At 39.4% G+C, this 72,089-nt stretch overlaps 3 protein-coding genes across 4 annotated transcripts in view; 2 read left to right on the forward strand and 1 right to left on the reverse strand.

The window, feature by feature from the left end:
* Positions 1–787: 787 nt before the first annotated feature.
* EXO1 (exonuclease 1) lies at positions 788–18,287 on the forward strand (the record flags this gene model as incomplete). The annotated part of the gene is made up of 13 exons (XM_082276953.1): positions 788–948; positions 3,249–3,368; positions 4,262–4,385; positions 5,074–5,211; positions 5,431–5,643; positions 6,974–7,161; positions 8,013–8,109; positions 8,628–8,844; positions 9,786–10,038; positions 11,640–12,078; positions 12,605–12,706; positions 16,037–16,230; positions 18,146–18,287. The coding sequence occupies 13 exons, from the start codon at positions 788–790 to the stop codon at positions 18,285–18,287; spliced, it is 2,388 nt and encodes a 795-aa protein (XP_082133079.1).
* Positions 18,288–40,248: 21,961 nt separating this feature from the next.
* On the reverse strand, positions 40,249–41,881 carry MAP1LC3C (microtubule associated protein 1 light chain 3 gamma; the record flags this gene model as incomplete). Its single annotated transcript, XM_082302584.1, has 4 exons — positions 40,249–40,459; positions 41,460–41,566; positions 41,677–41,732; positions 41,824–41,881. The coding sequence occupies 4 exons, from the start codon at positions 41,879–41,881 to the stop codon at positions 40,249–40,251; spliced, it is 432 nt and encodes a 143-aa protein (XP_082158710.1).
* Positions 41,882–63,962: 22,081 nt separating this feature from the next.
* The window catches only part of PPIL4 (peptidylprolyl isomerase like 4), an 18,470-nt gene continuing 10,343 nt past the window's right edge, over positions 63,963–72,089 (forward strand). The window contains exons 1-8 of one of the 2 annotated variants that reach the window (XM_082302290.1): positions 63,963–64,052; positions 64,549–64,616; positions 64,702–64,766; positions 66,555–66,672; positions 68,572–68,714; positions 69,069–69,165; positions 70,594–70,710; positions 71,516–71,640. In XM_082302290.1, the coding sequence (XP_082158416.1) occupies positions 63,983–64,052; positions 64,549–64,616; positions 64,702–64,766; positions 66,555–66,672; positions 68,572–68,714; positions 69,069–69,165; positions 70,594–70,710; positions 71,516–71,640 (803 nt within the window). In that variant the 5' untranslated portion in view covers positions 63,963–63,982. Of the gene's footprint in view, positions 64,053–64,280; positions 64,428–64,548; positions 64,617–64,701; positions 64,767–66,554; positions 66,673–68,571; positions 68,715–69,068; positions 69,166–70,593; positions 70,711–71,515; positions 71,641–72,089 lie in introns of those variants that run through there. The other variant, XM_082302289.1, reaches the window with a different exon arrangement.

The following is a 72,089-nucleotide window of genomic DNA, read 5'->3' on the forward strand; positions in this document are numbered from 1 at the left end:
TGTTAACTGACAAGAAAAAGAACCTTTATCACATAATTGTAAGTTTGACCATCCGTTCTTGCATTAACCCCAGTGTTTCAGTGCTGCAACAATAACACCTGTCCCTCTCTTGATCCTTCGCCGTCAGTGACTCGCGTCAGCCCTTCCCCTCCCCTCCCACTGGGTTAGCTGCGGTCCTTTGTCCTGATACAATTCCGTGGGGCCTCTTGATTTCAGCGTATTTAATGTTTATTAATGTCACGTTCGTCGTTGTTAGCCACGAGCTGTGTCAGCCGCACGGTCACGAATGCTGTCAGGAATGGGCTGTCCCACGGCGGCTCAGGCGGGCCGCGCTCCAGCCCCGGCCCCGCCCGCGCGGGGCACCATGGGGATCGTAGTCCCCCCCGGGCGGGGCGGGGCCACGGCGCTCAGCGCGCGCTGCTTGAAAGCGCCGGGCGGCCGCCGCGCGCCGCGGCCGAGCTGAGCCGGACTGGGCCGGGCCGGAGGAGCCGCGTCTGCCCCGGCGAGGGGAGAGGAGGCGCGGGCCGCGTCCCCGCGTCTTTCGGTCCCTCTCTCGCCCCACTCCCCGGGCAGCGCCGCACCGCAACGAGGTACAGCCGCTGGCGCCGCGTGGGGAGGTGGCCCCGAGCTCGGGTGCGTGGGGGCACCCTCAGGAGCATCTCGTGGCCCTGGCACGGCCCAGTGCCCGTCTGTGAGCTGACCCGGCGGCCCTCGAGCGAAGATCCACAGCACAAAGCACTCGGCTTCGTTCTTTCGCCTTTCCTTTTTTTCCCCGCTCTGCGGCATCATGGGGATCCAGGGCCTGCTCCAGTTTATCAAGGAGGCTGCCGAGCCTTCCCACGTGAAGAAATACAAAGGGCTGACGGTAGCTGTGGACACCTACTGCTGGCTGCACAAAGGCGCCTATGCTTGTGCTGAAAAGCTGGCCCGAGGAGAGCCCACAGATATGTAAGTCTTTCTTACGCTTAAGTCTCGGCCTTTCTACAAATTAAAGTTTTGTTAACTTGGTGTTTCTTGAACTAGTAGTTTATCTTCTTACTATTGGTTCTGAATTCTCAGTTGAACTCTTTCGAAATGGAAATTTTTGGCGATAAGTGAACAGCTTTCCAGCTGTGCAAAATAAAATAATATTAAAGTATACATTGGGAGAAAAACTGTCAAAAATATTTTTTGGTTAAAATACCATTGACTGTGTCAGGTTTTTTCCCTAGCATGTGTCGCTCTCAACTATAATCTAATTTCTCTGATGAAATTCTGTACATGCAGTTCTTTAATTTCAAGTTTAATATTATTTTTAAGCATCTTTTTTGTATGCAGAGAGTTTGTAAATACTGCTGTGACAAAGGTCGTAATGATACCAAGAAATTATGAGAGATGTGTTGTGCTCTGAATAAAGTGTAAGATATCTTGCTTAACATACTACGTTTTTAGTTAAAGTAGCTTTTCTAAAACACATTTACACAGTTATATTTCTAGGGAAGGAAAAGCGCAAAAATTGTGGTCACATGTCAGATTCAACTCCACACCTTAGATCAGGTTTGCATAATTTCTTGCCCATCTCTGAAAAAGTGGGTTGAACTCTTGTTTTAGATTGAATATATAGGTAAGTTTGGAAGGGACCACTGGATGTCGTCTCATGCACATTACTCAAGATCGTGTCCAGATGGCTTTCAGATATCTGCAGAGAAGAAAGAAACTCTAAAACCTCTCTGGGCAACCTGTTTCAGTGCTCGGTTACCTGCACAGTAAGGAAGTTCTGTTTATATTCTAGTGGAATTCCTGTGTTTTGGTTGCTGCCTCTTGTCCTATTGCTTGGCACCTCTCAGGGGACCTTGGATCCATCAGATGTTTGATTGGAGGCAAGAGAGAGTTGGTGCAAATGGCTTCAAATATTTACTCCTGCTTTTGTTAATTTGGAGAACTGTGGAGTTTCAATCCAACCCTGCCTTGAAGATAGTGGAGGTTCCTCAGAGTCCTGAGAATAGGATACACTTCAGTTGAGGAAAAAATTGACTGTCAGGAGAAATATTCATAGTCATAGGAAACTTTGAAATGGTTGAATTTAAATACATGAATACTTTATGGGCAAATCTTGTTTCCATGCATATATGATCCTAGACTGGCACCTTAACTATAGTGTAGAGTCCTTTCACACTTTAAAATTCATCTGGATGAAGGTATTATATAGCTACAGTGCTATTTGCTCCTGTCTTTCAAAAATCATAGTTATTTTTGGTGGCTCTAAATCTGGTTTCTTCAGTGCTCCTATCCTTGCATTCTAAATGCTTCTAAACTCCACTCTCCTTCCCCTCTCATCCTCTATTGATGAGGTTGCTCTTGCTGTTTCAAACAGTGTCCTTAAAATAAAAAAATCTTGATTTTTTTTTTTTTTTTTTAATTGAGCATCATTGCAATGTGCTTGCTTAAGTGTTTACAGCAGTTATTAGATTTTAGTTCTGTGCTGCTGATAAAATTATCTCATACAGATCTGTAGAAATAACAGGTAAGAAGATGAGCGGTCTGAGGGAATAAATTACATCTGGAATTCCCTATGAATATTTTTTCAAGGGATGGGCTTCGAAGCCAGTGGAGGATTGTTTCCTGGTCCATATACCATCTTCACAGTTAGTGGGGAACTTTTCTGTCTTTTGGAATATTTTCAGTGCTGTGCCTGTATTTTTAGTATGGGAAGATATGTTTGCATGTCTTGTCCGTAGGATATATCCACTATCTGGAGAGAAGAGTGGATAGTTCTGCAAGAGATTTAATAACCGCATCACTTCTTCCAGCTCTACAAAAGTGCATTTAGTCTGCCTTTCTGGTGAGAGGTCATGTACTGACTGCTTTTCAGCTTCCTGTTTCCCTGGCCATTATGAATTGAGTTGCTGAAAGTAAAAAGATGATCCATGTTTTAACTGTTCAAGCTTTTGTCAATGTGGAATCCTAATGTAGCAAAGTCAAACTCAATTATACTCAAATTCTTCATTTTGTCTAGGAGAGAGGAGCAGTCAGTCCAGTTCTGAACTGGGAGGTGGACTGTTTCTCTTGGTAACAAACCCAACCAAACAGCATTCAAGTGTTCTTACTTTTTTGTGGTACTGGGGAAATATACAGCCTGTTATGATTTTTGAACAATAGTTAGTCCTAAACTTACAGTTCTCCTTTCCTGCAAGTGGAAAATATGTATTAGACTTGTGATTAACAATAAAAGTTTATCTCTCTTATGTTACTTTTCTTTTTGTTGATAGTTATGTAGCTTTCTGTATGAAACTTGTTCATATGCTCCTCTCATTTGGAATTAAACCAATTTTGGTATTTGATGGATGTACCCTACCCTCTAAGAAGGAAGTGGAAAAGGCACGACGAGAGTAAGTACTGAACTGTATTGATTTGCAAGCAAATCAGTTTTATCACTACAGTAAAAATCAAAAGCCCTCAAACTTCAGCTAGGTAGTAAGCTCTGGTAAACCCCCCTGCAATATAATGTCATTTCTTTTAATTTATGGCTACAATCATACAAACTTCTTAGAGGTTTTATTCCAAAAATAGAAATGCACTTCATCTATGAAAGCCATTTTATAGAGGAAGGAAGTAAACCTTTGAGCATTAGTTCCTGTAATGTGTTAGAGGCTTTTAGTTCACCCGCACTTGTGATCTCTGGACAAAAATACTTTTTCGCAATCTAATTTTGTTTTAAAATAGCACCCCTTTCCTCATCTTTCTCTACAACTAGCAAGATAAACCTGTTTCAGATTTGGATTCAGGTCCCTCTAAATGGGACTTTTTACTGAAGCTGTGAGAATTTTTCAGTCGCGGTTGTTATTTATGAATTCTCATGAGACACGTGCTTTCTTCAGCGTGAAGTGTACAGTTTCCGATATATGAAATTAAGTAAATTAGGTTCTCTGTCCTCTAAATCAATAAGTATCTGGTGTCAGATACTCCCAACTCCCATTAAATCTTTTACTGCAAGCTGAGAGTGGGTACATTTCTTCTTTTACACTGCTGATTTCAGTTCCTGATTTGTCACTGTTTTCCGAGAAAATATTATAAATTTCAGCATTCAAATCTAGTTATCCTTGTCAATACAATGACTTAGTTATCTAATTTTCTAGTTTTAAAAAATTATGCAGTAGCCCAGATTTGGAAGGTGTTGGAATTTTTTCCCCCTTTCTACCTGTCTTTCCTAGTCCTTTCTGCTGTTTGTCCTTTTAAGTGAAAAATAATCTGAGATTGGTGGTTATTTTTGTCTTTCTTTTAGGAAGCGTCAAGCCAGTCTCCTGAAGGGGAAACAATTGTTGCAGGAAGGGAGACTGTCAGAAGCTAGGGAATGTTTTGGGCGCAGTGTAAATATTACCCACGCTATGGCTCATGAAGTTATTAAAGTAAGTTGGCAACGTTGTTGATAATGTCAGTTAAAAAAAAAAAAAAATCTATGCAATAGGTAGCATATCCTACTCTGCATTTTTGCAGCTACATCACTACCTCTTCTATACAGACAAGAGAAGTATTCCATCCTGCTTAGTCTCTAACTGTCCTGCTTGTTACTGGGTTGTGTTAGGCACAACTAACAAACTTGAAGTTAATTATGTCCATTTGTATAAATAATAATGATGTGTTGAACAAAATACATGTCTTCTTACTGCTATGAGCTGAATTTGTTAACATCTCTGTTTTACTTTTGCTGCACAAAAAATAATCAATTTTTTTAATATACATTTTCCCTTGTCTAGTTTCTGAGCATAGACTACAGAAAAAAATTTGTCTGCTTAAAAACTGTTCTAGTAGTTTTTTGCTGTATGTTCAATGCAGTCATAGGATTTTATCAAAACAGTATTAAATTTGTTTCAGTGTGGTTCTCCTTTGTTCAGAATATAACTTGCATGAGTTTGAAGCTGCCACCTGTGGTCAGATGCAATGACCATAGTGTTACAGGCCAACCCAGGAAAGGTTGCTTTTGTAAAGCAATATATATGGATCTAAACTGCTTGAAAGTTGTTTTTGTTTTCAGATCTCTTAGGGGATTACTGAAAATTAATGCAAAGTATGTGTATGCTTCTTGTTTACATACAGGCTGCACGAGCCCAGGGAGTTGACTGTATTGTTGCTCCTTATGAAGCTGATGCTCAGCTGGCTTATCTTAATAAGACAGGCATGGTTCAAGCTATAATTACAGAAGACTCTGATCTCTTAGCTTTTGGATGTAAAAAGGTATGGAAGAAAATACTAATAGCCTTTACCTCTTGCTGATATCTGAAAAACGGAGTTTGAAGTTGCCAAATATGTTTGATGTATGGATTAACTCTTCTGCAGTAAATGTGGGAAACAGAAGAGATGAGAAGAGCACTTTGCCTCTGTTGTTTCCACCAAGTGCAATGAACCAGCTTATATGGATGAAAATTACTATTTTTGCTTCCTCTTAATTTTTAGGTGTTTCTGAAAATTGATAAGTTTGGAAATGGACTAGAGATAGATCAAGCTCGACTAGGAAACTGCAAGCAGCTTGGAAATGTATTTACAGAAGAGAAATTCCGCTATATGTGTATTCTTTCTGGTTGTGACTACCTCCCATCAATTCATGGAATTGGGTTAGCTAAAGCATGCAAGTTAATAAGATTAGCCAACAATCCAGATATTATAAAGGTAAACTCAGTTTTGCTTTGTGTTTTGGTTTTTTGGGAGCCTATTTCAGTATATATGAAATTTAACGCTCAGTTGAAAATATGAAGGGTTCTTGACTTCCTGCATTTTTGAGGAGAATACTAAAAAGTAATTTTTACCTGTGCTTATAAAAGATGCTGAACTAAACTTAAATGTTGAAGCTTTTATATATTTATAAGAAATACATCAAAGTAAACTTAGATAAAGAGTTGTTCTAATCCTTCAGTTGTATATTCTGTTTGAAGGGAAACTTAATTTTTTCTAAAACTTTGGATTTTTTCCCCCCCTCATTACCACTTTCTTTTGTTTCTGCAGATTAGTTATTGGAACTGCTAAATGAACTGTTACTTTTGTATAAGTACATATTTATCTGTGGGGGGGAGGGGTAGGGATTGGGAATCTTAGTTAATGATGTATGTATGGATATGGACATTTCTATAGTAAAAACAGTATGGAAGAAAAGTGTGATATGATGCAAAACAAATCACTATAGGGTGTTTTTTTCTTGTCCAATGTATGAAATTTTAAAAAATCTCATATTAGGAAATACAAAGGCTAAGAGGGGCAGGAGTAATTTCTCTGTGAGTAGCAAGGGATTAGAGAGGTTAAGAGCTAATAAGAATACCTCATGGGGCTGTCCTGGAGGCAGGTAAATCTAATCCAGAAAAGCATTTTAGTATGCAGTTTAATTAACTTAGTGTGTTGTCTTCTTTCTCAAATTGCTTGTGTGTTCTAGTGTATTTTTTTTCTCTCACAGACAAAGAACTATGATTTTTCATTTTAAAATGTTTTTTATCATATAGAGCAGACATCAAAGCAACTGGTTTAGCTTTTGTGGAGGTAAAAAGGGAACTTTGAACTTTTCCCATGCAAATCATTATTTGCTTTAATTTATCTCTGAGTAATATGCCAGAGTTTATTCTGGTTAAGTTCTGCTTTTGTTTCCGTTATAAAAACACCCACATATTGCTTCTATGTCCCAATAATATGAATGATAAAAATTTGATGTGCATTAGTTTAAACAAATATGCCTTTAGGAGATTATCTGTTTTTCTAATCACATTTTGTATTTATCTATTTACTGAAAAAGGAATTATAAAAAGTTGTGTTATTTATGTGATTGGAAACAATTTGAGTGGGAAAATAATGTACAAAGTTCCATTTTCTTTCCTTTCTAAGTTGAATCTGCTTGTTGCAGTAGGACACTCATTCTGCATTTAATTACAAGCAAAGATAATTAATAATTGAAATGTATTTAGCCTTTTGTGTGAACTGTTGAAACGAAACAGTTGAGTAATTTCTTTTTTGACAGGTTATTAAGAAAATGGGGCAGTACTTGAAGATGAATATAACAGTACCAGAAGAATACATACAGGGTTTTACACGAGCTAATAATACATTCCTGTATCAGTTAGTTTTTGATCCTGTCAACAGAAAATTAGTTCCTCTGAATGCATATGGAGATGATATTGATCCAGAAACACTAACTTATGCAGGACGGTATCCTTTGTGTTGAAACAGCAGAATGGGAAAATAAGGGTGAGCTGATGTGGTATCTTTTAATTTTTATTGTATCTGTGGTGTACTTAGATTTTTTTGTTGTCTCCCTGCTGTTGACTAAAGCCTGGCTTTTCTGCAGTCTTAAACTTTTGGGGGGGGTTTCTTCTTTTCTCCTTTGCTCTGATTTTAATCAATTTTTAAAAAGTGCAGGGGGTAGCTAAGTGACCTATCATTGATACATTGTTTTAGGCAAAAGTTATTGATTTTTTTTTTCCTCTTTAGAAAACAAATTGTTAAATACAGGTTAAACATAAACTGATTGCTGTATGGCTGTCTTGAATTTCTGCCTGTGTTGTATGTTACAATCTCTCCCAGTTTAATTCTTGCAATGTGTGTTCAATTCATTCTCTAATTTAACATTTCCTGTTTTACCAGATCCCTCTTCCTATACAAGAGAGGTAGCATTTTGCCACATCTGTGCAACTTAAATTTCAACATGGAAGATTAGGAAAATGAAGAAGGAGAGGGGGCTGTTGATGTAGTTACTAGCTTTGTATGTTCAAGCCACCTCATCTCTGGCATTTCCAGACGTTAGGAAGGAGAAAGTTGCTGCCTCTCCTGCTGGTAATTGAAGGATTTAAGTTTGACTTTGATGACTTGCCAAGGAGTGCAGATCTATTACAATGCTGTACATCATATTGAGCCAGGAGCAGTAGTAGTAATCCCTTTGGTCATATTCTAGCAATGCTCTTTAGCCCAAAACTGGGAAAGCAGCTGTTCTAACTTTCATGGTACGGTTGTTGAAATACAATGTAATGTTCAGATATTTTCCTTTACTGTGATGGGAACAGACATGTTGGTGATGATACTGCTTTTCAAATTGCCATTGGCAACATTGATATCGGTACAATGGAACAAATTGATAACTACAGCCCCGACATGGCACAGGTAACATCTTTGTTCTTTGTTATGAATTTTCAGTGAAAGCTATTCTGGCATTACAGAAACTGTGTGCTCCCACACACATAATTCTCCCTCTTTCTAAAGGTAAAGTTTTATTTTTCATGGCATTTTACTTCAATATTTGTTTTACTTCCAGACACTTTTGGTAAGTCCTTAAATCTATTTACAGAAGTGAATGATTTAAAGAGAGAATTCTCAGTGTTTTGGATTTCTTCCAAGAATAATCCAAAATTGTTTTCTTGAATAAAAAAAAAATTTAAACTTTAAATTTGGTCTGAGATGCACAAGTAGTCACTTGTGCCATATTGAAATGGAGACATCATGGCAGCACAAAAAGAAGCACGAAAAGCATGAGAATTGTGAGAACAAAAAATGGTTTATGTTGAGTATATCACTAGATGTCCAAATGTCAAAGTGTCCTTCCTTGTATGCTAAGTCAAGAAATCATATATAGAAGGCAAGATTATAAACCTATGTCTTGGTTTTTAATTGTTTTTTTGTAGCCTGTGCAGCAGAGAAGTTGTGGGTGGAATGACCAACGTGATAATCGTGTAAATAGCATTTGGAGCAGAGAGTACAAGTTTGGCCCCACTGAAGATACTGCTCCTCCTAAAATGCATTTCCCAGAGAAACCAACAACCAAAGGGATGGAGAAGATAATTGGTGTTAAAGGACTAAAGCTTGCAGGCAAAGAGCTCTTGGCAAAAAGGCCAAGGAGTGGTATGTTTTTATTAAATAAGTATATGAATAACAGTAGAAGGCTGAGGATTTTGTCTTGTACTTTATGGTATGAGACTTCAGAGGCTTAACTCGTAACTGTTATTGTCTGTATTCTGTTTTCAACAAACTACAAGACTTACAAGCCTAGATAATGATTAAGGGTGACAGCAAACTTTCAACAGGACTTGATTTTAACTTTCTTTGGTTTGCTATAAAACTCTGCTATAAATGGTTTACTATAAATTTCAAGCTATGTTTAATACAATCTGTATTTTGATATAGTTTTGGTTTTAATTTCTATCTTAAAATGGCATGTGAAGAAGTTAAAACAGCCTGTTTTTCCTAGCATTGATATTAGGTCAGAGAGAACATAAAGAATGTTTTCTGTACTCAGACTGTGCAGCCTCTGTCCCCTGTATAGGTGTTCTTTATGCCAACTTTTTCATTTTCTCTAGTACATCTGTGATATCTTGTCTTCTATACCACCTGAGTTATGCATGCTCAAATAAACAACGAGCTTGTAATAGAAGAGGCACTTTTTTGTTCCTATTGTGCTTTATCTAATATGTTAAATGTTTTCCTCTGCTTCCTTTGCTTTCTGATTATGCTACTAGGGCTTTATTTTTTTCCTTTGTTACACATGATATCTTCCTAATCCCTCACTTATCAATGTCTATAGGTAGTTTAGCAATTTTAAATCAAATGCAGTTTCATTCTACTTGTTCTGCCTTCATTCCGTCTACCTTTTCACTGAGTTATTTTTAAGGCTATGCACTAGAAAACAGTGGTGTTAAAGACATCTAAACTGTATTGTCAATATTGTTCTTACCAGACCTTACTAATATTTTTAAGCCTGTGAGAGTAAATATGTAATGTTTAGTTATCTCATAACTGGTTAATTGTAGAATGTGCTTCTACAGTGATGCTTAAATTGTCTTCAGATTCAGAAGAAATCTCAGATGGAGATCTGTTGAAGCAATACTCGTTTTCAAAAACAAAAAGAATCAAGAAGGAGAGTGATGGTGGTCAAGCACAAAGGAGTGTGTCAGCAATACAAAGCCTTGATTCTCCAGGGAATTCCATCACTCAAGAAAGCTCTAATTCCTTGCCCAGAGTTAGAAATAAATTCGCTTCCTTTTTACAAAGGAAAAACAAAGAGAAGGATGTTGTAATTGTTCCAGGAACAAGAAGCAGGTATGCTTATATCACATTTTCATAAGTAGCAAAATACTATTTGCTATCCTGGTTGCTAAATAGCCCGAATACTGAAAATAGGAAAAATGCTACCTCAGACTTCTTATGCAACTGTATTGCACCTGAGCCAAGATGGAGGCTCCTTTGTGCTAGGCATGCTAGCTCTTTGTGAGATAGATAATGTTCACTTTTTACTGCAGAAGTGAAGGCTGAGACTTTTCAGAGAATCACAGAATGGTTTGGTTTGGAGGGAACCTTAAAATCATCTCATTCCAACCCCCCTGACATTGTCAGGACACTTTTCACTAGACCAGGCTGCTCAGAGGTCTATCCAGCTTGATCTTGAACACTTCCAGGGATGGGGCGTATGCAACTTCTCTGGGCAAGCTGGTCCAGTGCATCATCACACTCACAGTGAAGAATTACTTCCCAATATCTAATTTCGACCTTCTTCAGCTTAAGATCCTTCCCTCTTGTCCTGTCACTGCATGCCCTTGTGAAAAGTCCCTTTCCAGCTCTCTTGTAGGCTCCCCTGTAGGTACTGCAAGGTGCTGTAAGGTCTCCCTGGAGCTTTTTCTTTTCCAAGCTGACTTTCTCAGCATGTCTTTGTAGGAGAGGTGCTCCAGCCCTGTGATTAATTCAGTGATCAATACCTCTGGGTATCAAAATTAATTAGGAATTGGCTGGGTTTTTTTTCCAGGTAAAGAACATGTGATGTATCTCAAAAAATGAAAGGCAGCTACTTTGTGGCAAATATGTAAGCAGCGAGTGAATACATGGACTTAAGTTGACAGGGCTTTTTGTTTGTTTCAGTAAAGCTAAACCTGGTCGTACTCTGTGACAAATACCTATTCTTACCACATCCCATTCAGTTGACATTGCTGATCTCTGCAGCAGCACTTTGAGAAGAGAGACTGTGTTAGGTTTTTTTTCATTTAGTCACATTTGGCCACAGCTACTTGAATTTGTTTTACAAAACACTATCACAGTTAAGTCTATTATTGTATAATTTTTATCTTAAATAATCTGAATATTTTTGAGCACTGTAATTTTATGGAGCAGTCTTAATACCTTAGTTTCAAAGCACACCTTTCTGAGCTGAAAGTTTTTGAAAGTTTTTTTTTATGTTGCATCAAAAATTAATAGTCGTGACTGATGATAGATTCTTCCCTAAATCTGTGCTCAGTATTCTCAGGAGCTGCTGTGATAGCATAGGAAAAAAAGTAGTAAGGTTCTAGTTTCCCTGATAAGTGGTGCTGAAGTATTTCACTACTGCTTAGCTTTATCGTTAATTAATATAGTCTTAAATTCTGTAGGATTTCTAGATGTTTCTCTTTCAGGTGAAGAATCTTCTTAGTATTTCAGTCAATTAATGCCGTTTTTACAGATACTTTTTCCTACTTTCTTTTACTGTTATTTGCTAAATGTGTCCCTTAGGGACTTTTCCCATTGCCAAAATAATTTGTCTGGAAGTATACCTGGAAAATAAAATTGACGGATAGAGACAATGATTGGAGATGACATACTCATTTGCATAACTTTCTTCTCCCTTGCCTTATCTTTTTCTTTTCTTTTTTCTTTTTGTTTTTTTTCCTTTTTAGGTTTTTCTGCAATGATGCAGTTACATTTGACAGTACAGCAAAGAAGGATGATGGTGATCTAACTCGAGATGCTGAGCAGGATTGCCAGAAACAGGAAACAGAACATGTAGCAGAAGATGTTTCTAGGTTTTCAGAAAGTGAAAAATCATCAAGGACTGTCTTTAAACCTCCTGGAAAAATGCAGAAAAGTTGTTTCCAGTGGTTTAGCAGCCTCGAAAGTAACTCAGGAAGTCTTGGTCCATCTCATACTGTATTTTCACAGCAGTTTCACCAGCAGAGAAACAACTGCATTGTAACCCAGGAAGATCAGATTAATGGGGCAGTGTGTGATGAATCAGAGGAAGAGTCCTCCCCCTTAATAGAACTGGAACAGTCATCCCAGTCTCACCGGTCTTGTGAGCCACCAGAATGCAGTTTGGAGTCTTCAGAAATCCTGCAAGTGTCCAACAACAGCTCAGGTGCAAAGGTAAGAAAATTAGACATTGTTTCAGCATTTGTTTTCACTTTAAATTATAAAAGAAATTATGCAGTGAAGTCTCCTTTTCAGAATGGTGCCCTACAGATGATGTAACTTGTGCTAACAAAATTTGTCTCTAAACAGAATCACAGAATGATCATATTCTTATTAATGCTTAACGTAATTGTATAGAATGGATTGAATATAGCTTAAATAAAGTCTGTTCTCTGGTTTTAGTTTGCCTTCAGTCTTTCTGCTGCTATCAGTGCAGTGGCTCATAAAAACACCTGGTAGGCAACCTTTTGCTCTCTGCTTTTAGTCCCTGAAGTGCTTTCAAAAAGCATATGCAGGCCTTTGTAGTGTTGCTAAAAAGTACAGGTTTTTGTATGAGTTCTCAGAACTGCTGAAAACATTATACCTTCAAGTATATATATATGTAGATATGAAAACATATATTGTGTTTACAAAAGGCAACCTGTTTTGAAACCAAATCATTTTTCTCTTTAAGGAGTCTGATTCCAGTTCAAAACTGGATGATGATCGATGTGTTCTGTCTCCACTATTTTCTGCTGTTCAAACTGAAAAAAAAAATACAGTCATAAAGACCAAGGTAAGAATTCCTCGAACTTTATGAGCTTTACTAAACTCTGGAAATCAGAGTTTCTACTAGTACATTTTAGAACTTGTAATTAAAGACTTAAGCAATGCAAATATTGGCAAGACAAAGCTATATTCTTGTTCATCTACACTGGAGCTGAGGTGAAATATAACCACCTGTGATTGATAACCAAGTTGCAATGTGTTTGGGGATTTTAAACACTTTGGTGTAAAATAAGCTAAGGCAAGAAAATCCACTTCAGGCTTAATGATATAAAGTGTTCACAGTCCAGATACGGTCACAAGACACAACTGTAATTTGATTCCTCTGTGGTTTCTGACATGTCTAAGAATAAACTTGTGTTCCTTGTCTTTGGGACATTTCTAAGAGCTTGATACATTTGTCTAGTTGATAAAACTTCTAAGGCTTTAACAGCTGACTCCTTAGGTGTTGCCATTAGAATTGGCCAAAAGATGAATAAGTAACAGGAAGATGTTTTCATCCTACTATGTATATGCCTACTAAGTTTTCTTATAGACAGTCTAAAAGTCACAAGCTTCTCTCTGCCACGCAAGAATATTGTGTGGTTTGTAAAATAGTGACATCTTGTGGTTATTGTTAGGAATTTATTTGTTAAGGAGAGATTAACATTTGTATTTTGGAGCATTAACATTTTTCCTGCTTTTCCTCAACAAGACTGAGCAAGGAAATAGTCCTGGCATTCAGAATTTTTTTACTTTGGTTTTAAGGCTGTATTTAATATTTTTTACATTTTTTGCTCACCTTGGAAGGTATATTGGGAGAATGAATACATTAAATATTGGGGAATCACATTATGGAAGTACTGATATAATATAAGCATCATGTAAAAACAAAATTTCATCATGGTTGGAGCCCTTCAGTAAACAAAAACTGATGAAAATCTGTGAGGACAATATATTGAGTTTGTTTAGAGCAAGTGGCTAGTAGGAGGATTTCCCCCACTTATTTCTATGGCCACGAATTCTCTGTTTTTCCTTTACGTGCTGGTAGTAATAAGAAGGAATTACACCAGAAAACTGGCTTGGCTAAAAACTAACCTGCCAACAACAGCCAAAAGGTCTGTCATATTGTAACTTGGACACACCCAGACTCTTGTACTCCTGGGAGTTGTAGACCAGTAAGACCATAAAGATAAGGAGCACCACTTTTGTCTCAGTTTTCTTTTAGAATTTACTAAAATCTTGTTAGGGTTCTTACTAGGATCCTGCAAGTGTAAAACTGGAAGTGTTTGCTGGTGTTAAATACAGTAGAACATACCAAAGGGAAAAATGAGTTGCAGATTTAGGGAAGAAGCAGTTAATCACTTAAAGCATAATTTATTCTGATTTTCATAAAGTGAATATCAGCTATGTAGATTAACTGTAGAGAAACTTAGTAACTGGGGAGGCAGTCTGAAAAATTTGTCATCTCTTACTGTGGTTCCAAACCAAAATGTGAAGTGCTACCTATTCAATTCTAATATCAAAACTAATAAAAGCTTTTTACTAACAAATGCTTATGTGATACTGAGCTCCCTAAAACCTCATGTTTATTTCTGTGATACTATTTCAGCTGTGGTTTTTACTGCTAATTATTTTACACAATTGCTGTGAGCTTAGCAAAGGGGCTAACGTTGATAATAGAAAAGAGCATTCTGCTCTAGCTTTAAGTTTCTTAGCAGGTGTTCACCATGCAGCTTTGCCTACTTTTGGGTTAGCTAAATTAAGTTATAACTGATGTAATTCGGTACTACACAGATACATAGGATTTGAGTGCCTTCACGTGTTGCAAAAAGGTTGAAGTGATAAATAAAAAGCAAAATACTATAAAGCAGGTAGTTTTAAGATTTTATTTTCTTCCTAGTATTCTTGTTCCAATTTTTAGCTTACATTCTAAACACTTTTTCCATCCTTGGAATACTGAGATCTGCTTAGTATATTGTGCCAGTTTGGCCAAATTTAGAAATATATCCTCTGAGAGAAGGCAGGTCACCACCCTTCCCTCACCAGGTTCGGGAAAAAATAAATTTTCCTCGAAGGAAAGTGAAAGAGATAAAAACTATTTCTTTAACAAACACACGGGAAAAGGATAATAATGCTAAATAATAAAATCCCTCGCTGTGGAGAAAAAGCCTGGGAAAGTGTCAGAGTCCTCCCTTTGTTCTCCTCAGAGCTGGGGCTTGGCCCAGGGCCAGGCCCTCTGTGCTCGGTGGAAAGTCCTCCCGATGTGCTCTGATATTGAAGCAGTCCAGCAGAAAAGGGAAAAAATCCGAAATTCCAGGGAAGGAAAGAAAAGTTCAACTCTCAGTCTCTCTCTGGAGAAAAGGAAACTGAAAAACTGGCCAGAAACTGACCCGGGAGCAGCCAGCCAGGTGCTTCCTCACTCCCCTGCCCACAGCTGGGAAAAAAAAGTTGCTATCTCTGTGTGACCTTGAACAAGCTGCAAACTGCTTTGAAGAAGTTTTGCTCAGTTTTTTCCTTCCCCCTCTCAGGCTCAGTTTAGAGGCATAGAAAGGCACAAGAATTAATTTCTGGGCATAGGGCAGCGATATGGGATACACATCATAAAGTCACCCCAAGACAAGGTAGAAACAATGTAATTTCAGTAATAGAATCATGGAATCATTAAGATTGGAAAAGACCTTTACGGTCAGGTCTAGCTGTCAACCCAGCACCACTATGTTCACCATTGTACTGAATCCTGATGTACTGTATCTACATAATTTTTGAACACTTCCAGGAATTGTGATCCTGCCACTTCTCTGGGCAGACTGTTCCAGTGCTTTACAACCCTTTGCAGGAAGAAATTTTTCCTAATATCCATTCTAAACTTCCCCTGGTGCAACTTGAGGCCATTTCCTCTTGTCCTATTACTAGTTGCCTGGCACAAGAGGCCAACCCCCACCTGGCTACAGCCTCCTTTCAGGTAGTTGTTGAGAGTGGTAAAGGCTCCCCCTGAGCCTCCTTTTCATCAGGCTAAACACTACGAGCTACCTCAGCTGCTTGTCGTAAGACTTGTGCTCCACACCCTTCACAGCTCCATTGCCTCTCTCTGGGCCCATTCCAGTGCCTCAATGTCTTTCTTGTAGATAGGGAGGCTGGTTTGCCAGTTCTTACAGCTGCAGTATGTCTTATGTTTGAAATGCCATTTTTTAGATTATAGACACTGTCTCAATACACTTTGTTGTGGCATTTCAGATTGCGTTATCTCAACACAATGTAAAGCACTTTTAATTTTTTGATTATAAGCTTTGCAGCATAATATCTGTTGCTTGCAGGTTGTCATTTTAACCATGTGTACTGCAATATTAAAATCCCACAGGTTCCTGGATTACGTAAATCCAGTAATACAAGGTCACATATGGTAACAAAGCTCAAGACATTGATACCAGCTAAAGTAAGTGGACTAAGCAGGAAACTGTCACCTCTGCAGAAGAGAAAGGACTGTGATACTGAAAATAAGCTGGGACTGCAATCCACTATTGGTGAATTCTGGAAAAGCTTCCAATTTAAAAGGTGAGTTGCTTTAACCCTTTACTTAGTACCCTGCACACTTTTTTCCCGAAGAAGCAATTTTCTAAGCAGACCTACATGTGTTCTCCATACAACTCAATAAGGGTAATAGCGCAAGACTAGATATTTTCTACATACAATTTATAACTTCCTAAGCTTGATGTAAACATGAAGCATGGGTTTTGGTAAATAAGCTCTTAGAATTACTTTTTTCTTTCTAACCAGGAAAAACTCTCAGGTAAAATTAATTTACTGAATTTTATTGATAAGTACATTTAGTTTACCATAATTGATATGAAAATCGTTGCCATTGTTTGCCATCAAACACCAAAAATCATTTATTGATCTAAATGCAAAAGCTGCATAAAAGTTGCTAAATTTAGTTGAATACAAGGTTGCTTTTACTAGACTCTGTATCCCTCACATTTAGAGATGGCTGATTGTCAGAAGTGTTCTGCTTTCAAGATGATGGTGGATTGATGGAATATTTCTGTTGGCTGGAGTATCTGGTTACAAGAGACATTCTTGCGCATTATAAAATGCTATTGTTTTTCTTTGTGGAGATGACTTGTCTAACTTGAAGTTTCTGCAAATAGGTTCAAGGTTTGAACTTGAAAAGTTCAAGTTTAAAATGATTATTTTAAAAACGTAAAACAGAACCTGAAGTGTAGGTATTCTAACTCACACTATCTCCATGGGCTCAGGTAAAAACTCCTGGTGGCGAAGTTTTCCCAGCTTTAAGTGGCAATCTCAGCTTTGAATAAATAAGTCTTATTTAAACAAAATTATTTTTACTAACTTGAACCCAAATGTTCCAAATGTGAGTGGAACAAAAGTATTCTTTGCACTGAGTAGTAAATGTTGATACTGGTAAGCATGTGTTAACTCAGATGAATGTATTTTAGTAAGTTTGGGCCTTAGGGTAGGTTATTGTAAACATACAACTGCTTTCTGTTTAAAAATATTACTTGTGGTATTTACATTTTTAGAAATCTTACTTTTTATTATCCTCCTTATGGGTGTAAGAATGACTGACAGTTTCAAGGAAGAAGTGAAAGTGTTTGTGCATTTATTGCTTGACCTCTGTTTGGGAATGTCTGATCAGAGTCACTCACACAGAGAAAATTCATATATTTGGTTTTATCCGAATACAGGCAGATAGAACAGTGTGAGCCTAGGTGGCACTCTCTGCTGATGGTTGCAAGACTAGGTTCCCACCATGCATATTTTAGTCATGCAGTTTTGGTTGGTGTTTATACTGGGGATATATATTTTTGCATTACTTACTTCTATATAAGCAATAGTTTATTAGCTTTTAGGGGATTTTTTTTCTCAACACATTTCACAAAATTGGGGTTTTTTACTGCTAGGACTTGCTTAGCTCTGAGTATTCTTTATTTTGTCAGATTTTAAGATGTTTCTTAATTAGCCTAATGTTTTAACAGTTACGTTACCTTATGGCAAATAAATCATGTGGGACACTAATCTGTTCTCCCTTAATGTCAAGACTCACAGGATGTATCTATCTATATATATATAGATATATATAGATATATATATCTATATATAGAGATATATATATATAGATAGATATATAGATAAGACTACACTTATTCAGAAGACTTAAATGTTAAGGAGGCATGTACAACCCAGAGTAGGATGGGGTGCATACAGTCTTTCATAGATAAAGCTAACAGCTATTATTCTTTCACTTTCAGTGAAGTTGTTCAGTTGTACTAAAATTGAAATTAAAACTGCATCACAAATTTTTATTTTGTACTTATTCATAGGTGGAGTGGGTAGTTAGGTGAGGGGTCTTGCTTTGTTTTAACCTGTGTATTCTTACTGGCTTGTGGTTAGAAAAACAAAATATCATATAATTCTTTTGTTTTGTTTTGTCTTTGGTTTTTTTGTGCAGAGAGTATGAAAAACTTCCTTCTTGTAGAAAGTCAGATCCTCTGTCTCCAATCAAAGATAACATACAGCTCACTCCAGAAACAGAAGAAGAAATCTTTAATCATCTGGAACGTAGTCATGTTCAGAGGGCTATATTCCAATGAACTGTACGCTGTTCACAATGGGAAGGATTTTTAATCATTGTCAAAATTTACCTTTTGGGTATTCCATCATTATAGAAAAGATTCTTTAAAAACCAGCTATATACTTTAGTCTGACTAGTGATTTATAATCTCTTTTATAAAAGCATGAATTCAAAGGTACAGTTCTATGCTGTTTGGAATAAAATAATTCAGATTCCTGTGTTCTCTTATTCAAAGTCCCCATGCTGAATTTTTCTCCAAACACTTTTAGTTGCCCCTGGGCATTTTATGTAGGTCTCACATACAATCCAAGTTTCTACAACAGCAGCAGAACAAGTTTGTGCCTTAATTTTTAATAGTTAATAATTTTTTGCCTCTTTCTTTTTTCCTCTTGAGGCTAATCTAGCTTCAATACAGGTTTAAAACTGCTGTTAAGTGTGCATAACAGTCTGCAGTATACTTCCAGCACTGGTAACTATTTCTTTTCCCTATTAAGGTAAGACTTGTTCTCTCAACAGCTAGCTTTCTGTTTGATACAGTTGTGTTGGTGGTGGGAATAACTTGGAGTCTGCAGAAAGGAATATCACAGATAACTGGTCCCCAAATTCTCACATTAATAGAATGATATCCAAAAAATATAATGTGTTTCTCTGTTTAACCTGCCTGTCTCACATTTGTATTCTTCTCCAAAATACCAGTCCTCAGAGGCAGGGTTACAAAATAGCATTGTCATCACAACAGGCCAAGCTTTGGTGTTCAGCTAAAGGGAAAGAATGCAGGAGACTGGAGTCCTTGCTGTGTTTGACTGAATTACCATTAAATAGTATGTTGAGATTTCAGATTTCTACATTAAAAATCAGGATTTGAGTCAGTGTAAAGGTATGTCTGAAATTTTTCCATTTTTAGGAATGGATGGTATTTCTTTCTGCAGCAGATAAAGGTACAGAAAGATATCTTAACCTGTGAAATATCTTTTCCTTCCTGAGATTAATACTTTCCCTCAGCCTTTGAGATTTTGCAAGAGTTTCAAGTTTGAAATTACCTATGAGAGGCAGAGGTTTCTTAGGTTGCAATGTACTTTTTTCTCTCTCTAAGAGAATTTCCATCTATGAAACTAAGGTGACCAGCTGAATTAAATTACAAAGAAGCTGCTTAAAAGAGTATGTTTTGCACACATTTGTGGGATCAGCCCTCTTATTTCTGCATTTGTGTTGAAGGTACAGGATAGAAGGAATTGAAGTAATGATGTTCTAGGACAGGCTTTCATACATGCACCACTAGAAAATGCCTACTCCTTTAATGTTGATCTTCAGTGAGAATTATCTCAGGTATGACGTTACAAATATAGGCCAGCGATAAACGTTTGTGTTTCCAATCACAGAGCTATTGTCTAGGATGAATCTTTGTGTTCCTACAAATACAGTAAAAATGACAGAATGAATCTTTGAAGGGAAAACATAAAAATAGTTAATTTTCATCCATTGCTTATTTATCAGTGTGCAAGTTTATTTTGTACAGTGCATCCTTGCCTTTTTCCTGCCCCTTCAATCAAAGGGCCACTTGTTCCTGCTTTAGTGGCTCATCATAAGAGACAAACTACTTCTTCTTGTACTATCAAGGACAGGTAATTTTAAGGGATTATTTTACATGCAAGCTACATTGTATGTTCTTAAAGCAGATTTCTTAAAAATACTTCTGTATAGTTTCTGATTTGTGTTTTGGAGGTCTTGGGTACTGACTTCATGTTACAGGGGATTCTTCTCAGGAATAGACGCATCTGTTACATTATGTGTAAATATGTAACATGTGTAAGCATATAATAGCATTTAAGTTTTATACTTTTAATGTGGAGTTATTGTGTTGGTGTCTGCTCTGTGGAAGGTACAATAACATAAATGCAAATGAATTGGTGCAAGACTTTATTCCTGAGTTTAATAGGGTAAGGTGATACTCTCTAGTAAAAATAATTAAGTAGCAAAATAGGAGAAATTATTACAGGTTTTGATGGCCTGGGGAGGACAAAATATAACACCATGAAAAAGAAGAAAAAAAAACATGGAGGAAGGAGAGTTTGGTGATTTTAAAAAAGTAGGCATTTAAAAGTTGGGTAGTTGGAAAACAAGTGAATAGGAGGAATTGAAAGCAAATGGCAAGCAGAGGCATGACTTTGTGTGTTGCTTGCTTTATAATCTCATAAAATACTAAGTATACCTTTTTAATATCTGTAACCAATATTTCTAATTTTATCAGCAGGACTTTAGAGTATTCTTACAAAATGGATGGCATTGCTATACCATATTAAAAGGGTAAATCGGTCCCAGCAAAACTAAATTTACTGATGGTGGTCATATCAAGCTTCACTTTTGAAAGTGCTGGCTGGCCATTCCTTCATCAGAATGCCCATGTGACCTATAATATTCAGTATCACAGAGAATTACTGTGAGATTGTGTGATCATCCAAATCCTGTAATGGTTTTGAACATGTAGGTAAATGACTTGCCCAAATTCAACTGAGTATTTCTGCTTAAATCTCTTTATTCCTTCTCATATCATACAGTCATTTTTATGAATGCATGTGAACAAGGATGTTTTGAGGTCAATTAGCAGCTGTTAGCATATTTTTTTAACAATTAGCTAGTTCTGTTAACTAAATACAATTTTAGATATTTCACCTCACCATTTTTTTTCTTCAATGAAGACCATTTTAAATTAGCTACTGCTAACTTTACTATATTAAAACCATTTTCATTAGCAAACACAATGACCTTCAATGTTCACCTGAATTACAGTGGACTTTTTTTTTTAAGGTTTTAGCTAGAACTAAATAACCTAAGTATTGATTTATTAATAATTTCTAGAGTAAATATAGAGAACACTGACTTCTTAGATTATGGTTGCTAAATACGAGAATCCATTGACCATTTTTGATAGGTTTTTGTTTGGGGATTTTTGTTGTTGTATGGTTGTTTTTTTAATAAGGTAAGTTGCTAAGCAAAGTACCATTCAGTTAATGGTCTAAAATCGGATATAAACTAAGCTGGATTGTCCTGTGTCCAATATTATATGAATGTTCAGAGACTTTAATAAGCTAATATTTGTATTGGCTTAAAAGTGTCCTTCTTGGAGGTCAGTCACAGTGAGAACATCCATCTTCTCACTAAACTATAAAAATGATACCGTTTTGCAGGCTTCTGTGGTTTGTCTTGTTTTTCTTGGTTTCCTATGTCTGGCATGCACATTTTGCCAATGCCAGAGTCCTGAAGTGATCTGTTGGACAAATTTGTCTGACAATAAAGACCAAGAGACTTGGTCAGTTTTCTTCATGCTAATGTAGATTTTACCCACTTTGATTTCATGACATTACTAGCTTTAGCTATGCAAGAATATTATGTTCCTATGTTCTCGTCAGTATTTTTAAGTCAAATTTCATCTAGCTTTAAAGAAGAGGAAAAAAAAAAGCACGCCTACCGGCAGTGCTTAGCTGAATAAATGCAAACCACACATAAATATCGCTGTATTTGTACTAGTGCATCTTTTGCATACCCTCAGGTTTCTTTTTTAAACAATTCTTTAAAACACATAAAAGTTTTGCATAACAGAGAAGTTATGGTAGTCAAAGTGTAGTTTTGGGGTTGGTTTGGGGATTTTTTTGGCTGCCATTATGCTTTTTCCTCAGCAAAAATAATATGAAAGACTTCTCTTCTTTGCCCTAGCCCCCATTTTGATTTATTTATGTATTAAACCATCAAAATGTCTTCCGCTTATCTGCTTTTTAAGCCAGCAGTGACAAGTGGAGAGAAGGAATTTTGTGAATTTTCTGGTAAAGTTCCAGTAGTCTGCAGTAGCAATTTCCTCAAAATTAGTGATTGTTTGGTCTGTCTTCAAAGCAGTCCACTGAAGATTTCTATAATTTCCCAGGTTATAGATTTATTATTCTAATCTTATTTACTCAACCTTGAAGGTAGTTCACTGATGTCATTATTTGTCTTCCAGGCAATAACACTGATTGCTGAACTTTACAGCTATGAATTTCTGTTTTCATTCCCTCTTTTAATTTTTAGACTTGCTTCGTGGTACTGGCATGAAAGCAGAACAGTAATTTAAGATATATTTATTCTACCTTTCCTCCTCTATACCAAAGGATAATGTTTGATCTGCAGCCCCACTTTCTTTTTCCCATGCAAAGTTATACAGCTACAATAGGCACTAAGAGACTGTGAAACTAGATGGCTGAGAAGGTTCAATTTTACCTGAGACTCACTGACTTCTGTGGTTCAACAGAGGTATTTAAAAACACCAGCCCAACATGCTGAATTTGCTTCGTGTTTGCCCAGTACCAAGTGTAATAGACCACTGACCTCTGGCAAGTATTTGAAAGACAAAATCCTTCAAATTCTGGTAGAAAATCTCATTAAGGTCTGTTCCAAATCTTCTTCATAAACTACAGTACAATTTAAGGCAACACAGCAAAGTAAGAGTAAGGGAGGTGTTACCAATGATTAGAGTGAATATTTAGACTACACTAGTCTTAGGGCATTAACTAAGACTATTTTTGTAACCAAATATAAGTAGTAAACAGCACATTGCTACCTGTAAAGTCTTAGAGCTAATAGTGAATACAAATTAACAAACATGTTAATTTGGCTTTCATGAGACAGTGTTTCAGCCTAAATGTACAGAGAAGTATCAAGACTTTGTACTATGTAACAGTGCGCAGCTCAGAAGGTTTGGGGGCTCAGGGTGTTCCTTGGAGGCAGGGCTCTTGCTGAATCCAACCCACTACCTGTGTCTAGAAAGCTGGGTAATATTTATTGCTATGTTAATTAAACACAAAATAGGATAATTGCCATCCATATCTGAAAACCATGTGTGCCTTGCTTGAGGATCTGAAAATAGGGACTATTTTGCACAGTAAATCAGAGCCTACTCCTGATTTGCTGGCACGCCTTGTAATAAAGTAAAAGACATTTACAAATTTCTGGCCTTAGGACCCTGATTACAAATCTATACCTGAATCCAGCTTTCACAAGGAAAGACTCTCCAAACATATATTTTCAGCTGAACAGTTCAAAAAGCTCCCACCACTTACCAAGTATCACCAAATTTAAGCCAAATAAAGCAGCTCTGGTGTACAAACATTTTAGGCAAGGTGTGTAAAGTACTTCTTCCACTCTCCCTGACACTCTCCAGTAGCAAGGAGTACTGTTTTGGGCACCATGCTTGAAGAAAAATGTAGACACCCTGGAGACAATCCAGGAGAAGTAAAAAGAATGAGCAACAGTCTAGAAGGCAGTATGAGGGAGGGTGGAAGGAATTGGCATTGTTTAGTCTAGAGACGGGAGGACTAAGGAAAGATGGGATGTCAGCCCATAACCATGAACACTGTTTCTGCAAAACAGAAAATATCAACTATAGATTGGGAGAAAAGTAATGAAAAGAATGCAGCCGGGGAGCTTCAGTCTCGTGGCTAAAGTAACTTTCCTTAGAGTGGTTAAAGGCTTAATAAAGTTTTCTAGCTACATTTCATTTTCAGTTTAGAAATTCAATAGTGAATCTGCAAAGATGTGAACCACAAGTAAACTCTGTATACAAGCTGTAACTTCTAGGCTGATTCAGAAGCCTTAACAATAAACTCTCTAGGATGTCTGGAAGATTTTCTGTTTAACAAGTGCCTGCAGTAAGTCATGCCCATGTAGGATGATGGGATACTTACTAGTTGCTGAATGCAACTGAATTGAACATAATTGGTGCTAAGTTTATAAGTAGCAGTACTCTATTTTTATTTGGGTTTTTATTCCATTTTTCAGACCAGCAAGAAAATCTCCTGGGGTTGTAGTGGTTCAATCCCAATTTTTCTGAGTTTTTTTCTTTTTGTGGGCCACTGAACAGAGGCATTAATTTTGCTCACAGTCATAGTAATTAATTTTGTGTAGGATTTGGTCCTCTTTCTATTCTGAGTCTGTAATGTTTCCAGAATTGAAAAGTGGCTTTAGAAACTTTCAAACCAGTTGCTCTGAATCTTTTTATGTTTAATGAGGAAACTGATTTTTCTTTTTTGTATCAATCTTCTTCAGTTCTGAATGTTTTGGAACAGAGTTTTCAGCCCTGTCTTATTGCTCCATTCCTACTCCTTTCTAGGGATCTAAACAATAAATTCACTAAAGACTAACCATTTTAGCTATAAACAAGCTAAATCTAGGACATTGCATCTAGATATGCACATTGAAAATTCATAGAAATTAAAGGACATTTTAGGCTCATATCCTTCTGAACTCAAACTTGAAATTTTATACTTCCTTTGTGGAGAGAAGTGTTTATATTACTCACACTTACTTTATTTGTATTTCTAGAGAGCTAATAACTCAGCAGAGACCATTTACCAGTGATTTGCAAACACATCTAGTCAGAAAAGAGGATCAAGCTGGGCTCCCATCCTAGAGGGCTACTAGAAATCATCAGATATGGCAGGTAGAGGAAGTTACTCCATCACAATTCTATTTTACTTGGTATGTTATATTGTGCCATACCTCCTTGACTCCTTACGGATGCAAGTTTTCTAGAGTACTTACCTGCTTGATAGAATAAATAAGTATACAGCTGTCAAATGCAACTATAGAGAGAGTAAATTCTGAGTTGCAGTCATTCTAGCTTTTATAGTTCTCAGTAACAGATCTCAAAGCTACAAAGGTCAACAGTACTGTCTTCATTTTTTAAGAAATAGAAACTCTAAGATTTGGGCTAGCTTGTAGGATTAGCCACTGTTCTCTAAAGCAGTGAGAGACTGAAATATAGCACTTAGGTACTTTGAATCACAGTTCTGCACTGTAACAAGGAAACAGCATTCCTGAAGTCACCTGAAAGCACCTTGAAAGTTATATCAGCAATGAGACCTGATTTCCTGCCAACCCAGAGACTGTCTGGGAGTTGATGTAGGAATGTCCTTCCATTGTAGCTAAAGGTGCATTAACTCTGCTAAGGGAAGCATCCCAGATTGCCTGGAACAGACCTGGGTGTGAGATGGAGCATGATGCCCATGTCAGCCAATTTTGATGTTTCTTTGGGAAGAGTGACTGGAGTTCTGCTCCAGCATAAAGTTTACATGTTAATGCAACCTTCTGCAATGGGTCACAGATCTTCAGAAAGGAATGGTATAAGCATAGAAGCCCAAAAACTTCAATTCTTAAGGTTGACTGTAAACTTAAAAGCAGCTTTTAGGAGCACCATTGTCTCTTGATTTATTTTAGGTTCTGCACCAGAAAAGCTAAAGAAAGGGAATAGAATAACAGAGATGTGTAAAAGGAAGCAGGAGTAATGTCCAGCAGATAAGAACTCACCCCTAATTCCAAGAAAAAAACATTCATCTCATTACCCTTCCCAGCTGGCCCTGCTTGCATATAACTGGGTGATAAAACAAGATTCTTCAAAAACAGTTACATTTCAGCTGAGGACCAAAGATGCACGTTTGTTCTGTACAATACTAAATGAATAGATGACACAAGAATGCATCAGTCTAGTAAGTTATATGTCTGAGCTTCCATTGCCTGGAGTATAACTTATAAAGCTGCTTCTGCACTTGAGGCATGTACCTAATATAGCTGTGGATGGGAACATCTGAACATTCCTCAGCTGTGCTTGCAGGAGAAGGAGTGCAAAAATGTTGAATCTCACACATTTATAGCTGTTGTGAAATGCTGGCACACTCTGGCAATCAGCATTAATACTGGGGTTGGTTTTGTGGATTTCTTGTTTAAATGGCACTAATTTAAATTTGAATAACTTCAGTCTCCTAAATGTGCTTATGTCTGTATGTGTTTTGGAGATGAAGAGGTTGAACTAGGAGTCTTCTATAATTCTTGAATACCTGTGGGTCAACCTTTAAATATTGCACATATATAATTACCTTCTCCAGTGCTGCCTTCCTGGACAGCTACAGGCATATGTAGGTACAAAAAGAGTTGATATACAATGGCTTCCATAATGCCACTGAATTCACACATCCTGAAGTTTAATCATCAAGATAAATACTGTAACTTAATTAAAAAGAAAACAAAGATAACTTCTGAAGTGAGGCAATGCAATGTATTTTCATGTATGTGGTAAGCTATTTCAAAGAAATCACTAGCCAGTGAAATCACTCAATTGGCTCCATTTGTCCTTTTACAAAAATAGATTTAGTGTCATGCACTGAGAGGTCTATTCCAGTTGTGCTGCAGGAGAATCCATTATTTATCATGGATTTTTAGGGGGAGGTTTTTTCCAGGACAGATTAAATATTTGGACTTCAGGACTGTGGGAAACCACACATCAGTTAGGATGAACGTCTGTTGTTTAATTCGGGTATTGGCCTGTATCCTGGGGAGCTGCTGCACTTCAGGACTTTGAATGTCATTCAGACCCATCAGTCTTGCCTAGAACCTGACTTGACTGGACCAGAGATTCTGGCTCACAAAGTGTCTGTGCATCTTGTGGGGGGCAAAATAATCCCTGAAAAGCATGGTAGAAAAGATAATTGGTGGGGTCTTATTTGTATCTATGCATGTGGCCCACTGAAGGTGAACTCAGTTGGCTGGAAAATAGTAGCATCTGGCAGAGTTCTTTTCAGTCAGAAATTTATCTTATTCTTTCTTTTCTTTGTGACTACATTTTTTTGAAACAAAACCCTACTGTTTTCAATCGTTAAGTGTTTGAAATTCACAAGAAATTTTACTTTGAACAAGTAACATTAAAGCTGGACGTTTCAAAAATATGTAGGAAAGGTGATATATATTGGGTAACAAGGGAGGTAAAATGCTCAAAAAAATGTATTTTATGAGTGTTATTTAGCACTCATGACATATGAAAGAGAGCTCTACAAAGAACTTTTGCCTCAGCTTGACCAGACTGTAAATGTCTGGCCTCATTAATCTAGAATGCTAGGTTAGCCTTTGTTCTAAACTCCCTGCGCTGCATAAGAAGGTATCCTAGGCCATTGTTGTGTGGTTACTTTATTCTTGTAGATGTCTGCACTGCTGCCAGAAAAGATTGGCTTTGTTTTTTCTCCTCTCCAGTAACCCATCATCTCTTGCCTGCTGGTTTCTGTGTTCTACCTCTATTAGGCACATAACAGCCTTTTGAATCAGGCCCAAGAACGTTATCTGTTTGAAAACTAGTATCAAGGAAACAAAAAAATCGGTGTTCTTGCAAGAAAGTTGTCCGTGGGTGCAAAGGTGGTAGTACTGCACTTTTATGGAGCACTGTAGATTTCAGTGAACTGAAGTGACCACATAACCTTGCTCTTAGGCATTCAGAGAAAATAGCACCTAGAGCTGAAGAGAGACCAAGTAATCAGGAAATGGAGCTATCATAAACCCCAAGTTCTGCATGAAGATCACTTATGATCTCCCCTTCAGCATTTCACAGTTTAAAGTGGAGATGGATACCTGTACATAAAGTACATCAGTAATCACAGCCCACAAAAGATGATCAGGATACACGTCTGCCTCTTTTGCTGAAAGGGCTTTTGCTGCCAACCCAGAGACTGTCTGGGAGTTGATGTAGGAATGTCCTTCCATTGTAGCTAAAGGTGCATTAACTCTGCTAAGGGAAGCATCCCAGATTGCCTGGAACAGACCTGGGTATGAGATGGAGCATGATGCCCATGTCAGCCAATTTTGATGTTTCTTTGGGAAGAGTGACTGGAGTTCTGCTCTAGCATAAAGTTTAGTTTCATAGTAAATAGGATGTGGTGAAAGCAAAAATAAACAGTAGACGTGAAAAAAATAGAATCTTAAGTTTATACTGCCAAAGGCCAAGTAGGCATAAAAGTTTCTGTGCTGCAAACTGCTCCTGAGACATTCAAAAATCCTTTGTAGATAAGATTTAAACTCAGTAAGATATCTTAAGGAAAACCAGATAGCCATCTCGAGTGAGGGATTGAGATAAAGTTTTTATTTACTGTTCCATTCTCCACCATCTACACCAAATGGGCATTGGAGCAGGAAGAGAAAAAACAATAGGTCAAAATCTTGTGGACATCAGCAGTTAAATCTAGAGCTGTGTTAGACACTGTCTCTGTAATAAATATGCACAAACCCAGCCTAATTGTATTATAGTTTAAAGATACATCTTCCCTGCTTCTTAGCAAATCTAGGCTGGCAAAGCTCATTCCACATCAGTTAGGATGTATTTCAATTTGAGTCACTTTTTCTGCCACAGCAATGCACAACTGACATGTATGACTTTATTTATGCTATGTAACCAACTTAATGCTCTTGTAATTCTGCTGCATATCCCACAACACCTTTGCAGGAGGGATGATTCATCTCAACAGGCTTAGCTAGTGAAACTCTTCAAGTAACTGTACATGAAACATATGGTTCAGGACAGAAAACATTTTGAGACTGGAATAAGGCCAGGAATAGCAGCTGTCATTAATATAATATAGTGAGATTTGATTTCTCATACAGTGAGAAATACATACAAATACATACAAAGCAAATTTCATTTCCAAGAACCTTTGAGTTTACAGACTAGCTAAAAAATACAGAACTACAAAGTATATACTAATTTTAGATTAAAACTGATTTGTCTTTTCTACCATGGTTCAATGAAAACATTTTGCTTTGTAAGTAGGGCAAAGTTTCCATGTGTAGGCAGGCAGAGACAGCTACTGGGAGTTATCTGGAAGATTCAGAAAGGAGGAAAGCTGACAGGAAGGAACTGAGGTTTGTGTCAGCACCTCAGGACTCAGAGGTGCAGCGGGTTACTCTGCTCTGAAAGTCAGAGCAGCTGAGACATGTGTTTGCTTCACTCTGGCTACTCCCAATTTTTGTGTCTTTAACTCCACTTTGAGGAATCCAGTGACATCAGGGAGAGAGATGTGTTTGAATGTAGTAAGAATATTATAAGGAGAAATATCTAGGTAGGAATAAATCAGATGATAATGTGAACATATGAGGAATTACAGTTGTGGTTGAAGAGAATTTATATCTGAGTGTCATGGACTATAAGGAAGAAGCTGTTTCAGAGGCAAGTATTTCCTGGTTCCACTTGTTCTGGGTGAAAATTCTCCCTACGTTATTCTGTTTTGTCTGTCTTCTAAGTGTCTGTGTGATAACCAGACTAGTTGAGTGGTCTTTTGCATCATGATCATCAACGCATGGTACCTGTCTTTTGGTCCCTTCCATATTTTTCCTTCTGTGAAAGGATGAGGCTAATGCTTCATTCCAGCTAATGGGGATGTGGCTTGTGAGGAGCTCACACAAATGCACTGTAATGCTTGGCCATGCTGAAGCTGTCAGAGAAGAAGGAACAGAGCATGTGGCTGTGTTTGCTCTTGTATGTTTAGAAGGTGATAATGAGCATGGCTTTTATAAGACCATGGAGGCAGGATTGTCATATAAGCAATTATATTTTCCCTTGGGCAGTTTACATTTGCTGGTTTTCTCTGCAAGAGAAATCATCTTACACAAAAGTAGCATGTTTTGCTGTATCAACACTTACACCAATTTTCATATTTTAAGAGACACAAGCTGTTAAACACGAAAAACATAGAACATGTCCCCCCAGATTATCTCTCCAACCCAAGCATTTTTCCATGCCATGTCAGTCCTAATCTATAGATCTGGCATGGGAAAATAGAAATGTTAAATGTCATGTTCATTCCTGGATGACCCCAGGGTTATCCTAACATATGAGGGCAAACTATTCATCTCTTAGCTTTCAGATGTGGGTACATCTGGGCAGTAGGAGAGTGATAATCTCCCTCTGGAGCCATGACTGGAAGAGAAGGCCAAGTTATACCTCAGATTATACCAACAGGACATGGTGAGCCCATCTGATGCAGCTAGCTATGTGCTTGAACTCTTTCTCCCTTTTCAACATGCAGCATTATTATACAATGTCAAAGAGCATGCTCTTTGACATTGTATAATAATGCTGCATGTTGAAAAGGGAATGAAAGATATCATTAAAACAGTAGTGCATCACAACAAGCAATTCAAGACTAAATATGTGCAATAAAACTCTGTATTTTCATTCTCCCATTTTTTTTCTCCCTCGTCCATCTATTTTCTTCTTGCTAGTTTTCACATAGATGCAAACATAATACAAAGTCTTCAGTACTGAAGTCCTCTTACCGTAGAACAGTGGTAAGACTTCATTAACACTCACTGAGGTTTTGAACTACGGTTTGCCCCTTCAAACAACATCCAATCTTGATTTTAAAATTCCTAAATAGAGAAAATACACTATTACTTTTAACAGCTTTTCCCTGTGTTCCTAACCTTTAGCAAACCAAAAAAAAAATCTCTGCGTATAGTCCTGCTTCATTTAGTTCCAGTGCCTACCAACTGGACCTTGTTCATCTGCTGGACTGAAAAACCCATTATCGATTCTTCCTGCCAAAACTATTAAGGATTTAAAAAGAAAGAAAAAAAAACTTAAAAAGTTTAGCCATCTCTTTTCCATAGGTAAAGTAGGTGTTTTTTTTGCCAACACCTCAGTCATTCTCTTGACAATTTTTTGAACTTTCTCCAAGCTGTGACATCAATCCTGAATTGTACTCACTAGGCTGAGTGTAGCAGCAGTCATTCCATCGCCAGATGCAGACATAAAGTTAAAATTCTTCTCCCTGTACACATATCCAAGGATTGTATTAGCCTTTTTTATGAGTGGCAACACATGGTGGCTACCATATGATTATTCTTATATTCTTCTACATGACAAGGCCCAGTAGCACCTCCTGTAATTACAGCTGCAGTTGTATTTTATATATGGCTGTTCTGTTACAACTGTATGTGCTCACATTCACAGCACCCAGTAGCAGTGATCTGACCTTCACTTTTTATCACTGTCTGTTGCCCTGCAAAATATTTACAGTGTGATACTTCTCATTGTTACTCTAATTTCAATTGTGCTATTGTGTTTCTTTCTGAATACTTCTAGAATCCAGATAGAGAAATTCCGTGTTTCAAATGAAGAACAATATGGGGAGGTAGGCAGGGTCTAAAAAGCCCCTTTCTATTACCTAAGTAATCTGTGGCACATGGGCATTTACATTCTTCCCCTTCCTTTTCAAAGAGCCTTTCATTTGTGAGGAATATCATGTCCATTTTTGATCATTTTCTTCTTGAGGCTAAACCACCTCAGTTCATGCAACTTTTGTCATACTAAATTTCTCATCAGCATCAATAATATTTGAATTCTCAGGTAGTTCATATTCTTCTTGGTGTGCAGTGCCTAAACTATACACAGTATTTCAGATGAAGCCCTACCATTGTCGAATACAGCACAGAACAGGCTTATTTCACACATCTTGCAGGCTCTCCTCTTGGTTAGAAACCTCAGTATTGTATTTGCTTTTTTCACAACAGCATCATAGTGTTGACTCCTGCTTAGCTTGTGAATCAGTAGATTCCACAGACTCTTTTAAGAAAAAATGCCACGAGCCACTTGTTTTCCACCCTATATTTATGCAGCTGATTATTCTTGTCCTAATGTAGGGTTTTACATTTATCCCTCTTGAATAGTGCCCAGGCAGTGATGACAGCCCTCTTCATTCTTCCTGTAAGATCTTTGCCAATATTTTTGTGTTTCTTATTGCAAAACCCGCAAGATACACAGGACTAGCCATTCTATGGATTTTTTGGTTTTTTTGCCTTTGGATTCCTATCTTTATTTGTTTAGAAGGCAAAGTGAGTAAGGGTGTTAGATAAGCACCAGCTCTATTAGCAAGTACTTTGTATGTGAACAAGGAGACAAGAGAAGAAACTTCCCAATTTGTGGGGTAAACTCCATGAATTCTGATTTGTTTACCCAGAGATTAAACCCAGATGTGAAGCAAACAGCATTAAGAAGAAAAAGGCAGGGGTTGACATTGGTTAAACCTTTGTAAAATTCCATGACGTCAAGCAGATGATTAGAATTTCAGTCAGGAGAAAGACCTCCAGCATGTATAGATTTCCTTTGTGTTCTCTTGCACTGCAATCATGACTCTGGTGCAAAGTAATAAAAGAATTAGGTATAAAGACAACATCTCTTTTCAGTATTTTGTAGAAATAAGTCTTTATACAGTGTTTAGCTCACACTTAATAAGCAAAATTAAATAAACAACTCATCAGCAATTTATGACGGAGCCAAAACTGGTTCTGAGCACTCCTGGGAATATGGCAGAAATAAGGTAATGTGTATAAATAAAAGTAGCATTAAATGTGAGTCTGAACACTGTTTTTATATCACAAATACTTTTACTGGTAAGTGTAAGTATTGGGGTTTAGTAGCTGATTAAATTTAGCATGTTTGCTTCAAAACACACAAAGCACCAGGATCTGTTTTGACCTCACTTCTACAGTTTTGGAATCACCATTCAACTATTATTTATTTAAATTTATTAAAACAGAAACTGGGGCAAAATGGGAAAGACATTTGTGTTTTGAGCACTGAAGTTGGTCTGAGCCTTGGATTTTGACCTGCTCTAGATGTGGAGTTTTTGTAATTCATTGCTTCTAGTGTCCCAGAAGCAGACCAAGAATGACTTTGAAGCACCTATTTTTTGTTGTTTGCATAATACAGCATTGCTCAAAAAAACTCAGTTACTGATTAAGGTTGTGTAGCAGACTTCAGTGTGGCATTACCTTTGATAATCACATAAATATAAGAAACAGTACTCATGGGCCTAGTCACCGGGTCAGAAAATACAAGTGTAGAGAAAAATTCTGTTCTCTCCAAAGGATTATGTTTTCAAATTTCCCAATGATCTCTCTGCAATCTGTACTCCTTATAGCATTAATCTCACAAAAACTGAGGGTTTGTTAACAGATTTCTGGAAGGGTAGGCCCTACATCAATATGAGAAGATACACACACACAGCCCTGAAAGATTCAGTTTGTAGTTTGACTGTCTTTTTGAAATTCAATTTGACTGTAACATCCTCCAAAGAATTTCCCAGCAATAACCCTCTGAGCTTCACAGTCCTTGGATAGAGAGGTGATGTTGCTCTCTTGCTCTTCTGTTTGCTAACGTAGTGAAGGCAGCCTTGATTTAGTGCTTTCTTACTTCAGTAAGATCATAAAACACAGTCCAACCAAAAGTGTGTGGATCTCATTTATATGTAACCAAAACACATCCAAAAATCCCACAAAACACAAAAATTCCTATGCTGAGAATTAGCAGAAAGTTCCACCTCATTTTAAAATGAGATGTTTAAAATGGAATAACCCCTCTTTTGGCTTTTCAGTGTTACCTGAGTGCCTCTTGGCATACATACTGCAAATTTTTATGGCAGTTACACAGGTGTAACTTAATAGTCAAACAAGACTTTTTTTTTAATTCATCTTTTCCCCCATATAAATAAAAGTTGAGATTTGGATTTTTCCTTCTGACAAACAATCTTAAGTAAAATTAATTTGAAGGGGAAAAAATAGAGCGGTTTGAATCAGGAAGCAAGATACTTGGAAAAACCATATTTTGAAAAAAACTTTCCAGAAACTTAAACATAAAATCTTTTATATCTGCTAGAGTGCTTGACCTTTCCTTCTTCCCTCCACCTCCTGTGGATAAGTGCTTCCTGCCATGAATTGTAACATGGTAGCTTTAGCTCTGAAGCCTTTTCAGCTCCAGATACTAATTTCAGTGCCTGCCCCGGCTTCTACTGGAATTGCTTCATTTATTTTATAGGGTTTCACCTGAATTTTCCACTAGTAAAACTGCAGCCTCTCACAGATCCTGCAATTGCATAGTTTATTTTCAGAAAGAGAAGGTAGGCTGGGGGTTTATTTTGGGAGCTGGGTTCAAGCCCCTTAGCCACACACCTCTGCTGTCACTCTGGGCTTCACCTACAAAGGCTGTAGCTTCTGGCAGCAGATAATTCATGTTCTGTGCTGGGTCCAGGGAGACAGGAGCTACTGGGAGTGCACACTGTGGAGTTTGTGGCTTAGCCTCTTCAGGGAGAAGGAATCATAGCAGGGTCTTCCCAGTTCTTTATCCTTTGAGTTATAAGGATAAAGTGAGCTCTGTGAAGCTCATGACAGTAATCTTACTCAACATTTGCCTAATGGGCCAGCTGCCTTGGATGTCAGAAGCAAAGGAAACCTTCCTTTAAGGAAGGTTATTTATTTAAGAAGTCCTGACATGGACTAGCCTGCAGACCCATATAATCTTCAAGGTCTACCTACACCAGGAGCAGTTACACCCCTCAGTTTCTTGTGACAACCCTCCTCTGCACCAACGCCTTCCTGAAAGTTGTCACCTCTCACCAGCCTACACTGTGTGAAGCATCCCGCTTCTGTGCCAAAATCATCTGGATGAGCTGGGGCTTGAAATTAAGGTGCTACATTAACCTACCTTGTACCTGTAGCAAAAATGGTTCACACTGGTGAGCAAGCTAACCCACACAGCTGTTCTTCAGATGATTCAAGAAATTTTGTCTCAATGAAATTCACTGGAAGGGGGGAGTTACCCAAATAGCAGTAATGGCTGCAGCCATCTCATTTAAACTGCTGCTCCAGACCTGACAGAGGCTTAGAAGGGTGAGTGACTGAGGCACAGCCAAATTTTGTGGGTTCAACATAGGCTGAATTACAATAGCAGAACAACTATGAATTCTCATACAAGTTTGTTATGTGGCAACTGAGGGCAAATTATCTATAATTTTCAACAATCTTGAAACCTGTGCCCAGATTCTGCAAACACAGAAGGCCTGGTCCCTTTCCAAAAAAAGAATGGGAACAAAGTCAATGTGCATGAGGATGGCTGGGAAGAACTGAGAGTTAAACTAAATCCAGCTGCCTTCTAGGAAAATGCAGTTTCTCCTGAGGCCTCTCTTGACAGTTTTGACAGGTTTATAGCAGAGCCAATATAATTTCAAATAGCAAAATCATCTTCATAACCCCTGCAATGCTTGGGTTACCCTGACAGTCTAGACAGCACAGATGTGTCTGCATTAAGCTGGTGATTCTGCCCTCACCTGCAGCACACCAGCTGTTTTTTCTATCGATGGCTCTTTTATTTTGTAGGTGACTAATGCATCAAGCTGCTGGAAAATGAGTTAATCGTCCTTAACCAGTCAGCATTCAAATATGCAGCTCTCTATCTGATTTTTAATTTTTGTGCACAGATGCAGGATTTTTGGGGAGAAGGGTCAGACAGAGACCATACTCCTATCCATCACTTGACATGAATTTTTTAAGTTCTCAGAGTAAGGGCCAAGTTGCCTTGTGAAGTAGTGCCAGCACCAAGAATAGAATTTCTTTATTTGCCATGTCTGCCTTTCAGCACCATTCCGTGTGTTTTTTTCCATTGACAGAGTTCACGTTTTGCTCAGGAAAAGGCTATATCCACCCTCCATCTGTGAGCATGTGTTTCTTTCTCATAAGTTCTCTTGTAAGCTAATGGGTGTAATAGTTGCCTTAGTGAGATCACACTGAGGCTCAGGCTTTCCAGGCAGCCACAGGCAGGCTCATGAAGAGTACATGGTTGCAGCTGCTTTGGATGGAAGCACTGATATGCATGCTTAGCCCCCTGGCTCACTCCTTCCCCTCTCCTCACCCACTGGTTAGCTCACCTAAAGATTTCCCTGGAAATCCATTTGTCAGGCTGTAAAGTCTTGGCTCTGTTTTTGAGAATGAGAAATAAATTTTAGGTCTACCAGGGATGTCTTGATCAACAGCATCAAGGGCCATGCAATCAATAGCATTTCTGACATAAAACAGGCTTGGGCTGAAGGTCTGATTAAGATCCATCCAGACCATGCTGTTATACACAGAAAGAAAGTAAAGCCAGGGTCTTGAAATATTTGCAAAAATAAGCACCATCAGCCAAGCCCGCCCTGCAACAAATCATAAGCAGCCTCATAAAGGCCCTTTACAGTCTGGTGGATATGATGTAAGTGCTGAGTGGCCCAAACAGCCCCTCCTCAGTCCCTGCCTGCCTGCTCTAGAAGCTCCATGTGTACCCAGGCAGGCACACTCCCTCCTGCCTGAGGGTCTGCCACTGCAGGGGAAAGGACAGTGCTGCTTTTTGAACTCTGGCATTGACACTTGCTCTGTGTTCTTCAAAACCCACCTGGACTGCACTGCTGCAGTTGTGTGCCATAGGGACATTACAGTCACAAGAGAGGCACCACATGAAATACAGGAGGCAGGGAGTGATATGACTTTCTGGGAAGAAGCTTTAAGGGCATTACTAATTTCATTAAAGTTATATTCATGTCCCTCTAAACTACGGTCAGACCGTTATTTGTTATAGGACCTAACTGCCCTTGCATGTTGTGGACTGTATAGGAACAAGTTGTAGCTAACTGAAACTCCTAAGAAGCAATCTAAAATCATCTGGGGAGAAAAGTGGGTAGAGCTAACATTACAAAGCACCTTAAGAAAGCTTAAGAAGCTAAGCACATATTTGTAGGCAGAACCCTTGTTTTGGTTCTTTTTTTTTTATTATTCCTCTCTTATGGGTTGATTCAAAACTATTTTTAAAAAGGGCTATTTTAGGATTCAGGAGATGTGTCTCAAAATCTTTCTAAAACAGTGGTTCTTGAGGGAAGTATGTATGCCATTACATGTTTTGTATATAGGTTACACTGTAACATATATGAAATTGCATTTCTCAGTCACCCTCAGGGATCCCTTGGAGGTTTTCCATAGAAACCCTCCCGCTCTCCCCCCCTCCACTTCATAGTGCATGTTAGAACACTGGTTTTCAAAAAATGTTTCTGTCCTGCTTAGGTCTTTTTGTTTTCTCCCTATAATTTCTCTACAGACTTCTTGAAAGGAGAGTATAGGAGGGCAATTTGATGCTGAAGGTTATATTCTGTCCTATTATCTCATTTACTGTATCTTACCTAAACAAAGCAACTAATTTGCAGCAGAGGATACTATCTGTTACTTAGTGGGTTTAAAATATTAAAACATTTTTATCCTGAAACTACCACCATCTGGAAATAGTTACCATGGGAAAACAATAAAAAGCCCATCTAAGTTCACGAGAGTTGTTGCCTTGAACAAGAAGATTCGTATTCCCATTTATTTATTTGTTCTACCAAAACATAATGTTAAGTCATTTTTAAATCCAAACTGTTTGGAAAGCTCCTGCTGTTGCTTATGTGTGCTAAAGCCCAAGCTGAGGTTATCATGTTTGCCTTGCAGCAACAAATGTCAATTTGCACTCCATAAAGCATTGTGCACAGGTTGTAGCTGTGATTGTAGATGGCTGTAGGACATACTTCCCTCAAGGATCACTGTTCCAGAAAGGGCCTCGTACCACTCTAATATTCAGTATCCTTCAGGTTGATTTGGTTTATATTTGACAATGAGGTGCAGTGCTTGGTCCCACACAGGGGTGAGAGCTATGGGACCCAACCTAACAAGTTACTTTAGCAGACCATGTACATACATGAGTGCTTTGAAGCCAGAGTTCTTAGCATCTTCTGGGATTTAGCTGCTAGTCTACGGAAGAAACAGAAGCATCCTCAGAATGTTTTCTGTTCTCTGGTGGATATCTTTGATATTAATGAACACCAGTCCATATCATGAAAATACTTTTTAAAACAAATGGCATCTCTGCCTTCTCTTTTTACATTAGTGGCACATTGGAAAGAAGTATAAAGTCTGCTTACCACAGTATTGTGTCCTTCACTGAAAAAAAAAAAAAGTACCTGCTTCTAATCAATAAGTATTTGCTCGAGCAAATATTAGCTCTTCAAACAGCAGCTGCATTGATAGTAGCTGCAGTTATCTCAGTTGCATGTCACTCAGAGCAAAATTTTTCTGTTTGCTTCTTTTCTAATCCTTGTTCTTTGCACTTCAAGAGAGAATAGGTTAAATTCAAACCTTCTAATCAAACCAAAGCAATTCCACAAGCAGGACAACAGAATTATTTGAGCATGTAACTGCTAGTTTATTATTTTAAGACTTTGTGAAAACTGTCTTTGATAGTTAATATCATATCTTCTTCAACATCTGGTAGAAGGGCAAGTCTATTACTATTACCCAATGATGCTTTCTCAGTTCACAGAACTTCTTTCTAGGTTCATCAGGCCAGTTTAAACAAGTCTATAATGATGCTCTTTACCTGCAACTGACCTTCTCCTTGTGCAACTTTTTTGGCTGGATCTGTGACTCAGCCTGTAGACACCATAGCCTTAATGTTAATAAATGCTGGAGGGATCAACACTTACACCTCAACCACTACATTACAAACCAAAGTAAGTTGGCTGTCAGACAAAATTGTTCCAGCCAAGAAACTGTAGTGCTTCTCTCTTCATGTACTAAGTATCACACAAGACAAGACGACAGAGGAGCCATTGAAGCAAAATATTTGCCCAGTGCTAGACTGGCAAAAGAGCTTGAACACAGAAAGTCTCCTCTTGCTCCTCCCATCCCAAGGTTCCCACAGCTGTTCAACATTTCTGTGTGGTGCTCCTGCCAAGCAGGTGTCTCTGCTTGCCTGAGGGCTGTTAACAAATGACTATTCGAGTTCAATTTGTGCAATGGAAACTGTTTCCATTACAAGCATAAGTGAAATACATCCAAGCAACGATTCTGGGATCCCAAAGCCCACATGTTTTCATAACCTACACCAACATAGCCTTATCCTTTCCACAAGTCAGTTCAGTGATTTCTTTGTTCCTCAGCTCATGAAGCACAGGTTGGCAAACATCACCTTCACTAAGGCAGGTACTCCTCTAAATCCCCTGGTTTAGAGGCTCAAACTCAGGTCTGCTCAGAGCTTCATGTTCAAGAGATTATTAAAGCAAGAGAACCACTGCAAAAGGCTTACACACACATTCCTTCCTTATGCATAACTTAAATACTGTCAACACTTCTTTCTTTGCAGTCTAGTAATTCCTACATTAATCATTCTGCAGTTTAGTACTGAACAGAAGAATTGCATCATATTGTAACGATTTGACCAATCCTAAATTAGGGCTGCCAGAGTTGATTAATAAGCTGGAAACTGTGACAGATTTTTAAATTACCTGGTGTTTTTAGTTGATCATGCATGATCAGAGCATTTCCAACTTTCCAATACATTTCTCATATACAGGGAAGACAGCTTGAGCTGTACTTCAGACTACAGCTCATGTCAAGTGTTCCTTTAATACATGTTTATAGGAACCAAGCCTGTATATTAAAGTGAATTAACATTTTATTACATGGTATTTTTGATATTTTCAACATTTTCCAGAAACACTGGAAAATCTTAATCAGAGGGTACATGACTTGGCTCTATCACTGAGAGAAGGCTCACTGAAGTCCTTCAGGGTACCTGACAGGCAGGTGCCTGTAGGGGATGGATATGATAGTATCTAGGGTAACCATGCAAACAAAATTCAGCAACAAGAAAATAGCTCTTGAAACTTGAGTAGTCTTCAAGTTCTGCTATCTGCATTTCAGTTATCCTGACTAGCAATCAGTTTGCTTATTTAAACAAATAGTTCTCTATACCACAGACAGTGTTTTCTGTAATAGCTGACAGTTTATTCAGATGTTAACACTGCTCTGGCACTACTACTTAATCTCACAGCCCAGATACCTACCTTAATGAACCTTTCATAGGTATGGTTTTGCTCATGGGTGACACAACTTAAGCTTTGATATTCCATTCAAAAATTCAGAGTAGCTGTGCAAGTTCCAGTGTTTCCCCAGATTAAAACTAACATTCAACTCAATACTTAAAAGGTTCTTTATTTTACTCTTAGACTTAGGCTTTCAGGACACCTTAAAAATCAGTTACACAACAAAGACTGATAGTGGAAAAAAGTGGAGGTGCAGTTCAAAAGAAAAAAAGCCCAAACCCATAGTGTCTTCAAATATAAAAATATATATCCAAATTATTATCTAGGGAAAGTGTACCACCATTCTGCCTTAAGCTGGTCCTGCCAGCTTTTGGGTCATAACTCCCCACTACAGAGCTCAAGAGCTCACACTGGAAGGAGCATCTCCGAGGTTCATGTCACAGGCATGATTCAGAACAAACTGCTTTGCTGCAGCATATGAACCCAATCTTAAGTTTCCTGAAAGCATTCCATATTTTTCCCTTGGGCAGTGGGTAATAAGCATCCAAACATCTCCTGGGAAGCATAGGTCATATACACAAAGCCATCTTCATCTTTGTAGTCCCTGTACACTTCTGCCATTGTCAAGGACATACTGGCTAGGCTTTTGTTGTTCACCAGCAGGTAGAAAGCTTGTGTAGCTGTTAGAGCCATCCTGCTCCTAATTGAAAAAGAGAGAAAAAGAGGATTAAGCATTAGCAAGTTGAATATGGTTTCAGCTTCAGTCTATGACATACGTTAAGTAGAGCAGTCACATGAACTAGGTACAAGGAATTCTGTGTAAAGTCATTATGTGGTTTAACATCTCCATCAGCAGGAAGTTAACTGTATTTCTGGAAGGTCAAAGGCCTGTGCTCTGAGGAAAGGCTTACATGGTTACACCAAAGGTGCTACTGAGAATGGACTTGGAGTTCCCAGTTACCAGGGAAAAGTGTGAATAGAAACCAAAAGCTTCTGCAGTGCAGATTTTGTAAGGGATTCAGCTCCAGACTGTTACACTTACTAAAGTCTACCTTCCAAAAAAAAAAAAAAAAGTCCTTTTCAGAGACATTACATTACAAGGATTAGGATCTAAGTTGTCCAAGAGCCAAAAGCATCTTTTACAGAAGTTATAATCTAGAAAGATCTTCTTCTATGCTTTAGTAAGTGTGCTGAAAAATGTAGCTTTCATATGTTGTCAGAAAATTCCACTAAATATTTTGGGAGACTTTTTTGCTGAAATGTTTCATAAAGGACAGTTTAGAAGCACATTTAGTTTCACTCAGTCAAGAGCTGCTTTGATCTTGAACAAATTCAGCTAGATGCAGCAAGAGAGCAAGGCAGTGACAGTCATAAGCAGAACAAGATCACAGAGCCCCAATACCCAGTCCATCAGGCAGGAAGAAAGCAGAACAAGAATCTTGTATAGACTTTTTTCACTACAATTAGGGAGAAGGGAGAGGACTATGAATCGAAAAAAGACCACATTTTTGCCCCAAATGCATCTGTGAAAACATCTGTTGATTTTCTTCAAACACTTGGAAGAGAGGGAAGCCATTACATTACTAGCACCTTTACCTCCTCCTCACCAAAGGAAGCATGATGTCCCCAGGAGCACACTAGGAAATACCTTCTTGGGGAACAGCAGCCAAGACCAGCTGCAGCTCCAACCCACCACCTACCTGATGATGGTTATGAACTGTGCCATGGTCAGCTCCTCGGGAACCAGAAACTTGGTTTTGTCCAAGAGAGGAAGGTATTTCTCTTTATGGTATCTCTCAACAATTACCTGTTTTAATTAGAGTCACACTTAGCAAACCTAGAATACCTATGTCCCTTCCCCTCCCCTCATGCTTCTTTTCTTAAATAGCGGCAACAACCTCGATAACAGAGATTTACCGGGATTTTTGTCGGGAACTTCGCTCGGATCCCTGCTACTTCTTCCCGCCGGGTGGCTGCGGGGCAGAGGAGAGAAGAGAAGCGTTACGTGTGCGCGCAGCCCCTCCGCGCCCCCGGGCAGCCCCTCCGCGGCCCCGGCGCCCCTACCGAGACTCTTCCTGAGCTTGAAGGGCCGGTCCGGCTGCGGCCCGGGCGCCGTCCGCATCCTCCCGCCTCGGAACCGCCGCTGCGCCCGCCGCGCCCGCACGGACCGGGACCGGGACCGGGACGGGGACCGCCCCGCCCCGCCCGGCAGCCAACGGGAGGCGCTCAGCTTCTGAGCCCGCCTCTCGCGGCTGTCCCTCAGCTCCCGTCTGTGCGCTGCCGTCCGTGACGTGAATTATCCGCTCTGCGAGGTATTCTGAGTACGAGACAGTGCGATGCTTTGTGAGAGGTCTTTGACTACCCTACCCAGTGGTTGACGGGTGCTGCTCAAGGCTGGACTGCCCCCAGCTGCCTTCCCTTTCCACATGGCCAGCCTTCTTCCTGCCAACAAATAGCTTTCAAACTATTTCTTTGTTTTTAAAAGAAAACCAGACAACCTACCCCACGCACACAAAAAGAAACCCCAAAAAACAAAACCAAAAAACCCACCCCCACACAAAAAACCATCCGCCCACCCGTGTAATTTTTCATCTCCTCAGGCTACCAGATTGCTTGTCTTCTGAATGACTTGAGAGCTGAGTTTTAACTCTGGTTTTGTCTCTGAGGCACGGTTGTGATTTTAAGGGGTCTCAGGCAGACTTCAAGTCCATCTGTTTGCTAAATATCATGAGACAGATTCCTTACCTTTTGGATTGCTGTTCCACCTGCTTTTACTTCAGCTGTCAAGATGGCTTTGCAGCCAAATATGGCTCAGCAAGGAGTAAAGTTGACTCCAGGCTGGTGGTTGCATTTTTAAGTCATCTCAGTGGGGATCTGGGACTGATCCTCATTACTTGTTTGCTTTACTTATCCCTTTAAAATATAGGCATTTTCATTTTATTTGAAATCATTCTGATCATTATATAGTTGATGCAGCACTCTTGGTTTAGTGGTGGATTTGACAGTGCTAGTTAATGGATGGGCTCAAGGATCTTACAGGTCTTTTCCAATTTAAATTCCATTATTTTACCAGGCTAAGGGCAACTGGAAGTTGCTAATTTTTGTGAGTTATAGTTTATAAGCTATGGGTTTGGCTGCTTTGTCAAGGCAAAGTCGATGACTGTCACCTAAGATCATTTTGAAAAGGAACATCTTTAATAACGTGTGTGTGCTCTATGTATGCATGTGTCAGGCTTTTCAACCAGCCTCTCCACAGCAGAGTTTCCAGTGGCTGCAGTCCTTAATGCTGTTGAGCTGTCCTTCTCTCTTGATCTGGAAGTGATGAGCTTTAGCCACACCACAAGCTCCCCCACGTGGCAGCACAAATTCTGTTTTGCAGAGAAGACACTTGGCTTTGAGAGATTCATAAGCAAGAGCACTCAACTTTGAGAAAGGCCTTGCGCCTACGCTGGAATGGTTTGGATACAACTCATCCCTAAGATTTGATCTTTGCATCAGGGTAGGTAAGCCTCGGGGTTTGCTTAAGTAGTTTTGAGTAGAGGTTTGAGAGAGTTTGCTTAAGCTCTTTTGAGTAGAGATGAGGTGACAGACTGGGGAAGTGTGAGTGAAGGAGGACATGTGCCACATAATTAACACAGTGCCATAAGTCAGTATGGTGAGTTATATTTAAGAAGATGAAGGAAAAGAGGAATAATTTGAAGGGTAAAGAAACAGCATGGACAGCACCAGGGGGATGTGGGGAGATCACAGAGTGTTTCTTTGGAACTGTGGTCAAGTGTGGGGCTTTCCAAAGCTGTTCAGGAAGTGTACCAGTTCTTCCACACACCCCTGCTGGTTTCTGCCCAGTGATTCAGTAGAAAGATCTGTGACCCACTTTGTGTAGAGAAGAGGGAACCTGCTACAGCAGTGCTCTGCTTCCTGTGTCACCTCTCACTGCAGATGAAGTACAAAAGCATGGCTCCATCCAGGTATCAGCAGCCCTGCTTGCAGGGAGAGGTGGCTTTTTTCATGATCATAAACTCCTACGGCAGCATCTAGAGAGGAAAGTGAATAACTGATAAGAAGGTGAGCCAAAGAAGATGAATTCCCAGCAAGCCTGGTGATCAGTTACAGCTCTGATGTCCGTGAGAGCTAAGAGTGAGCACAAGCCCAGGCTTTAGTTAGCATGTGCTAACTAGTAATGTAAATGTGTCACATTTTCTGGAGGCAGAGAGAAGGGGATCTCTGATGAGTGTCTGCATAGCACCTGCACTTGCTCCTGCAGTGAAATACCCAGTTTCAGACCTAAATGTGGAATCTATTCCTTCTTACTACCTTTCCCTTGGAAGTTTTTCTTACATGCACATAATTAATGAACTGATAGAGAAATTTTTGTAGAGAATGGAGAACTCAGAGGATCTTATTGATACAGAAATGGAAGGACCAAAGAGAAATATTATTCTATTTCTACCTGCTTAAATGTCCGAAGCCAATGCTTCTGGCATCCTGTAAGTCCCTGCACATTAAAGCACAAACCCTGATCTTATCTTTCCACATCTTATCTAGTCCAGTTTCGTTGCCACATTCACAACCTCTTCCAAAGCTCCAGGTTTGCAGTTGTGTAACTGAATTCTCATGTATCCATTGTCTCCATATTGAAGTGATCTACTCTGCAAGTGCTCTCAAACACTCCAACATGTCTCAGGGACACAATAACATAGCCAAAAGCAGGCATCTACTTTTTGCAAGTGCTGTGAGACTTGCACTGCTTTCAGGTGGATCTGCAAGCTACTGTGGAGGTGAGGATCAAGAGCTGCCCACATTAACCAGGGAACTGGGGTGGTTTGAGCAGAGTGCTCAAGGAGCATGGATGAGTGCTCTGAGACCTTAGCCAAGATTTTACTTGTTGTAGGAAGCATACAGCTTCCTGGTAACTGCACTGCATTCTGCCTTCAGAAGTCTCCCAGTGTTCTCTGATGCTCCTGTACCATCATGGTTAAAAGCCCTGTGAGGGCTCCCAGCCTGAAGGTGGGCTGAAGCTTTTTAGTCTGTTCTGCCAAGTAGCTGAACAGTGCAATGCCCAATGAAAGAAAACCCAAAGTTCAGACTTAGTCAAGAAAAAAAATCAATAAATGTAAATATATGAATGGCATTAGAAGTGACTCAAGTTCCAGTGAAAGAGATTCGCTCCACTGTTACATAGTGAAAAGCACGCTGGTATGCCGTGAACTGAGATTAGCTTTCCTCCGTAAACGCAGGTGCTACTGAGTTAATTCCAGTACAGCAAAACTTGGAGGACAAATGGGGCTTTGCTCTGGCTATAAATTCCATCCAGCACTTAATAATCTTGAACACAAATGGACATGTAAGCAAGAGAGGCTGAGGGATTAAGTGCAGAAGGCAGAAAACAGTTATCTGTAGACTAACAATTTAAATATGGATGGTACAGTACTACAGGGACTGAGATTTATTTATTTAAGCAGCCTAACTGAATAGGAAGAAAAACTTCAGCATTATGTTCTAGGGAAAATATGTGACTTGGCAAAAGGAAGGCTTATTTGTCGCACTGCAAAAGCCTGTGAAGTTCTACAGTATTATGCATAGTTATCTTAAATGCATGCTTTCAGGAGGGTTGTTAGTAAGTGAAAATAGGAGGGTTTGAAGAGCCCTCAAGCAGTGAGGTTCAGCCAGCCAATTTAATGGGTTTTAAAAGAGCCATCCTAAATATTTGCATGCTCCCTGAACATGGGTAGTTAGATAGGGAATCCTTTGCTTCCTTCTTCCCTTCTGCAACTGTCAATCTGTCTATATCTCCTCCTGTGACACAGAAGCAAACCCACTCTTGTGGATAAGCCTGAAGTAATTGTGTGCCAGTAACTAAATTTCTGAATCCATAAGTCTTTATACCAAAAAGCTCGCTGGAGTATTATTATGTATAAGGGGATGCTTCATACTGTATCTCTGATTATGGTCCTAATTTGCCCACTAATAAGACTCAGATCATGAACTTAACTCAAAATGCTGAAGCAGTGGTATTTCTTGGTTGATTGGCTAGAGTTTATATGTACTTTTGGTTCTTTTTCTTTGTCTCTTGATTTTTTAACCCTTATATTGAACCTGGATCATAACTCTAATGATTTTTTGGTGTAGCCACAAGGATTAGAAATTATTTATGTTACTTTTATATCAGAGATTACATGACTGTTTTGTACCAGAGCTTGAGATTTTGATCTTAAAATGTCTCTTCCGCACAAGAAGCTTCAGTTAGACTCAATCTCTTCTCTCTTTATTATCTTTAACTGTAATGCCTGGTGTTCAGCTCATTGTGATAGTTTCTTTATGCTAGTATTTGGGTTCAAGTGCACCAGCTGTACTTTTCTTGAGTGCTCTATCTTTCATTTCAAGATTTTTTAAATTGCTCTCAATATCAATTTGTTAAATTTTCAACCATATTTAAAGAGCAGAGCTATAGTGAGGTATCCTCAGTAGTGTTTAAGTTCTTCCACATGGTAAGGGCTTCTGGTTTAGCCTCTTAAATTTTGCAAGAATTTGAGACCTAAATTCTCAGTATTTTTCAGCAAGGGTTGATCAAATTGGTGATTCTGACTAGATGTAAAGCCAAAAATAAATCAGTGACTCTTTTTGAGAAAAACTGGTGTAAGCTGGCAACCTGTTGGTCAAGGTCCCTGCAACTACATCTTTAAGTTTCTGTTTCAGTGGCTTACTGGCTTTTTGTCCTACAGGGGCTGAGCTCGAAGTCTAGGAAATTGTTATAAAGGGAAACATTATTGGATCTTCCTTTCCTGTCATCTGCTCTCCTTTCATCATTACTGAGATGCTATGTGTTATGTTTTCTGTCTATAGAAGAAACAGAATTCATGTTGTTGTTACTAGGCAATTTCCTTGATCATCTCTTTGAGAAACCAAAGCAATGTTCTTCTTGTGGACCAGAATCATGGGACACAATTTCTTTCTTATCTTATTGTGTCTGCTGTTTGTCTTGGTAGAACATTTGCACTCTGGTTTGCTGGTTTTGGTAGTGCTCCTCCTAGAGTACAAATCTCGGTGCTGGTGCCTTGGTGAGAAGTAACAGCATCACTTGCTCTGCAAAAACGGATATAAAAGTTACTCTTTGTCCAGATATGATCATAGTATTGTTTGAAGTGTTTTTCCTTCCACAGGGGGATTTAAAGTATTTTGTCGAGTGTAGTTCAATTCTTTTCAGATAGGATGGTTTTGGCTTTATGTCCAGCCTTTTCCTGGCCTCTCTGTTGAGACTCCCAGGAATGTGTCAGGCAATGCCAAAAGTATCTGTTGGGTTTTGGTGTTAGATACTGGAAACTGGTTTCTATTTTAACCTTCAAAAAGGGTGTTATAACTGACAGAGAGTAGAGGATTTTAAAAATAGCTTCAACATGTCTCTGTGAAGCTGGCAGCTTTGTTGTTTGACCCTTCTGACAGAAGGGTCAAGAGAGTAGAGCTCTCTTTCAGGATTGAAAGCCTCACCAGGAAAGCAGTGCCAGAGTTTCCAAGAGTGACTGGGACCCCTTGCATACCTCTTTTCTCAGGTGCATGTTTAAGAGGCCTGATCCTTACTGGGAAATTGTTCTGCCCTTAATGAAAATCTGGACTCTTAAGGCATCCACATTTAGGTACTCAGAAACTGTGGCTCTCAGGACTTGAAGGCCTTTTGAATTATTTCAGCAGAAATGTCTAAGGCTTAGGTCCAAATCCAAACACTATAGAAAAAAGTCTAAGTATAAAGGAGAGATTAGATTCTTCCTCTACAATGTCAAGACTGTTACTTTGTTTCAGGATTCTTTTTTGAGGGAATTTTCTAAGATGTTAGGAAAAATGCCAAGATTAACGTACATAAAAGAGAGGGATGTTGCTCAGCTATTTTAGAAGAGGGACCCCCTAACTATTCTCGGTGGCTGAGTTCTGTGATCTTAAACAAGTCCTGGGATGCTGGCCAAGCCCCTGAGCCATATCACATACTTGGCCACATAGCAAATGCATTGCAGAGCTCAGGTCATACTCATGTGCTACAAACAAAGCTCTGGAGAAATGCTAACAATTTATTGGACATTAAAATGTTGACAGGTGCTATGGACTGATATGGGATTACTGTAAATCATAGCCCAAAGGTGTACATTAGCAGATACTCAAAATTGTCTACTTCAGGAATCTAACTGAGGATGATGAGTTCCAGAGCCCTGTTTTCTTAGATGCTGTGTATGGCCAATGGAGAAAGGAAGAGAGAAACCCTTGCAGAGTTTAGAAAGCAGGTGACTTTCACTCCCTGTATGCTTTCAGGTTCCCTATCCTCTTTCAAACTGTATCTTGAGAAGCAATGCTATGCCAATTTCAGAGTGCAGCCAACAAGAGCTGAAGTCAGGAATAGATCTGCAATTGTTACTGTTGGTGACTGTGGCCATACAGTGGCTGCCAGCGCAAGAGAATGGCCTTTGCCCTGACACCTCAGTGTTTGTCAGGGAGACTCTCAAAACAGTAAGAGTCCTGCACCGGAAATACTGCTTAAGAGGACTTTTTCCATGTTTTAAATTAAAGACTAGGTAAAGCAGATGTAAGACCTGATGAAAGTCTCATCCTATAAAAAGACATAGATACACAGGGTAGATGGCAATTGTGGAATACTGCCTAGCTTCTGTTGATAAGCTCAGGGAGCCCATATGTAAGGATCAAATGACTCAGAATATTGTTATCTGGGTGGTTCAGTGCTAGGTTTCTGATATGCATCCTTCATATTGTCAATATCTCGTATCAATTTGTCTGTGAAAAAGACCTTTGGAACAAATGCATAGGGTAGTGTCATTTTACTTTCCACTGTGCAGTTCCCCAAATATATCATTTTTAATAGAGGACAAGCACCAAGTGTAAATTTCCCTCTAGATGTAAAAAGGATCTCTTCAACACAAGGTTGAACCACACTTAGAAAATAATAGTCCAGAGGGAACTGCTGGAGTTGCCCACAAGTGGTTGTGGACAAGCATTAGGTCCATGGACCCTTCTGGCAAATGTAAATCCTCTCCCCTCACATGCACACCTGGCTGTTTGCAGCAGCATGATGGATGTTTTATGCTGCTACCTAAAAGTCTCTTGGGCTCCGCAGTCAGAGGTGTTCATGTCTGAAACTATCTCTGCTTGCAGGCTGGGGTTTTTCATTCAAACTAAACAACTCCAAGAAGGCTGTGGTCAGACTGCAGAAGGACACATTAAACTTCTAGATAGAAAAACAAGAGTTATCCCCCTTATTCTGTTTCAATACATCTTTAAATATTTCATAAGGTGCTTTTCTGAATTTATAGTATTTTCCCCTGCAAACAGCTTTTCCTTTTCCATTAGTTCTTCATAAACTGGCTTTCTTACATCTATCTGTGTGAACAGTGTCTTGCTACACTGAATTATGTTGAATATTATCCTGAAATATAAATACTGAAATGTATTTCCATGTATCACTAAGAGCCTATTGGGAAACCAAGTTAGCTTTGTAACAGCTGAGGCATTCATTTGCATCATCTTTTTACTGTGGAAAATCAAGCCAAATTACTCAGACTCACTCTTGTCCCGATCCCTTATGTAGCATTGACTCCATGCAAATGTTAAGTGCAAAATCTGAAAATAAATATTTTATTAACATAAGAACTCTTCTTGCCCTTGAAATTTCAGTATCCCCTGTGACCTGAGTTAATTCTGTTCTTGTAATTTCTTTATTGTAAGATGAGAAGCTGTAATCACATCAGACATTTCAGGTTTTTTGTGCGCATCCTTGTATCTATAAATATGTATTATTATATATAATTCTGAGAATATACTTATGCACACAGAAACCTAGATAGATAGATAGATAGATAGAGATGTAAATATAGATATAGATATATGTTATTTCTTCTTTTCCACTGAAGGTATGTAGTCAGATACACACTGGATTAAGTAAGTTGCTATGGAAGTAAATGATACTGAATGATTAAACAGTCTGTGCTCAAATGCAGCATCTCACCAAACACTTCTCCAAAATAAAAATTCTTCCAAGGAATGATTTATAATTTAGACCTGTAAAAAGGTTTCCTGGACAGCATTTGTTTCCCATGTGTAATGCAGTTTTAAATCTACTTTCTGATCCAACTTTCTGCAGTTGTCTCTGAAATGGCTTGGTGATGGATGGTGGCAAACCGCCTAAAGATGAGTAGATACCTTGCCTCTCTAACACATCCCTGCAGAGTGGTGAGTGTCTGGTATGGCAATGTCACAAAGAGCAAGTGGGGTGAGAGAGTTGAGAGAGTTGCTAATCAAAAATTACTTAAGCTGGACTCACAGGAGAAGAGCTAGGCAGCCAACTTCCCAGACTGAATCCTCTTCTTCCATGAAGACTTAAATCACTTTTCAGGAAAGATTTTATTCAAGCAGAACTTCTTTTGAGGGCTTTTTTTTTACCTGAAGCAGAATCCGTGTCCCGTGCGTAGTTAAGTCCCACTCATGGGGATACGTGAAGCTGTCTCCCCTCTCTCAGGCCAGCACAACCTCCAATGCAATGCAGTTTGGTAACTCCTGGTGAAGATATTCTTACCATTAAACTCCACTGAGGTGGGCATCCTGCCACTTTTGTGTGGCTCTTTTAGTATCCCATAACTGCAAGTACAGGAAACTAACCTTGGGCCAGTTCCAGCCCACTGTGAGCTGGCTGTAGCACTCTGGAACCAGGCAGTGATCATTATAAAATGATAGTTTTTCTACCAATGAAGAATTACAAGAAGGGTTTGCCTTATGTGAAGGCTGAACTTCATAGCTGTGTCACAGCCATCCTGGGTGCCTTCAGAGCCTCTTTCACTTCTGATGAGATTTTCAACAGTATCTACAAAAGAGAGGTGCCAAATTTCTCATTTGTACTTAGTGCAGTGATTAGCACAGTACTATTTCGTCCTCATTTGGAATACACTTGATATCTTGAAACCCAAAGAGAAAGAAGTGGATATTATTATTTACTATGCTCAGAATTCGGAATATCCTATGAAAATTCTCTCTAGAAAAATGATTTTGAGATGTTAATTTCTCCACTGAAAGCTACAGTTGCATATTGTGACTTGTGCATGTAGTTTTACATTATGGGCTAGGTAATTTTTGTCAGATTGCTTTGAATAATGAACAAATTCAAGGAGACTGAAATCTATTCAGACACCTAGTAATGATGCAAGAGCAAATTCATTAAGGTAAAGGTTTACCATGTGTTGTTTTTTGTGTTTCAACCCAATGTTTCATTTACCTCCCTGACTATCAGAGTGTCTTCCACTGTGATCTGAGAACTGTGTAAATTGCACACACCAGTGAAGCTCCTGGCTGACCTACCGTCCCTTCAGGGCAGATGCCATATTGGTGCCTCTCTCCCTCCTCTCCCTCAGGTGTCTTGCTGGTGGCAGCAGTGACCTTCACGCAGCATGACCGACATCTCAGTCCAGTTCCCTTCCAGTTTGTGGCTGTGGCCAGTATCCGTGGCCACATGTAGCCAGTATCAATGCACTTCATTTGAACCATGCCTTCACTACCAACCAAAGTTGAGAACACACTACAGGCCTAAATGGACCTTTAGTCTGACCCAAACTTTTTTATCCTAACATTACTAAAATGTCTAAGGGAGCATATGAGAATGTGAAATTATACTTGTCCACCCTCTGCCATTTGAAGTGCAATAATTTCCCAAGCCAGGGTTAGCACTTAATACCCTCAGATGTCTTTCTATGACTCTGTCCAGTAGCCTTTTTAATTCATGCTGATATAAACTTAAGTATTTGCAAAAACCTATTAGCAGTGATTCCTACAGCTTAGCTACACGTGGTGTGAGGAACCACCTCCATTTGTTTATTCTGAACCTTCTGGTTGTTAGTAGTTTAATCCAATGATCCTTCATTCTGGTACCTAAGGAAAGGACAATCATCCCCATCACTCAGTCTGACATACCACTCATCTTTATAAATGTTCCTGCAGTGTGAAAACAAAACACTGATTTTCTTCTCAGAAATAACAGTTGAAACCAAATATTTTTTACCTTGGATGATCAAATGAAGCAACAAGAAGTGGCCTGCCTTTACACAACTTGCCCTGCTGTTTTGCATTTTCCAGATAAGACTGTTGATTTAGGGGCAAGTTGTTGTCCCTGTTTTCTAAATTTGAGTGTCCAAGTTATAAGGTTTTTGCATACTGTTTGATTGGCCTTTCAGGGTTATTTAAAGAAAAAGAAAATGAGAGTTTGGGGTTTCCACAATCAGCACTGACTCAGGCATGCAAGAAGCAAGTTTGCAGAGGGAGAAGGTGGAGTTTTTCATATGAGAGGTTTTCTCACTTTAACCACACTGTGACAGACTGTAATGAAAAAAAACTTCAGTCAGCCTCTGGCTCTGTGCAAACCTACGGGGGACATTTGTGTTTGCCTGATAGGCAGAAAACCATTTAGAGTTTGGGAGTTTATTCCCTGTGGTCATTGAACTTCAAAAAGATATGAGCAAAATGTGAGTGCGTTCCAGAATGATTTGGGTTTCAAGCATGCAGTGAGCAATATCTTTTTCTACCAGATGGCAGTAGAAAGTAGGGCTGTAAAAGGTCTGCCTATGTGAAGGTCTTTAAGAAACACAAAACAATTTTTGCACAGTACAGCACATCAGATGCAAGTTCAAACAACCCAGGATGTATGTGCTGCAGCCCAAGGTTCAGGCATGGTTTATTTAGGATAATTGTCCATCAGGGTAGTTGTCCCTTTCTGGAGTGCACAGGAAAGTCTAAAAGTACTAGAAGTATCATCTTGCAATATTTCTGGGTACCTCTGTCAAGATTACAAATACCTTAAATTTTCCTTGGCTTCTTTCTGCAAGATCTTGTTCTCATACCAATGAATAATATTCTTACCACAGAGCAGCTGGACTGATAATTAAACAAAAAATCCCTTATATCTCCAAAATAATATAGCTGAATAAACACCTGTTACAGAACTATGTATGTTGATAATGGTTTTAGCTGGGGGGGGAAGTGGGGGAATATTGTTTCTATTTTCTATTTTCTTCTTGTTAGTGTCAGCTGAGTGCTGAACATTCCACTTTTGCTGGGTGCAAAACACACCCTGTACAAAAGGAGCATCTTGCCATGGTTTCCATCCTGAGCAGTGGAGAAGTTGCTTGTGTTTGTAAGGGGCAAAAGTAAGATGTCTCTGAGCACTCTCTCATATGCAACAGTGGTTTTGGAGTGCAGCCAGCTGAAGCTCAGCCACTCTCTAAACATCACATTTGAAGAGAGGCCAGAAAAAGATTCCTGACACTCAAGTATGTTGTGGGAGTTTCCATAAATTGAAACTTCAATTCCCATTGTTCTTAGTGCTATCATGACTGCACAAATGGTTCTGTATCCACTGCCTTTCTCCTTTGTGTTATAAAAACTCATGCCTTACACAGAGCTTCCAGATGAAAAGATTAGGTTTGAAGTTTCCTCATGGAACAAATTTTATTTGATAGATTCCATGTTTTAGAGTCTAAAATTTCTTGCACTTGGTGAACTTTTACTGAATGTCCAGAGTCCTGAAGTAACCCTACAGCCATCCCCTGGGAGACTGGCCAAGGAGTCAGGGAGTCTGGGAAGCCCCAGACTTCTGCTACCTGGCTTTGCTGTTGGTATTAGGACAGACGCAACTTAGCTGAGACGTTCCAGTGTCTGAGCAGCTTCCTGCTGACTGGAGAACTGGGAAGAATAAAAAGATTTCATCTAATGCAAACTGAAACCAAATTCTGAAAAAATGAAGTTTCCTGTTAGCAGGAAACCCCCTTTCCCGGCTGTCCTCAGTTCTAACTTGGATGACTTCATCCTCTCATCTAAACTCAGGACGCTTGTGCTGCTTGACTTGTGGAGTCTCAGTACACAAAGGAAATATATAAAGATAGTGGATTATAATGATTGATGCTAATGAGAATCACAGAAGGGTATTATCTACATATAAAGTCCTAATGTGTTTCCTAACACTCTTTCTCTCTAAATAACTGGGTAAATCAGACTAGGTTTTAACAGATGGTGTTATATATAGTTCCAGAAACAAATAATCTGACTACTGTAGCTGGAAGGGAATTTGTCAAAGTCTAGATAGGTTTTTCAGTCAACAAATCTATAGTTATAAATCCATAAAATAATGTGGGCCAGAAGCAAAGGTTAGGTCTTTCCCTCTCACATCACATGTAGCACAGGAAACAGAGTTTCACCTGGTTTCTCCCACATTTATACCAGCCATTCTTTAGAGCAGGAGGCTCCTGCAAAGTGGTGAGGGTGGTGGGTCTCGTGGGAGAGGACAGAGGCCTTCCACACAGCAAGGGAGGAGGAACTGGAGAAGGTGGAAGCAGCTTGGCCCCTGGCCAAAAGGGGGAACTCAGAAGCTGCAGTGGTTGATAAGTTCAGCAACTTTATCATCATGTGATTGAAAATGAAGGATTCGTCCCCCAGGATGCTTGTTAGAGCTCCCAGCAAAGGTACGTGACTGCATTTGCCATCAGCTCCTATGTATTTTGGTAATGGGACTGAGCTGAAGGATTTTGATGAAGCCCACTTACCATCCACTAAAATTAATAAGCATACTGAATACCAAAATCAGCTAAACAATCATTGGTTTTGTGTTACATTGTAATTTCCGAATCGTCATTTGTATGTGCTGTTCACAATACCTTGCAATTCTTTCTCCCCTATATCCACGTTCCACAATCTTCTAGGGTCTGTCATTCTCTTGCCCTCTGGACATAACCTACTTAACTTTTTTCTCTTGCTCCATCAACCTCTTTGCTCTTTGAATACTGACTATTGTTTATGTATTGAAAAGTAGATGTATTATGTATTTAATTATATCCTTACCAATTATTCTTCCATTTCATTTGACATTGGAATTTGATGCTTTTTTTCCTAGGTATTTCAGTTCCTTTGATAATAGCTATTATTCTTCTTGTAAATCATGTCTTGCATATAAAACAAAACATTTTGTACAGGTGTTCCCTTTAGCCAGGGGCACTTGGATTTGAAAGGTCCTCCAAGACTCAACAAATGCGGGTTAATCCCACTGTCATAACCTCTACATGAACTTAATTTTCATTAAAGAAACCGGAGCAAGATAGAAATGAGGAACAACTTAAAGATGCAGTATCTTTTTATTACTTGAATGACTCTACATGCAAAGAACACAGTCCGTATGAAATGACAGAATGTAACAAAATAAATGTAATGTGCAAAGGAAAAGACACGGCAGCAGAAAATACTGAAAAGCAGTCACAATAACAGTTCATGTTAATGAGAACTACTAACACTGGTGTAACTGAAACTTCTTAATAACAGTCCAGCAAATGGAAGCACTTCTATAAAACAGCCAAACAAGAAATATTTCCCCAGGTATTTGATCCTATTTGATTTCTGGAAGACATGTTAAAAAATTATCATGTGTATAGATGGAGAAACACCATAAAAATTTGATTATCCTAAGAGTCTGCCTTGGCATATTAACTGGGAAGGAAATTTTAGGTGAAATGACAGCCACTAATTTTCTTACTTTCATTTGAGTACTGGCACAAAGGAAAGAAAGAAAAAACCCTAACCCAGGAGTTGTACCTGTGTTTTTTTAATATATTCTTTGGAGAGTTTTGGTCTACCTGACTTCAAAATATTTCACAAGAAGATACAGTATATTTTCATGAATGCCGAGGGTACACCAATGATGTTCCCATTCAGAGACAACAAAAATAAACCATTCTCAAAGATCTGGGAAAGTCTGGGTGACGATGGCTTAAAGTCCAGTTGACAGAAATGGAAGTTTAGTGCTAAATATGAGATAATAAAAAGATCCAGGAGAAATGCTGATTTATTATTGATCACTAATTTATCTGTAGAGTAACAATTTGAACAAATGTTTACTGAACTGATACAGGATTCTGGAAGTCCATGCTCAGTCTACCTGCTGCAAAAATCTTAAGAGCTTTGTTGTAGAAAAATACAAAATAGACACAAGAGGTGAATCTGAACTGAGAGTTTGAAAACGTCAGGGATTAGAGAAAGCAAACACCTATTCCCAGAGGCTCTGATGATATCAGGCAAAACTGCCAAATAATACTTCTAAGGAAGGCCATAGGGCAAGACTTTCTCAAAAGCAGATCAATGACTATAAACATGTGGCTTGTGCTTCTGGCACCTTCACTTGAATAGCAATGCTCAAACCAGAAAGAGCCCAGCACGGGTCTGAAGAGCTTCCTGTTTCTGCCTATGAGACACATGTTGGCACAGACAGACTGCAAACCATTGCTATCAGTAAGAGGTCAGCAGGCACTTTTTCTACTTTCAGTTGCAGTTGTATGAGTGCTAAAGAGAAGGCAGAGTCAGAAAAGACTTCAGCAGTAGCTGGCATTCTATCTGCAGTTTTTGGAGGAAGTGCCAGGGGAGGGGGAAGCACCCGATCCTGACATTTTAGAAGTAGCTGTGGTGAGGTTCTCTACAGAAAATGCTTTATGTTATGGGGCTAAGTGCTCAAAAATTTTGAAGATTATACTAATGCTGTGTAATAAATACTTCAAGGTGAAGTATACTTCATATTTGTATACAGAGAGGTAAGTGTGTGTGGCACTTCCCCTCAGTTCTCTGTCCTAATTGTTACCTTTCTTTTTAAGTGCAGAAGATTTGACAGTCAACTTCCGAAGCTCAGAGGGACTAAGCCTGTTGAGAACAACTCTTACACCTTTAACAAGACCAAATTTCTTTCTCATTTCCTTGTCTATATCCTGACGTGCTTCTTCATCATTTCTTTTTTGCAAGCCTTCTTTGGATGGGAATGCAGTCTTGTTGAGGAACTGAAATGGGAAAGAGTAGAATTTGACTATCGGGAAGTGAGTGTTGACTAGTCATTTTCCTCCCACCCCAGTTTATTTTCACAGCTTTTTTTCTACACTCACATACCTTGACGATGTGGCTTTGCAAGAAGAATTTAATTCAGGAGGGATCTTGCAAGCCATCCCTTCTCTATTCTTCCATTGTTACTTTAAAAAATTATCATGATGGCACTCATCACCTGTTTCCAGAACAACCTTCTCCTTTGGGAAATATCTTGCCATTGTATTAAATTTTGCCCTATTGTTCTCTAAATAGCAATAGAATGAAATGCTTTGGTCCTGTTCAAATACTAGAAAAATTTTGGTATATCTCAGGCCGTATTTTTTTCTCAGAATTATGTAATTATATATCTTTTTTTATAAACAGTAAAGTCTTATAGGCCTGCAAGCCTTAATTTGATTTCCTCTACAGTGATTGTATCCACTGGATTTCTGTTTAGCTTCCCCACAAAAGCATGAACAAAACCAGGTCACTCATCTTTCACAGCCCTTGCCCTCTTATCAATATTCTGAATAGTGCACTTTGCGTTCAGCTCTGTTGAAGAGGAGAGCAATTTACTGTCCATACACAGACACTCACCTGATCATCATAAGTTACCACCTGCTGCCTTTTCCTAGCAAGAGGGGAGCAGTTCTTGGGCTGAGAGATGGTAGTCATCTTGGGTGAAGAGAAATGTGTTTCATTTGATGTTTTCTTTTGGGGTGTGGGGGTAGCACAGGTTGTAAGACATTTTATGTTCTGCTTCACAGCATCCTCTCTCAACAGCAGTGGATGTGAAACTTGGAATGTTAGTTTACGAACAGAAGGACACGTAATGAGCCAAACGATGGTCTTCATAAACAACATATGGTGGCCAGCTGTTTTCATTTCTGCTGCCAGATCTTCATGCCTCATTACATATAGAAGGTGGACTTGACCATTAGAGATCATTAGAGCATTTCCCTTAAAGAGAGGAATTTCCGGTTGCTCTCCAATAGGACTAGTAGATGAAAGTGTTAACATATTCTTATAATCCTTATTGCTGAGTGACTTTAAAATTTCTGAAACAGCACTGTTAGATGACTTTACAATAAGAGGATAGGATCTTGCTGTCTTTCCATCTGGCTCTTTCTGTGCAAGCTCTTTCACTGGGGTTATTTGGGAACACTTCTCATCTTCAGTTACATCAGGACTAGAACAGTGCCTTGTTAAGTCTGGGCTGCTTGGTATTAAAGGCTTTGAAAAATTGTGCCAGAAGGATCCGGAACTCTCTTGCATCTTTATTATTGGCCATATGTAAATTACAGATTGTGTTTCTGCTGCTTGTCTTACTTCAGAGAACTTTCTTGCTGCGGTTAACAGTAGTTGCTGTAGTTTAGATGGGAAGAAAGATAGTGGTATTAATGCGATTTTGGCTTGATGTGGTACCTCTAGATCAGGTTTTAAAATCTGTGCCTGAGGTTCTTCAGTAACTTTAAGAGGATCAGAAATTTCGGAAATGGATATTTTGTCTTCTTGGTTAGCATGAGTTAGTGAGAAGCCTCTTTGCAGAGAGTGCTTTGAAGCTGAGGTTTCATTACTCTGAAACTTAAAATCTGTTGAGAACTTTCCTCTGCCAGCAGAGGTCATGCCACTATATTCTAGCATATTGAAGTCTTCCTCACTGCTCATTTGCTGATCCTCTCCTGCCAGAGCAGATGCATCCCTGGTATCCACCTCCTAACAATTGTTGTGGTTTGACTTAATGGATTCTGTTAAGACAGATGAGCTTTTGTGAAGGGGCAGTTGTACACATTAGAAAGGCTTCTGGAGGAAAGAGAATGCAAAAGGAGTTTCAGCAGATCTCATCTATTTTCATCTCTTTCCTGAAGGGCTTCACTTGTGCAGCCTCACATGCTTACAATAAAAGTGAACAGAAATTAAAATGTGATTACATGTTTATAAATGCACACGGAGATTTTTCTTCATTACCTCAAAGAAAATTAATAAACAGAAATATGTCATTTAAGTATTAACTACAGCTCATTTAGCCAATAGAATTTTTCTGCAATAGTAATTTGCTGTGAGATACTTCCAATCTTGACTTAAATTGGCAGTGGGTTTCTGCTTGCTTCCATAGGAATTTACCCAATACTGCAAGCTGCTGGTGGACAGGATCTATTGTGTTTAGATGTCACACTCCCTCATGTAAAAAGATACAATCTTCTTAGACACAACACTGTTAAAATCAATGCATATTTTTAATAATAATGGTCTTAACCAAAGACCTTTACAATCAATTTTGTACTTTGCTTGCAGTGATGCCATGATGATTTTTTGCCTTTTCTTTTAAACCCCTTTATACCTTTTTATAAATTCTATATTCTTAGTGCTTTTTGCCTACATTCTTGGATTTGTTATTCAAGCTAGGAGACGAAACATTTTAGAAGCTTCTTAGTTAGGGATCAGTGTGCCCCAGACCCCAAGGTCCTCTCCAGAACACATTCTGTAAACTAAGATAGAACCATCCAGGGGAAGGCTCCTCAGGGAGGGGGGGCTCACTTGAGCCTCTCATTGAGGAATCTTTGATAGATATGCTAATTAGTAAGATCTATAATGATATACCAGATCTTTTGGGGGGTGCATTGTGGTGTGCATTTCGGTGCATTCGACCTGGATGTAGTGCACCTAAGGATCCTTAAAATAAATCCAGAGGTAAAATCCCTTTCCCCCTTCTAACCGTGTTTGACTCTTGATTTTAAGACCAGGAAAAGGCATCAGCAGAATGATTTCACTTCAGCAATCAACCTCAGCCTACACTACTCTCTGCTGTAGCAGAATCAGACCCGGTAGCTTTGTCATGGCTTTTAATAAAGATGTAAAAAGATAAAAAAAAACCAAGTTCAGATGTTTATCTGATACATATTACAATTTACTAAGCACCAGTGTGACTGAAAAAAACTAAACAATCATAAGAATATAGTTGAATTTACAGTAGAAGGAAACATGAAATTTAAATTTGTATCCTGAGAGAAATTAACAAATTAACTTTGAATTAACTGCTAGTTCTCCAGTGGTTATATTCTCCTCGGAATAACCTACTCAGCACTACAGACATGATTTTGTAGAAAGTAAACATACACACTCACATTACTTGTATGTCAATCACACAACTCTAAGGTGACTTTTAGCTTTCCTAAATATTAAAATACAGGTGAGATTCACCTCCATAACTGAAGAGGTTCTACTACTTAACTTAAAAAAAAAATGCAATGAAGACAAGTTCAGCAAGCTGTGAGCTATTTAGGATGATAAAAATTAAATTTTCTGAGTCCTTTTATTTAGTAAAAATGAATAAACTGAAAAATAAAATGACATTTTGTCATCATCTAAGCTGTATCTCCTGCATTTATGACGCATACATCAAGATGTAATCACCCAGCTCCAGGACTCTGATCAAGAACAATTATATCAATTGTCAGCAAGTTATTTGAATAATTAATTATACATACAGGAGGAGTGAAGTGCTTCTGTGGAAGCAGACTGTAAATCAGTTTTTTTCCTTTGCTTTATCTGATGAGCTGAGTTTTTTTGTTCTGCTTTTTCACTTCTGGTTTTAGGGGGTTTTACTACTTCCAGCATTGTGGTATGATAAAGCTAGGGCCAGTCTTCTGACCTAGAAAGTCTATTAGCATCTTAAAAACCAGAAAGTCTCAGAAACCTAGAGACACAGCAATTGAACTAAAACTAAAAAAAAAAAAGTAAGAAAAAAGGTTTCTATTTTTGAGATAAAGAAATCTTGGTTAACTGTGAAGCCAGCTAAAAAACAGGCAGATGTCACTGCAGAAGAGAAAGTCTCTGATTCTCAGAAGTCGTAGCTCAACTGTGACAGTTCTGAACCAATTGATGTAGTGATGGAGCTCGTCTGGTATAGTCTCCAACTTTGATGAATAATGTACTGTACTGTACCTTACAGTGCACATATTAATGTACAGTAGTGACCTTGGTTGTGTCATTTTGTCAGTCCTTGAGTTTAAGAGATTACCCCTTGTGTCATGGGTCTCAAGGTTCCCAATAAAACTGAAAAAAAGAATGACTATATTTACATGCCTTAAAATTTCCTTATTTACACCAAAAAAGAAAAAATCTGAAAGAAATCCTTCTTTCTTCTTAAAACTTGCAGACTGCAAAGCAAAATCTCACATTTAGGAACTGAGCAGCACAGATTTCCCTATTATTTAGATTTCATGGATATAAATCTTTTCCATCTGAACTGGTCTCACAATCTCATTTTTATGACTCTACCTCACCATTGCCCTGTCTTCACCAGAGATGAAGACATCAAAGAGTCTTAAAAGGACTCACAAAAACAACTAAAATTCATATTTCAAGTTTCATTATTTTTGATAAAAATGTGTCATGCACATGCAAGGGGCCCTTCTAGCCCAGTTCCTGCCTCTGATGGTGGCCAGAAGCGAAGGCCCAACAATAATTTGAGTAGAGGCCATGCACATGGTGGCAATTTCCTGGGTCCCACCAGCCTTGAGAGTGGAAGGCACAGGGCGCTCCTGAGCCAGTAAGGCTTTCTCCATGGGTTTCCTTCTGGCACCAGGCCCTGCTGTGTAACACCCTCAGCTTCCCCATCAGATTTAACCCCACAGCGGTGCCCATGGGGCCACGTATGGCCAGAACACCTCCTCAGGCTCCTGGTTTGGGGTCAAGCCCCAGCCTCAGCACTACAGCCAGTGTGGGCTGGAGGAATGGAACAAGGGGCTGAAGTTGAGTTACCATTACAGCCAGAGCACAGGCGCCGGGCTGGAAGCGCAGCCTTCAACTGCAGCAGCAACTGCTGTGGCAACGGCCAAAGCAGCAGAGAGCCTTCCAGAACCTTCCAATGGCGGCTGGGCACCGGCAGGTTCAACAGCTGCTCTGGGTCACACTGGCTGCCCCCCGCTGCACCAGCCACTGCCTGCAGGCCCCGGGCCGTGCCCGCACGGCCACACTGCCCTCCAGCCTGCCCGGCTGTGCCGCGGTGCCCACCCCCCATGAAGGGCAGGGCCCTCGGCACCATGCGGCTTCGATCCCTGTATGGAGCATTCACTGAAAGAGTCAGACTCGATGATGCTTCTGGGTCCCTTCCAACACATGATTCTGTGACCTGTACCATGGAGCCGACCCTTGTGTCCCTTTACTTTTCTGTCCCTTTGGCCTCTGCAGGGCTGCAGTGTCTGGGACCCCAGGGGCCAGGGATGGCAGCTCTCCCTGTGGCTCACCGAACATGCATCCCACCTTTCCTGGGGGAGCCCTGGAGGCCCTGCCTGAGCCCTCCCCATTGCACAGCCTGGCCACAGTTCCTCGCTGCCCCTTCAGATGTCCTTGTCCTCCAGCCCGGGCCTTGGTGGCTCTGGAAGGGAAGGCATTAGCATGCCCAAGCCTCCTTCCTGGCCTTTCCTGAGTGCTGTTCCCCTTGTTTCTCTTGCATTGCCAGGCAGTGCTCAGGAGTGAGGACAAAAACAAGCCCTGTAGCCAAAGTGAGTAAAGAAACTTCCACCCCTGGCACATTTGTGCTGGCCCTTCTCTTCCCATCCCATCCCATCCCATCCCATCCCATCCCATCCCATCCCATCCCATCCCATCCCATCCCATCCCATCCCATCCCATCCCATCCCATCCCATCCCATTACTCCCTGCTGTGGCCCAGCTCAGCTCAGCCCAGCCCTTCAGGAACCTGGGTGACAGCCCGTCTGCTGTGCTCTGCTGGCAAGGAGGAAAGGAGACTCCAAACTAGAAGGTTGTGTTCTTTATCTGCTTACAGTTTGGAAAGGAGAGAGAAAGTTTATACATCAATCCTCTATCTGTCTTTTTCACACCGATTTGGGAATGTGATGCAGCATGTCACAGACAATGAGTAGGTATTAGACTTCATATTGGCTTTTGTTTTTTTTTTTTTTTTTTGCTTGCGCAAGAGTTTTCTTTAAATGCCTCGGGAAAAAATTCCAATTTCAGTGGGTTCTGGAGCAAGTCCTAGCATATCAAGCACTTGCTCACAATATACTATGTTTATTTATCTGTTTCAGATGCTGAGCTGTGATATATAAATATGATATACTGATTTTGAAAAAAGGTGTCCTCCTTCAGCTTGTGACAATACCTGTTTGGAAACAATGCATAGCCTGCAAGGGGCAACTTGAAGAATAGGAAAAGGCAAGCACCCCTGTACAGCTTGAGAAAGTAAGCTATGACCACGTGCAGCACCAGATCAAAGAACACCACATAGACATGCTTGTGGGCCTGCAAGGCACCAGCTAAAGTCTGTGCATGCCTCAGGAAAATACAGGTTTGTAGTGTTTCCTACAAGCGACTATGCCCTGCCAGCGTGCTGCAGAGCGCAGTGCAGGCACTGGAATGCATCAGCTGTGTCAGATATGAGCTCTGTGGATGTGAGATGTCCTGCACAGCTCATCAGTGTGTCAGCACATCCTCCCGTACCTCTGCTGTCAGGATTCTTCCACCACCCTAGCACCAGAGCACCTGAGGTGCTCATTTCAACTACAAGCTGACGGTGTCCCTGTTCTTGTAATTTGTGGCTCTTACCAGCCTGTGGCACAAGAGACTGAGTGGACTGCCTGCACTCCTTGAGTAAGTTTTTTAGGGCCTTACAGCAACCTAGAAGGGCACTCAGCAAACCAGATGCTGGGGAAGCTCTATCTAGTGAACCAGAATTAACTTGATCTCATTGCTTCTATGCACCTTCCATAGCTGAACAGATTGATTACACTTAAATACCTTCCTTTTTAAATGATTTCACTTATTCCAGTCCTTACCTGATGCCTGCTCCTCATTGATTTTACAGTAGCTAGGGAGCTAGATGCTTCATGGTCACCAGCTGTGTGATGAAGATGGGGGAATTATATCCCTCAGTGGCAGACCCTTGTGTCTGTGTGTGGCCCTGAACTACAGGGACACAGGAGTCATCACCAGGTTTTCATAATTGTAAGTCCAGCTTCTTGTGCTTGGGCACAGCAGTTCAGCATGACTCAGTAGCATACAAGAGCATGGACTGAGCTAAGGACTGCCCAGGGAGACGGTGGATTCACCATCCCTGGAGGTGTTTAAGGAACGACTGAGTGTGCCAGTTAGCTCTCAGCTTGGACTCGATCTCAGAGGGAGGTATTTTCCAACCTCATTGATTCTGTGTGAAAGTATACAAGGATCTTACATATCAAAGAACACCCTGCCTTAATTTTGACACACTCCACCTTTTCCACCACCTGCGCCCTTGGGGCCGCCGGGACAGCCCGTCCCGCCCCTGACGGCCCGCGGGGTCCTCCGCGCCGGCAGAGGGCGCGCCAGCCGCGGGCGGTGCGGGCGGTGCGCGGCGGCCATGGCGGTGCTGCTGGAGACCACGGTGGGCGACCTGGTCATCGACCTGTACACGGAGGAGCGGCCCCGCGGTACGAGCCGAGCGCGCCGGCACCGGCTTTCCCCTGGCCGCCGCCGGCACCGGGATCGCCCCTTCCCCCCCACCCCCCGGCACCGGGTTTCCCCTTGCGCGGGCGGGCGGGCGGCGGCCCCGAGCGGGCCGGAGGCCGGGAGGCTGCAGTCAGCGCTTCCGGCCGCAAATGGAGCGTCTGCCAAACCGGCGGGCTGCCGTGATCTTCTTTCTGAAGCTTCTTTTCTTTGAAAAGAAACGGGGAGTGCGGGAAGCGTGTTTCTGTATAACGAGCCGTGTTTAGGGTTCTTTGAATCGCTAGAGATGATTTGTAGGAAGGGAGGAAATGTTACTTCTCCTTTGAGCATTTCTCTCAGCGTTTATAGGTTGTATCCTGGTAAGTTTCGACCCAGCCTGCTCCCAAACCACTTTCCTACACATTAAACTAGGTATCTGTTACATTTATTCTTACTGTGTCTGGAGCTTCCTTTTGTAAATGTTGGAATAATTTGTTACAGCTTGTCTGAATTTCCTGAAGCTCTGCAAAGTCAAGTACTACAACTATTGTCTTATTTATAATGTACAGGTGAGTATTCTCGATTCCTTGTTTTTTGGTTGGTTTAAAATCACAAACATGAAAGCAGTATCTTATATATTCTCCTTTGTGACAGAGGGATTTTATTATACAAACTGGTGACCCCATGGGAACTGGCCGTGGAGGGGAATCCATATTTTGGTAAGTATTTGTGTATAAAAATGATACATACATATGTACGTAGATATAGATATAGATACAGATATATCTCAACAGAGAATTTATGTAAGGGAGTAGGAGTTCCAGTTAGATTGTTTTCAGCTCTCTTGGGGCAGAATTACTGGTGGGAAATAAAAATGTTGATGCATAAGCTTCTCTGGTTGTCACACTTAGATACCTTTTAAATTTCTATGCTACCTTTGGCCATTCACTGTTTTTTTCCTGGACATTGTTCTGTCTCTGACCTTAGAAGTGAAGTTAAAAGTAACAACTTGTACCTACACTTCTGTCTGTTTAAAAGCTGGCAAATAACTATGTGTTTGGTAAGAGAAGTATCGTAACTAAGTGCTCTGTAGAAGACAGAATCAGTTAGCATTGTTAATACATTTATTATTACAACAAAATGTACTAAATTGAGCATGAGCGGAACATAGAGGCTCTGCTTCATTTCCTCTGTGTCTAGGAAAGTGATTCCCTTACTTATTTTAGTCATGTTGAATGTTTATAAGGAAATCACTTTTCTGACTTATTTGTCCAAGACATTTTCAGTGGTCGTGCAGACAAGAGTTGAAGAAACCATTCAAACAACTAGGATGGAGCGAAGTGCACGTGTTCTATATGATTCCTTTGAAACAGTTGTTAAAAGTAGAATTTAAATTACAGAGCAGAACTAATTACTGGGGAGGTGCTGGGGTGCACAATATACAGCAATAAAGAGTTCAGCTGGAACAGTGTTGCTAGAGTAGTGTTGGCTTTTGTAAGTGAGTCTGTCAGAGCCTCTTAAATACAAAACCTGGAACTCATGGGTCCATGAATCACGACTCTGGTGATCCTGGAAGCAGTGTAACTGTGCTAAGCAGGTGGAAGTCTAGGTTGGTAAATTTGCAAGACTTGAGCTGTCTCTGCACACAAGTAGATTAGGTTTGTTTTGATATTCTGCTCTGTTACAAGTCTTCTGAGACTCACTGTTATGGCAAATGGGGAAGTACAGTGTGATGAGAGAGTGTCAGATCCTGTCTGGCACTAGCTTGGAGTAGGTGAGTTCATCTCTTGTACCTGTTTGCTACTGCTGCAGTCCATGAAACTGGAGTTTCTGTTCTTGCAGGCAGAGTTTAATTTGGATCTTCTCTTCACAGAGGCTAACAGCTGCTTAGCAAAATGAGTTTAAACACAACACTGTCCTTAAATTTGGGCAAATACGGGTATTGAGCATGCCTCTGTCAGTTTATGGAGTGAGATGAAATAAGTGGTATCAGGGTTAGACTTAAAAAATTAAAAAGAATGCAACAATTTGCTATATCCTGTATATCCCAAATTAATATATGTAGTCCTGTCTGTATGATGAACTGATCTTACACATAGATTTATTGGTTTTGCGTTTATCTTGGAAGATAAATTTTTTTACATAAATTACTGCATTTTTGTACTGTGGGAGAACTTATTTTTACAGAACCTACTTGAAATGTGTTGTCACTTCATGCCTCAGGCAAATGTTATATACTGCATTTAAAAACATATAAATATTCCCCCCATCCCTCCCACCCCCAAAAAAGCTTCTGTGAAGTGTCCAGAGAAAAATTTGTTGTTCCCTGTAATATAAACTGTGTGAGTGTATGGGTCCATAAATATGTGCATGGGTGCAATTCTAGGTTTATTTGAAGGCCAATGTAAAAATTGTTTGAGATGTCATTTATGCTTTTACAATGTTTGATTAGCTCACTTTTAAAAAGTCCTATTTCTTGTAACATATTTGTTACATATTTTTTTCAGTCAACTGTATGGTGATCAAGCTAGATTTTTTGAGGCAGAAAAGATGCCAAGAATCAAGCACAAGAAGAAGGGAACTGTGTCCATGGTGAACAATGGCAGTGATCAGCATGGATCACAGGTCAGCATATGGTGTTGGTACAAGTCTAAGTAACTAAAATGAAAATTCCATGAGTTTACAAAAGCACAACAATGACAGTGTCATGTCAATAGCATCATCTTGTAATACAGTCAAAAGGCATGTAAGAAACCAGCCATAGCTAAATATTTTGCATAGCATTGCAGGTGCCAATGGGTATTTGGTTACAGATAGAGAAATTAAAATGCTCAGATTCAAATCCTGTCCTAGATTAATTTTATTTGCTAGTACTCAGTCCTGTGGTTTTTTTCTTTATTTCTTCCTCTGTGTTAATACTTTGATGTGATTTTGCCAATGTATAAAATGGTCAGGAAAAAAATTCTGTGGTTAAATGGAAGTGAAAATTATGGAAACTGGGTTTTGAAATAATGTTGGAATGTTCTGGTTGTGACTTTGTGTTAGTTTGGAAACTGAAATCATATCACAGTTTCTCCTGTATGGTTACATGAAAGTATGCATAAATAATGTAAGTTTACAGTTTTACCCCAGTGCTGGTATAAAACAGTTTTTGAAAGTGGTCTTTTTCCTTTTGCTGTTTGCTGTTCACGCACACAAAGTTTTTGCTGTGGGTAATTCTTTTTACTTATTTTGTAAGGTTTTTTTATATTTAAAGCTCATAGAACACTGTTATTTCTAAATTATTATTATTTTAGGTGCATCGTCACTTCTGTGAATTAAAATGCCTCACTTGTAATATCCATATATTTTATTTTTTAAAAAGAGGGATTTTTAATAATCACAGAACAATTTTAAAAAAGGTAGGGTTTTATTCCAGCTAGAGCTTGTAATATGTGCAGATAATTTTGCTGCTTCTCTGCATTGTGTATATTAAGTTGCATGGTTGGGGAATTTAGGAAAAAGAGATGACATTTGTATTTATATTTAAAATGCAACCTACTAGTGTATATGCAGGCACGTGGGAATGAATGCTGTTTCCAAGAACATTATTGCAGCTTCTTCCTTGGGAAAGAAAAGTTCCAGTGAGGAGTTGCCTTACAAGTACAGTGTAGCTTAGTGTAACCTATACCAAATACTAACCTGTCTTGTGTGTTGTAGAGAGAATGAGGAGTGGGATGTTACCAGTCAGACTGTAAAGTGTGGGTGCAATGGTTGTGCTGTTATTTGTGCATATCTGCCTCTTCCACCCTCCTTCATTGCCAAGTGCTCTCTATCTTTAATTTGTTACCAAGTGCTCAGCTGGTATCAATTTTCATAGTTTCAGTTTTGCCTTAAAGTGAAAGATCTGATTTGTGATAAGATACTTTCCAGTGCCAGTTCGAGTTGAGCTAAGTCAGTATGTGCTAGTTCTTCTCTCAATGCTACTGCATCCTGTTTTTCAGGAGACAAGGGTTTGTGGAAGAGAGGAAAAAGGTCTGGATAGAATTAGATAAAGGTAGTACTATGGGAGTTTTTGGCAAATTTATGAAAAAGTACCTGCTGAATGCTGCTTGGTGATCAGGTGATTTGAGCTCAGCTCCCAAGAGGTAGCCTTGCTCCTTCTGTCCTCTCTCTTTCATTGGCTGTGATGCCAGTCACAACCTTTGCTGGTCTTGCTCAACAAACTTCCCCAGCAGAGAGCTCTCTGCTCCTCCTCTGCCCATCTGGTTTTGTGCCCGATTACCAATTCAAACCCAATCACAGAAGGGTCCAGTGAGCTGCACCTGCAGGCTCGTGCAGAGGGAGATTTCCTCAGGCAGTGGCTGTGAGCTCTAGGTTGGCTCACCACGTTCTCAGAGCTGATGGAAGAAGAGCAATCTTCTACAAAAGTTGGGAAGAGTTTTTTTTCCCCCACTGAATTCAGTGAGAGTGCGTTAAGGTAAAAAGAAAGTACAATCTGAATTTTTCTATTTACTGTTCCTAGTTTTGTATCTCCTTTTGTAGTTTCTCATTACCACAGGGGAAAACCTGGATTACCTTGATGGTGTACATACAGTATTTGGAGAAGTGACAGAAGGCATGGATGTATTGAAGACAATTAATGAAACCTTTGTAGATAAGGATTTTATCCCATATCAGGATATCAGGTGTGACTGCTTTTAACATTACTTTTTGAGGAATACATTAGAATTGAATGAATTTACTTCTTTTTGGAACTAGATGAATATCATGATGTCAGGTGACCTGTACATGCTATTGCAAATAGTTTTTTACCCCAGTATTACTGGTAAAATAAACAAGTACTAAATAAACAAGTATATATGAAAATATTCAGTTATGTTGCCCTTACAAAAGCATCAGTGCTAGAATTTACAAGCACACAGATTGTTTGGCTGTTTGGGATACAACTGAGAATTAGTGGGGCTGGTTTGCTGTTAGTTGGGTAAACCAAGTTTTACTTGCATGTAATCAATGCTGATCTCGATTTTGTTTTCTCTAAGGATAAATCACACAGTAATTTTAGATGATCCCTTTGATGATCCACCTGGCTTGTGTGTTCCTGATCGCTCTCCAGAACCTACAAAGGAACAGCTCGATGTGAGTGTTCGTGACAGGAAAAAGTTGGAAGAAATAATTGAATAAGTTTATCTCAGTTAGTGTCCAGCACAGATTTGGCCAAAATAAGAAATCAGTCTTAAAGATTTTGTCTCTCAAGTCTATGTCCTGAAGGACCTACACATTTTTTCACACAGGAGGTGTTGTTCAGCTGTGCCAGCTTGAGTTCTGATATGTCAAGTGCTTGTCAGTTATTTGGAGCTACTGCTGTGTTTAATCAAATGCAGCTGCTTAACCTTTGAAGAGAAGGATAAAAGCATGACTTGGATGTTCTCCCCTGTGGCTCTGGTGGAGTTAGGTTTGAAAGCTGTGTTTTAGGTTTCTATTTACAGTGTAGATAAGCAGAACATTCAGAATATTCAACATTGGTATTACTGGTTTTCTGTATACTCTGGTAGAAGACAAAATAAAACTAACATTATTAATAACATAATTAATATTAAAATGGTTACTGCTGTTTTCTTTTTAAATGTGAATGGTCTGTGTTTCAGTGGAAATAATCTTGGTCATTCTTTGAGTTATATGTGCAGGCACATGTACTATTGTGGGCTGTTTGTTCAAACAGGAGGAATTTTCTAAAAAATAATTGCAATTATTAATAATTCATCCATAGTATGCAGTTGCAGAAGTTGTATGTGAGATTATTTCCTTGTATGGAAACAAGAAATTAGTTAATTAACTGGAGAGAATGTTGTTTATTTTTAAGCTTAATAGATACAAGATTGAAATCAGGGTTTCACACGTGCACTATGGTTAATCTCTGATGTATCTTCAGATATGTTAAGAATAAGGTATTTAATAGCTCACTGCCAGCTGCATAGAGATGTGAAGACTGGTACTGAGTTCTCTTCCCTTGTAGCCTGCCTGAAGATACCCGTTTTGGCATAGGAATGTCTATAAGAAAGGCATCTCTATTCTGGAGTTGCTGGTGAGGAGAAAAAATTGAACCTCAAGTCCTGGCTAGGTTTAGATGTGTAAAAACAAAATTACTATTTTGATGTATTCTATTTAATGTCTTGCTAGACACAACAGATATTTGCTGTGTTCCTTACCTTCCTTTCTGGCAGGAGCTATGTGGATTAGAAATGAGTTTACACTTGTGGTGAGATGTTGAGTATTAGGTGGGCTTATAAAAGAATTTAGAATTTAGGTCACTGAATATGGTTCAGACTGGTCATGGAAGTTCAGAAATAGTTCACAGTGCCTGAAATACAAGGATAACATCATCTCTTTTTTTCTAATCTAAGTGGGAAGAACAGAATGAAAGGCCAGTTCTGTAAACATACAGTGCTTAAGCATTTTTCATGTCTTGAGGGGTGAGGGGAGAGGTCATCCAAGTAATAGCTGGAAAGTGAGAAAGAATTTTTGGCCATGGCTTGGTAATAAATAGCCTTTTCCTTCATTTTTCAGAGTGGCAGAATAGGAGCAGATGAAGAAATTGATGACATGAAAGGACGGTCTGCAGATGAAATAGAAGAAGTTCAGGCAGAAAAAGAAGCAAAAACTCGTGCCATTCTTCTGGAAATGGTGAACTTCTTTCTGTATTTGCCTTTTAGATCTTATTCCAGTGTGCATGCATGTTATTAAGTCTACGGGGATGTGTACTACTTATCTTGAAATTATTTATCTGGTGATGATGTCATGTTTCAGAATCTGCTGTTAAATATCTGTTGTACAATGAAAGGATTGAGCATGAGCACTCATGTTGTGGTTTTCTTCAATTTTCTTCATTGTCAAAGTGGGCCAGCGGAGGCTTTCTAAAAACTTGCTAGAAATGCATCCAATTAAAAAATGTAACATATATAGTGTGCTGCTGCATACCTCCAGTCCTGGTAGAGATTTAGCATGTGTGGGAGAGAGCTGAGCTAGTTTGTGACAAACTCCAGAAAAGCATAGAAACCATTGAAGGATGAGTGGATCCATCTCACGTCTTTACAACTACCAAATTCAAATTTATGGTGAATAGTTTGCAGCAGAGACTAATTCCAAGGTCAAGCCAGATCTGGCCTCAAGATTGCAGAAGATTTGTAGGACAAAAAGGGTACACTTGCACCTTTTAGAACTGTCTGTCTGTTATGTTAAGAACAGGAAAAGCAAAGTCGAATGTATTTGTGAAGTTCCATGGAGTCCAGCGGTGGAATTGCAAATAAGTAATAAATTTTAGGTGCTATAGAAAACACTTTTTTGTGACACTGAGTAGGAAAAATATTTTATTAAGTTTTGATTTTGTGATGGGAATGCGAGATGACGCAAAAGATGTGTTCCCAGTGTGCTGTGCTGCCTGTAGAGAGTTTTAGGCAGCAGTGATGAATGTCTTTTTTCTGTAACCCAGGTGGGAGACTTACCAGATGCAGATATCAAGCCGCCAGAAAATGTGCTGTTTGTTTGTAAACTGAATCCTGTGACCACAGGTGAAGACCTGGAGATAATATTTTCACGATTTGGTCCCATTAAAAGGTAATTATGATAAAAGGGAAAACCATCTTTGTTGAAACTCAGCTTGCTTCCTCCCAGTCTGTTTAGGTTTGGCTATTAAGGAGTAGTCTGGTGTCTCAGGTGATTTATGTTCTGTTTGGATAGAGACCACAACAATGGGGATACAAAGGCAGATCTAGCTAGATGAGTATCCTGTCCCAGCAGTGGTTTTAAGGGAAAGCCTAGGGAAGTGTAGGGAACCAAGAAAGCACATGACACTCCTCCCTGCCCCATGTCCTCTCACTCCATTTGACAGTTTTTATATCAGATGCTTAACGAGCTGGATACAGTCTCTGGGTTTTTCTTTCCTGTGGGAGTATGTATGGTTTGGGATAAAGCAGCAAACATCTGTGGCATCTGACATACTCCTTGTAAGATGTTCCTCATTCCTACTGCCCTTCTCAGTTTTGACCTTGGCTTCTAGTAGTTTC

The sequence above is a fragment of the Coloeus monedula genome (genome assembly GCF_965178545.1).
Source record: "Coloeus monedula genome assembly, chromosome: 2".
Classification (NCBI taxonomy): Eukaryota; Metazoa; Chordata; class Aves; order Passeriformes; family Corvidae; genus Coloeus; species Coloeus monedula.